Source organism: Pituophis catenifer, unplaced genomic scaffold, assembly GCF_029215685.1.
Source record: "Pituophis catenifer annectens isolate HBS135680 unplaced genomic scaffold, rPitCat1.0.hap2 SCAF_1, whole genome shotgun sequence".
Classification (NCBI taxonomy): domain Eukaryota; kingdom Metazoa; phylum Chordata; class Lepidosauria; order Squamata; family Colubridae; genus Pituophis; species Pituophis catenifer.
Genome location: NW_027256881.1, coordinates 253,816,306 through 253,888,394, shown reverse-complemented (window position 1 = coordinate 253,888,394; position 72,089 = coordinate 253,816,306). Strand labels below are relative to the sequence as shown.

The window sequence follows — 72,089 nt, the reverse complement described above, 5'->3', positions numbered from 1 at the left end:
AATATTTTCAAACTAGCTTTCTCTCTGAAATACCGATTATCCAAGGTTGTTATGTAATGTTTTAAAATATACAATCCTGTATAATCCAAAAAGCTGTCTTTGGCTTAGTGTAACTCTTACCGGTGTAGCTTTTTGTTTATGTAAACAAACACTAGTTAAGGAATAGAAAGTCTAGAATGTTATTCCTTGGAGTCTGAAAAATAATTGGTAATTTATATTTAGTACTTGGGCAAGAAAGAAAATCTAATAAGCTTTTCAAAACAATTCTATGTATCTGAAGTAAATGTTGCTTTGTTCACTGGAATGTGACCCCAAGTACATGAGCTTAGTCTTAAGTCACAGCAAATTCAGAGACTTTTCTTAGCATTTTAAAATCAAATTACATATACATAATTTCATAAACAGCTTTGTCAAGTTGAACTTTTATTCCCAAATCTGAATACACATGGAAATTTTCCAGAAGTCAGATATGAAACGAAAAAGCAGCAGCTTAGTCTGCAGATCATAAAGCACTTAAGGAATTTCCTCCAAAGCGTCATCTATTGGTCTTTTAATAATTATCTACATAACAACAAGATCTGGAGCATCTTCAAAATCAAAGAAATCAGAATGATTTCAGAGTATTAGACAATTTCCAGAACTGTTCCTTAAGAAGGCACAGAACATTCTTGCTGCAATATTGGATATTGTAAGAACTGTCTCTATTTCTAGACCAGACAACATGTGTGACTTTTATAGTCCTGTTAATCATGTGTCTGTAACTTAGATCTGACACTTTTCTCATTAATCAATTCCAGAGAGAGAGAGAAAACGGGTCCTACTCTAAAGAAGCGGAAGAGTCCATAGCTGCATAAATCTGATGCACAAATTGCTTAATGTTGAAATTCAACATTGCAGGAAAGAAATTGTAGTTTCATGTACAGGTAGTCCTCGACTTACAACAGTTCATTTAGTGACTGTTCAAAGTTACAACAGCACTGAAAAAAGTGAGTTATGAGTATTTTTCACACTTATGACCATTACAGCATCTCCATGTTCACATGCTTTATATTCAGATGCTTGACAACTGACTCATATTTATGACGGTTGCAGTGTCCTGGAGTCATGTGATCCCCGTCTGCCACCTTCTGACAAGCAAAGTCAATGGGGAAAGCCAGATTCACTTAACAACCGTGTTACTAATTTAAGAACTGCAGTGATTCACTTAACAATTGTGGCAAGGAAAGTCGTAAAATGAGCAAAACTCACCTAACAAATTTCTCACTTAACGATATAAATTTTGGGCTCAATTATAGTTGTAAGTTGAGGACTCTCTGTACTTTCTAAATGACTAGATGTGATCTTTTCCCTACTCACAAACAGCTAATCAATATGAAAGATCTAACAACAATCCAATAAAAAAGATTATTTTACTGGCTGCCCTTGATGTATTAGGTTAACTACCAAATAGACTGAAATTCTGAAATGGGCAGATAATAGTAGTACAGTTCATTCCCAATTAAATATTCATAGGGTTTCATTTTAGGTCAAAATATCAAGCATAAATGTGTGGAATTATAAGAAACGGAGAACTGAAACTCACTGCCGGAGATATTTTATAAACTAACAACAGTAGCACTTCAGAGTGATACCTAAGATTTTATTTATTCAGCAGACCATGAACAAGTCACAGTGTGCTAAGACTTCTCACAAAATACTTTTCACCTCCAAAGACGGGTGAACTTTTCTCAACTTTAAGCCTCACCACAGATGTTGATTTCCAAACTTCTCCTATTATGAAGAGTGTTTAAAGTTATTTCTTTTAAAAATAGAAATAACAGTTTGAAATGTCATTCTCTTGCATAATAAGAAAAGCAGGTAAAAAACAAGATGGCAAATCTGCTCGACAACAGAACTCACAATTTGCTCCAGCCACCAGCCCAAGACTTGAGAGCCTGGTTTCCAGGCTCTCCAGAATGCTATTAGGATGGGAGCCATCCAGATTACAAGGAGACCTTCATTCCAGAGAGCAGGCACTGTTTAAATGAAGAGGCCCAAAGCATGCCAACCCTGTCAGTTTGCATTACCCAGGCCAACAGCGGGAGAGATAGATGGGCCCACAAATAACTGGGCCCTGTGCCATGTAAGATTTTATAGATCATAATCTGCATTTTAAATCACACCTGGAAGTAGACCAGCAGCCAATGCATAGCAAAAGGTTCACATGGGCATACCAAGGCATACCTATCAATACCTTACCATTGCATTCTGGATAAGTTAGAGCTATCAAGTGGTCTTTAAGGGCAGCCCATATACAGTGTGTTCCAATAGTCAAGCTATGCGATGACTAGGGCAAGAATTGTCAGAAGGATCTCCTTATTCAGTACTGCGTACAACTGGCATATCAGATTAAGGTGTGCAAAACCCCTTTTGGCTATTAGAAACTAAACAAGAGTTGTGAGTCCCAGAAGACCCAAGATTACACACTACGCTTAAGTAAGTAAATGCAACCCCATTCCAGATTAAAGTTAGAATCTTCCCTTCTCTAGAAGACGCTAAATATCCATAACTCTTTAGTTTTGGTAGCCGTCTCCGTCCTCTGGGCACTGGAACAGGACTTCCACAGCCTCACTTGAATGCCGATGATGTCCAAAATATAACTGGGTGTCATCAGAATACTGGTAATATTGAACCCCAAACTGACCTCATTCAGTAGTTTCATGTAGATTCTGAAGCAAAGAAAGTGCCAAAACTCTGAGGCTCCACAAAGGAGGGGCCTAGCAAGTGACTTCTCCCCCTCAACCAACATTGGCTACCTTATTTATTTATTTAGCTTATGGCAGGGAAATCTATACATGATAGACACAATGCAGCCCTGACAGCCTAGCCCTAGGACTATCCTTGGTGCACCACAGGGGGAGAATTAGCATTACACCAATTACTATTTTCCCCAAAATAAGACATCCCCTGATAATAAACCCAAACAGGCTTATGAGTGCATGGCAATAAGGCCAAGCACTTATTTCACAGTTCAAAAAAATATAAGACAGGGTCTTATTTTTGGTGAAACATGGTAGCTAGCAGTGCTCAGGTTGCTGGCTCTTCTCGGCTTCCTCCGCCAGAGTCACCTCGCCTCGTGCATTGATACCTCATGTCTGGCCAGGTCCATCGCCAGCTTCTGCTTTACACACATGAACACAGCTAGGCTTTTCCCACAAAAGTGGTACCTATTTATGTAATTGCCATATTGCATGCTTTCAAACTGCTGGTGGGCAGGAGCTAGGGATCGAGTAACAGGAGCTCGTTCCATCTCACAGAGCTGGGCTCGAACCACCAGAGTGCAGAGCAGTTCTGGCCGGCAGTTCTAGCATCATTAAGCCACTGCATCCCTGACTGACTGCAACCAGCCAAGGAAGGAAGGAAGGAAGGAAGGAAGGAAGGAAGGAAGGAAGGAAGGAAGGAAGGAAGGAAGGAAGGAAGCCATGCTCCCAATTTCCAGCCCAATTTTCCTGGAGATATTCAAAAGGACACTCTAGTTAATGGTATCAAAAGCTACTGAGAGATCAAGAAGCACAAGAATAAATGCATCCCTTCCATCCCAGGTATGTTTCAGGGTCATCAACAAGCATGATTAAAGCTATCTTCATACCCAGTCTGAAACCTGACTGTAATGGGTCCTTCTAATCGGCCAAATCTATTTAATTATTTTAATTTTTAATTATTGTTGTGTCTTGTGTTTTTAAATTGGCTGTACACCGCCCTGAGTCCTTCGGGAGAAGGGCGGTATAGAAATAAAATTATTATTATTATTATTATTATTATTATTATTATTATTATTATTATTATTATTATTATTATTATTATTATTATTCTAATACCAAGAAGAAAACATCTTCCTAACAGGTTTCTTTATATTTAGAATAATAATATACATCATTATTATATAATAATATACATCTCTCTTATGTTCTCCCAAGTCTCTTATTTTTTAGTTAAAAAAAAAAAACCTCAGGACATCTCAACCTTCCCTCGTAGGAGAGTTGCCCAGCCTGTTCAGCATTTCTGTGGTCATCAGTAAATCATAGTAAAAGAATATGGGACCACATGAACCCCCTAGCAGAGGCTAGAGTCCATTGAAGAACAACATGAAAGTTCTTTGAGTGTCCATCAGTCAAGAGCATCATAACCAAAAAGGATTTACTTACTTATGAAATATGACTTGGGCTTAAGAGGGCAGTCGCTGAAGCTCCCTGTTTTCTTTTCCTTCTTTATATTGTGTATTAGGATAAGCCATTTTGCAATTTTGGGAGAATGGAATTTGTTCTTGGCTTCCTCGAATGTGAATTCTCAAGAGAGCAATTGTGGAGCATTCCCTTATGTCAGGCATAATGTATTCAATGTCCGGAGTGCTCTTGGGGTCAACCAAACTGCTCTCGGTGTAAAACAAAAAAACGCCTCTGCGTGGCAGCACTTGTATCAACACAAGGGCTCCTTGTCCATTTACACTGCCAGGTGATATCCACAGGATGCTGGGAGTTTCGATGGATTGTACCGTAGTTATCATAAATAATTCTGTGTCAAGCCACAACAGCTGTTTTACAAAGCCAAACTGCACACATCTATATATATTACAGCCCATTTAGGGCCTGTCAACATATCCAGTTTTGGAGAGGGATCTTGGCAGTTTAGTTGCAGGATTACAACTAATAGTTGACACTGTATTCCTATACCGGAATGATGCAGGAACTATGGGTTTTTTTAACCAGATATGATATGCATCAGTTGGCCATAGAGAGAAGGCTTTAATAAAAATTAAAGACTGGTTTAGAGCAACAAGAAAGTGGAGTTTTCAGGGATGCCAAAAAACAACCTTCTAGTTCTCCTAATCTAGTTAATCAATGCTTCTGGCATTGATTTACAATCTTAATGTTTATCCTAGTAAGATTACTCATGAGCACATCCAGTTCATTCTATATGTGTTTCTGATCTGTATCTGAATGTCTGAACCAACTTTAAACTGTCCAGTGTTAAGAATCTATATTATTGGACATCTGGAAAGGGTACTTCTAACATTCTGTATAACAGAATACCAGAGTTGGAAGGGACTTTGGCAGTTTTCTAGTCCAACTCCTGCTCAAGCCGGAGACCTTATACTGTTCCAAACAAATGGCTGTGCAATGTCTTCCTATAAACCTCCAGGGATCATGCACCCCCAACTATCTGAACCCATTCCACTGATTTATTATTCTCACTGTTAGGAAATTTCTTCTTAGTTTTAGGATGGATCTTTCCTTGATAAGTCTTGCCCTCAGGTGCTTTGGAGAATAGGTTGTCCCATTCCTGGAATGGAGGATTCAAGAGTTACCCCCGGAGAGACCTTAAAAGTCCTATAAGCCATAGGTCCCTTCCATTTTCTTTCTAAATCTATTGAAGATGTAATCTTTTCCTCAATGTCAGATTCAGAGTTACACTTCACCACTGTTTTTTCTGAGCCCCTATCCATGCAGGAAAATAAAGATCCAGAAATAGCTTAGGGCCCTTAACAACTAAAAATCAACAAGGAAGCAAAACAACTGCACTCAGCAATAACAACCAACATGAATTCACACCTGCAATAATAATTTGGAGATTTTTATCATTCCTGACACATTTCGAATGATTGGTTCTTTATCAGTTGAGACTGTATTACATAAAAAGCAAACAGAGACACTTTGTTTCATATCCTGAACTTTCAAAAAGCACTGGGAATAATAAAATGTAAATCATTACAGCATCTGTTATTTTCTATTTTTGATGACCTTTTAATAATTACAATAAGAACCTCACAGGGTTGGAACTACTGGAACACCAGGTCGTGGCAGCATTCCTTGGACTTCAGATCCTGCAGACTTTTGCTGGATTCTCTGCGAAGATTTTCTCTTCCGACAGAATCTGTCAGCGAGCATCCTCTACTCTAGATTGGCAATGCCTTGTCTTGTAAGTCTGTCACACTTCTGCTTTGTCTGAAATAATTTCTGATGTGAGTGTTCTTTGCTTCTGCTTAGGCCCATCCTCAAGGGAGCAACTGTGAATACCCATGCTGTAATCTGTCTCCACTAGACTTCCAGCCGAGCAAAAATTATAACCTACACAAAAATATCCTTTAAGTGTGACCTCATTTGGGACAAGAATTTCCTTTGCTAAGCAAGGCATTTATTAAGTGAGTCACGTTGATGTTATGGCCTTTTTTATCATGGTTATTAAGCCAATCACTGCAATTGTTAAGTGAATCACATAGTCATTAAGCAATTCTGGCTCCCCTCCGTTGACTTTGCTTGTAGGAAGCCGGCTGAGAAGGTCACAAATGGTGATCACATGACCCCAGGACACTGCAACTACCACAAAAGAGGCCTGCTGCCACAGTGGTGGGTTTCAAAATTTTTTACTACCGGTTCTGTGGCTGTGGCTTGGGGGGCGTGGCATGGCTTGGTGGGTGTGGTTTGGTGGGAGTGGCAGGGGAAGGATACTGTAAAATCTCCATTCCCACCCCAATCCAGGGGAAGGATACTGCAAAATCCCCATTTCCCCCTGATCAGCTGGGACTCGGGAGGCAGAGAATAGACGGGGGCGGGCCAGTCAGAATTTTTACTACCAGTTCTCCAAACTACTCAAAATTTCCGCTACTGGTTCTCCAGAACTGGTCAGAACCTGCTGAAACCCACCTCTGCACTGCCAAGCACCCAATTTTTCATCATGTGACCATGGGAATGCTGTATTACTGGTATTTATTAAGTGTGAGAACTTGTTTAAGTCACTTTTTAGTGCAGTTGTAATTTTTAAATGAGTGGTTATAAATCCAGGGCTACCTGTAATATATTTTCTACGGGAGTCTACTTTCTCCATAAATACACAAAAGCAGCATCTGTTATTCCTCCTCCTTCTCATGTCCTTCAGGTGTACTCAGCCTGCCTAACAAACCTTAAATGCAATGTAAAATTAGAAAGAGGAGAAACAGCCTGAACCCACTCTGGGTAGGTATGGAATAGGTTCAGAACGAAATACCAGGCAGTGACAGATGTAAATGCCTCTATTTCTGTTTATTGACTTTCTCCTTTAATGGAGTTCTGTCTCTTTGTATGAGACAGTATTTTACTGAGAATTGTCACAATCTCACATTTCAGGGCAAATACTGTCTGTCATATCTGATATATACTAAAATGAATTTTGATACCGGTAGTCCTTGACTTACAGCAGTTCATTTAGTGATCATTCAAAGTTACAATGGCATTGAAAAAAAATGACTTATAACCATTTTTCACACTGACGACCTTTGTAGCAACCGCATGATCATGTGATCAAAATTCAGATGCTTGGCAACTGGTTCATACTTATGACTTATGTCTGTTGCTGTGTCCCAAGGTCATGTGATCCCCTTTTGCAACACTTTAACAAGCAAAATCAATGGGGAAGCCAGGTTCACTTCCTAATTTATGTAATTTATGTTACTAATTTATGAACTGCAGTGATTCACTTAATAACTATGGCAAGAAAGGTCGTAAAATGGGGCAAAACTCCCTTAACAAATGTCTCACTTAACAACCGAAATTTTGGGCTCAATTGGTGTCGTAGGTCAAGGACTACCTATAGTATCAGCAGACTGTCCTTTCCAATCAGTAGACTTCTATTTGGCCCAGCAATTGTTCTTCCTTAGAAACGGACCACATAATTTTATCTCTATGAGCTCTTGCCCAGTTCTTAGTATTGCAAATACAGTTTGAAACATCAACAATTGGTGCTAAGTCCATGCACGCATTTGATCATCCCAGTTTTCAGTTAGTTTAGTTCAGTACCATTCTCAACTGAGATCAAATCATGGGTAAAGTTCAGGCACTTTGGGGCACGTTTTCTTTCCTGATCTGCTGGACATGCACAATCCCCAAAGTTGAATTTTAGTTGCTCTCTCAGGAAAAGTCTACAATACCTCAGCAGCCACAAGCACAGCGCCAAATGTTACTCTTCCCCCTTGTTTCAGTCCAGATGTTATAGGTTTGCCGATCCCAGAATTTGTAATTACCATAGCCTTTGGAAAAGACTACAGCATGGAATACTACAAGAAAAGGGGAAAATACAAAACATTTTATATTCTAGTCAATTTAGTCATTCTGAAAGAGAGGCCTCATTATAGAACATGGGTGGGGAACAAAGTTATTATTGTATTGTTGACTCTGTGTTTCCCTGGGAATAATATCCAAAAGCCACATGCCAGCAATGGGAAAGGTCAGAACTGGCAACTAAGCAGAATCAGAGAACAATTGCATGATTTCATAGTATTTGTCCTCTTTGCCACAACAGCCTATGTCCAAAGTCTGCAGGAAGAAGAAATAAAAGTAAAGACGGACATTCAGGACCCTGCAGTCATGATCTACAATACTTACGACATAGATGCTTTTGTGAAACTGTGTTCCTGAAATTTGTAGTAAAGGCAAGTTTATGGCAGTGCGTAAAAAAACATAAAGAGGATTAGAACAGCAAATGAACATGAGAAAGAGTACAGATGTATGAGATCAAAAAAGGCTGCGTTATGGCAGAAACTGGCCAAGAAAGCAACTCTTCAAAAGAAAGACAATAAGACAAAGGAGCAAAATCCAGAAAATGAAACTGACTGCCAGAAACAAAAGAGATGGAAAATATTCTGCATTGCTGGAATACAGAAACAACTCTGAATCCCGTGCAGAAGAAATAATTTCTGAGCTTTCAAGGGAAGAAAAGAAATCATTTGGAATGAGCAAGAGGACTGCAGAACGGGTTATCTTAATATTTTAAACTGTGTGATTTACTTGTGGGGCTGCTGTACATATTTGACAAAGTGTCTCCTGACATTCACTAGTTGGGTGTCATCTGGACAGCATGACCATAAAGTAGCTAGATTGCTGGTTCCAAAATGGTACTCAAAGAGAGTTCCTCACCAAACTAAAGAAAGAAAGGTATTCATAATTCAATGGAATGCAGCAAGGTTGACTTTTGAATCATATACTCATATGATTTTTTATTAATGGGTGAGGTGAAGAGATAAAGAAATGATTATCAGATCAGCAGTGATGCAAACTAGGCAGGATAGTTAATACTCTAGAAGACAAATCTAAAATTCAAAGTCATCTTAATAGATTAGTGCAATATTTATCAACCCTAACAACTTTAAGATTTATGGACTTCGACTTCCAGAGGTCCCCAGCCAGAAGCCATCACATCTTAAAGTTGCGTAGGTTGAGAAACACTGGATTAGAAAAAAGGCTGAACATAACACAATGACAATTACCAGTGACAAATGCAAAATTCTTAGGAAACAAAAATGAAATGCTTAAGTATAAAAAAGGGATATTTGGCTAGCAAATACCCAGAAGTAATAGTTCCACTCAACAGTATGTTGATCAGAAGTCATTACAAATAAAGTTCTGGGCACAATACTCATGGTATTCAGGTAAATTGGAACAGATTGGGCCACAAGGATGATCAGAGAACTAGGGGACAAAAGTCTTATGGAGGAAGATAAAAGTAAATGAGAGTGTTTAATCTGCAAAAGGGAAGTTTGCTGAAAGATATGACGGCAGTCCTCAAAAAGAATAATCACACAAAAGAAGGCCATCCCTGAGTTCAAGCAGGCCAGAATACATGGTACAAAATGATCCACCCAAGTTATGGGAAGTCAGGAATCATTTCTAATTATTACAAAGGCTTGTCCTATCTGCTCTCTGAAATGAGAATTCCACTCCAACCCCAGAAATCCAAGTGACTCCTACCCTGATAACCAATAGCAATAACAGTTAAAATTATATACACCTTCACAGTGCTTTACAGCCCTCTCTAAGCAGTTTACAGAGTCCACATATTGCCTCCAACAATCTGGGTCCTCATTTTACTGACCTTGGAAGGATGGAAGGCTGAGTCAACCTTGAGCCAGTGAGAATCAAACTCCTGGGGTGAGCAATGAATTAGCCTGCAGTACTGCACTCTAACCAATGCACCACCACAGCTCTTTTGATGATGTTCAGGAAGCTATTAAATCTATTAAAGACTTGACTATTCTCTATTCTCCCAAGCTTTGGGGCAAGGGGATAGGTGAACCCCTGCTGGATGGGAGATTGAGTGAGGTACATGTTTGTCTTCAGGACACTTATGATTTTCTTCTTTGTATTTGTATTCTTTTCTCATTTGTAATTGTAAACTGCCCAGGGTCTCTGGAAGTAGAGCAACCCATACATTTTTTTAAAAAACAAATAAATACCAATTGAGTTTTGTAGTGGTAGGATACATTCAAGAATCGAACCAGCTACCAGGGAAGTGGTGGATTTCCCTTTCATGGATATATTCACATGGAGTCTAGGCAGACCTCTCTCTGGGATACTTTAATCTGAATTCCTGCACTGAGCAATGGGCTAGACCTGGTACTTAAAAATTCCTAATCCCTTCATTCTATGAAATTAGGGCATCATAAAATATGAGATAAACCCATACAAGAATGTGTGAGAGAGGAAGCACATTCTTATTTGAAGAAGATTGCACTACTGATCAACGCATTTCTGTTTAGGAGCAACTATCTGATTCTTTTTCTCTGAAATCCCTAGTGGATATGGATATCAGATCAGAGCTATTTTACAGCCATATGCATTATCCCACTTAAAATAGTTTAGTAATCTCATTCATAGTCATAGAACAGAATGTCTCTGCTTCCAGCCTTTTGAACTCAGCATGGGCAGCCATTTCACCCCTTTAAGGCTTGGATAGATTAGATTTTATTGTAAAAATTGCTGGGAGATGCCTGGGAATGCAGGAAGGTATACTAAAAGCCACTAGACTCCTCTGCAATAATAGCATTTTTCAATATCTGGAAAATATGATGCTGTGAGGCTATTTCTTGATTGCCTTAAAGTTGACTGCTCCAGTCTTCTGTCTCAGACCCATACATTTCAAGAATACATGGCTGTCAACAACAGGGATTAGCATGTTGAAAGGAAATGTAGACGACGTCTCAAAAGCATTCAGCTTCTCAGCCAGAACGCCATTTTTCCTATTTTCTGCTTCTTCTTTGGAATCACCTCAAGCCACTTGCTTTGGATTATAAGGCAATGTAAACAAAGAACATGTTTGTGACTACCGCAACATTCCAGAAACCAGCCTTATCTCCCATTCCAGTCATGTATCCTTACATGACTTTTTAATCCCTTGAAACCAACATTCAGAAAGCATCATCTGCAAACATTTCCCAATTTCACATTTGAATGTTACCAATTCATTATAACAGAGTTTATAATGAATCCTTATGTGACTGAACCATTTTACTATTTTCTTGTAGTTGACCATTTTTGTTGGGAACATAGCTTCAAAATCCTTTACAATTATTTCAGAATCTTACTAACCATATTACTGCCAGAAGCATATTCAGCTGTAGAAATTGTGCACTGAAATTCTTACAGTCTTTCCATTGTGATTATGCAACTAACATAATGTCTTAAAAATTGTATTAAGATGTCTTCTTTTCTTTCCTAACCGTAAATGGATTATCTTCCCCTATGAAATTGAAATTGTGCAAAAAATATTTTTTCATAGGTTGGTAGAGAGTATTTGGTGTTTATAAAGCTTAAAATAAATAAAATTGTTTTGTACATACATAGCAACACTTGAAATATATATTAGGATGCCCTTCAGATGGTTTCTAAATGTTTGTTCTGCTCCAGCTACGGACCCCAAAGAACGCAGCACACAAAAAGTCCGTACAAACCTTAGTTTACTAATTAAGAACTACTTTTTTTTTTTTGCTTTAATTTATATGCCGCCCTTCTCTAGAGACTCAGGGTGGCTTACAATGCATTAAGCAATAGCCTTCATACTTTTGTATATTTATACAAAGTCAGCTTATTGCCCCCACAATCTGGGTCCTAATGAGTTTTTCTTAGTAGTTGTTCGAACACGTCCAGTTTAAATCAATCTTTTCTGAACAAGGGCTGTTAATTTAACTTCATTAACAGCTGCCAAGAATCCAAAGTATAATAATTCAATTCTGAAGCACAGTATTTCAGATAACCATAATCTTACTGTGGTTGGCAGATTCCCAGAAGCAATTTGCAGGAAAACTGACAAGAAAGGAGCAAGAGCCGATCAGACGTTTCTGGAATCAAGACACAAAGGAATATGAACGAAGTTGTTTCCTGCAAATTGCCTCAGTCATCGTCCTTCCTTAAATAGGCTAGGGGAGTGGCCAATTAGCCCCACGCCTTACTCTTGAGGAGACCTCCTCCTGAGGAGCCACTCCTGCCTTTTGGCAGCTCTGCGCGCTCGTGCATGAAGAAAAGGCTCCTCCTCTTCTTCCTCTTCACTTATGGGAGCTTCTGGAGGTCTGAAGGCCCTGGCTGAATCCCCGCCTCTGGCACCACATCTTTTCCAGCCTCCTTATTGTCTGACTCAAGTGCCAGCTGCACAGGCTGCTGGCGCATCACCACACCAGCCTCCTCGCTGTCTGAATCAGCTACTATCTGCCCAGGCCGCTGACAACCCACAGCAATGTTTCTATCAAATGAGGCATTTCTGGAGAAATGGCATCTACAGGTGCAACAGAATACACGGTCCAGAAAGGTTCAACTAGTACCTATTTTCTACTCTTTATAGTACCAGGATATTTTTTTCCAGCTATCTTAGTATTTCAATTTTTAATTTTAATGTTAATATTCATTCTATTCTATATTGCTGGTCAATGTGATTTTTCACTGCTGTTTCTTTGTTTTATATTGTACATTTGAGTTTAGGTCTTAAACTGCATTAAATTTCATGAAAAGTGTTCCAGAGAACTTTCTATTATAATAAGGTGTAAAACAATATGAATAGGAAGACAACAAAATGAAATATTGGGAATACTCTCAGCCTAGACTTCTGCTTGATTACAGATTTTTGGCATAATCTTGTAAAATTAATTTAGATTATTCCAGGCTCATCCTTTAGTAGGGATAGTAGTTGTGTCACTAAAGAACAACATTCTTTAATTACCACATCATAAATTAAAGAAAAAACATTTTGTCAATCCAAGCTGACGGCATTGTAGAGAACAATTTCAAGGTAAAATGTTTACAACCAATCATATTTCAACTGCCTAGTGATGAAATGTATGGAATGGAATTAAATGAATTAAAAATGAAATTGGATTCTGAACTTTATGTAAGGGTCGCTGTGGGATGAGTGCTAGACAGAAGAAAATATTTTGGCTTTCTGGCAATCCAACTGTAAGTGAGAGTGCGCTATTCATCAGTCTATAATTTGTCTAAGGAAGTATGTTCCAGATCCTAATCAATTGAGATGAAGTCTTACTGGACCACATTCAGGTCAACTTCTCATGAAAACTAAATCCACAAGTCTCAGGGGACACCAGGCACGATAAGCTTAGTTAACACTGGAATGTTAGCATTTATAAATGAAAGATCTCATGACACAGCATAGGATGTATAAAGCCATGAATGGAATGTCTCTACTGTACTGAAAGAATTTTTTGGAGCAAGTGCAAGCAGCCAATTTACTACCTGATGCCAATATTGGGCTTAGATCTCAGTGTATGTTAGTTTTCAAAAACCGTTTTTGATCTGTGTACTAAAAAAAGTATCTTACAATAGGTAAGATCTAGGCCTCTGGGATTGTACTCCATTACCGTAGGAGGGGAAAGATTTTCTGAACCAATATTGCAATAATTCCTTATTTTCTACATTGTATCCACTACCCAAATGGTCAGATAAAGCAAGCCAACTGACTAAGTGGTAGCAAGAAAAAATGCTGTTTCCAAGTAGGTTCGCTGGATGAAAAATAGCCAAGCACAGCATTCCTGGCTGCAGACCTGCTAGGCTCACACAAATAGACTTCCCTGAGGCTACCATTTTTATTTGCTGATAACACAGTGCAATTGGGCAGCAATCAAGATGGCAGAAAGCTGACTTTTTTTTCAGGTCTGACCATTCTACCAGCATTACAGAATAAAAGAGAAAACAACTGAGGGAAGAGGAGATAGTGGCAGCAATCTATCTTTCAGATACTGCTAAAGACTCTCTATTAGATTGACTGACTTTGCGCCGTGAAGTCAGTGTTTTAGCAACCACATAGATTGTTCAGAGGTTCCCAAAGTTAGAGGAAGAAGCAGAGGGCTTTTGTGAAAGGAAATGCTGCTATGTGGGATGTCCATTCAGAAAATAGCTTCCCCGATGGGCATGGTAAAATATAACTTACTAAAAACGTACTTGCAAACTGGCATGAGGTCAGGTTATTTGTCAGACTATCTCTCCCCTGTTGTTTCTACCTATCCCACTAGATCCATCAGAAAGGACACTCTCTGTTTCCTTCAATTAAAAAATGTCCTCTTATGGAGCTTCAGAAATATGCTTTTTCTGTTACAGCACCTGCCCTCTGGAGCGCCATATTCCTTGAGAATAAACTGACCTTGCTTTAACAGATTAACAGAGTTGGAAGGGACCTTAAAGGGCATCTAGTCCAACCCCCCCCTGCTCAAGAGGAGACCCTACACCATTTCTGACAAATGGAGTCCAATCTCTTCTTGAAAGTCTCAAGTGATGAAGCTCCCACAACTTCCAAAGGCAACTTCTGTTCCATTGGTTGATTGTTCTCACTGTCAGAAAGTTCCTCCTCATTTCTAGGTTGAATCTCTCCTTGGTCAGTTTCCATCCATTATTCCTTGTCTGGCCTTCAGGTGCTTTGGAAAACACCTGGTCAGCCTTTCACACAGCATTCACACAGCATTCAGATCCAGGATGTTCTCTGGAACTGAGGGATTGGAAGGTTAAGTGTCCCACTCAGAGAACACTTTGTTAATTGTTTTGCCTAGATTTATCCTTGATAACTATGGTAGTTTTCATTCTTTGCTAATGTTGTTATTAGCATTTTTACATGTTGTTAGCTACTCAGAATTGCATTCATAAGAGTGGCCATATAAATCAATTATATGACCAAATGAACAAATTGCTAATGTCTTGATAGCATTTTTTTTCATTCTGGACAAGTGGACTTGGACTGTTGTGCCTATTTTTTTTTTAATTTCCTAAGATCTCCTCTGGGCCTCGTGTCAAATCCAAAGACATTCCTGGAAATAAAGAGAAACCTGAGGCTGGTGTATTTCTCCCACCTCACCCCAATTCAGCATGCCTGCTTTCTTTTAAATATTATTTAATACTTCAAAGTGTTTTTTAAGTGTCTCTCAAATTAAGCGCATCTTCTGGTGGCTATGGGCTATGGACAATATGGACAGTGAAAAGTTTCTACATAGTGCCTTTATTTACTTTTACTTCAAAACAAATAAATAAAACAATGGAGTGTGCTAGAAAACAAAGAAACCCTGGTGCTCAGAGACTTCATACTTGGAAAATCATTGTTAGTCCCTATTAATGTTGTCAAAACCATTTGTAGTCAGAAAAGGCACTGTCGCTCCTAAACTGTAACTGTTGTTTGGCTGGTACAATGCAAAGCCTGATTTGCACATGTGAGAGATTGCTCATAACCACTCATATTACAGTGGCTTTGCTGAATCCTTTCTCTGACATAGCAAATAAGCATTCTGATGATAATTGTGATTCTTACACTAGAGGTACGAGGGGAATCTAAGCCAAATATAGAAAGTTAAGAATCCTGGATTCATCCTGACATTAAGCAGCAAAGTCTTTTTTCTTTTTTTGTAAATTACTACAAAATCCTCAAAGAGAGAAGGAAGTTTGGAATAAGATAGGAAAGGGATGCTAACTGGCAATTGAATGATAAGCTTCTCTACTTGCCGGCTAGTTAGCACATGAATAGTTAAAGATCATTGTGAAAATATCAGTGGTGAAGATAGTCAAGGGGTACCATGAATCATTTTTTAAAAGTGGGGAGGGGGGGTGCGGTGAAATTGTTGGCTGTGTGGACATGCCCTGTATAGAAGAATTGTATCAATTCTAAGAACAGTCCTGAAAATAATTATAAAATATGACTTCTTTAACTTTTTGTACAGGGTAGAGGGAAGAGCTTGTAGAACAGTGGACTAAGCACTGTTATTAACATCAGCTGCTTGCAATTACTGCAAGTTCAAATCTCACCAGACTCAAGGTTGACTCAGCCTTCCATCCTTTCAAAGGTAGGTGAAATGAGGACCCAGATAGTGGGGGCAATAAGCTGACTTTGTATAAATATACAAAAACTATGAAGGCTATTGCTTAACGCATTGTAAGCCACCCTGAGTCTCCGGAGAAGGGCGGCATATAAATTAAAGCAAAAAAAAAAAAAAGATCACAAGATCATTCCAACTGCAGCATATGTATTGTCTTTTTAAAAGAACATGCATATTTAGGTAGAACTCATATTCTGTGGGGAGTCTGTTCAGTGGAAAACTTAGAAAAGATATAGATTGTGCTGATATATTTATATTTTATTTACTTGACCTTTCATATCCTAATTTTTTAAGCAGTACATATGAAGATAGGATGCTTATTCTATAGCTAATATTTGTTCCCAGCTTAGGGGTTTCTTGCTCACAACCTTAAAAAATTCCAGCTACAACAGTTTTGAATGCCTTAAGTTTTGCTCTTCAGAAAATAATGTGTTATGTGTTATAAGAATCAAATAAATTGACTTATATCAATTCAAACCGACGGTCCCCCAAGTGCAGTTTTCCAGATGCTAACAGGGCAAAGGGTCTCCAAGTTTTTAACTAGAAGATTTCTCCAACCTTACTTGGAGATACTATGAATTGGAGCTTATGGAGGTAAACATGTGCTGTACTATTGTGTTATAGTCTTTTGCTTCCAAATGCAACCAGAGAGCATCAAGTAATTTATGAGGATGTTTGCCCTAAAACTGCTTTAACAGTATGTCCACAAATAGGGCACATTTCATGAAGTTAAAGTATCAGATTTTTTGGTGACAAGCCATTTAAGACAAGCTCAATCTGTATAACAAACCGCAGTTTAAGAGGCGCAATGTTCAAGCAAGACAGCAGGAGTCCTATGGACATATGACTCATGCTTCTCCATCGTACATTCCGTTCATTCTGTCACAATAAACACTATTTGTTTACTGGATTCATCAGAATTAAATAGTGGACATGACAAGAAAAAATTCATATTATTTAAACTTTAATAATACCAAACATTTCCAATTATTTTATTTCTTTTTTTTTCCAAATTCAATTATCAACTTCAAAGTTTCAAACCCTAATATTTTCCAGCCCTTCAAAATTCTGCAGCATAAAAACAACAAGAAGTGAATCAGGCTCATAATTTTAGCATTTGTGATATTTAATGTTGGAATAGTTGAGCCAAGCTCTGCTCCTCATAACTTCATTTCGCCTTGTGTTTTTGTTATAATGAAACTTTCTGGAGTTAATTTTTATAAGACCAGTGACGGTTGTAAGAAACAAAATGTAATTTATATGGAAAAATCCATAAATATGAACAATATTTATTCTATAAACACTATACTTTATTTATGGCCTGGAAGAGTAATTTTAAATTTAAAAAAACATTCCAGTCCATTGTATCTTGTAAGATGTAACAATTTCAAATTCAGTCATATTGAAAAATATACTGTATATTTCTCACAGTATTCATTTGTATTCTTAGCATAGTTATTAGATAATACGATCGTACATTGCGATCCAGTCTCAACAAACAAGGGACTAAATCTATAAGAAATTATCTAAAACTATGTCAGCAGGAATGTGCATTGGAGATACTGGAATGTTATGGGCCAGAGAATCTAAGAGAATGTTGATATGTCATTAACTTTATAAAATCAGCATTATACAATAATGGAGAATAGAGAATGAATAGAGGCAACTCAGAGCTATTTTTTATTCCAGATACCTACTGTCTGAATAAAGATTTCAACATATATACTATATTATCTTTATTAACATAATTAATATTAACATTGTGCACATATCTTTAAAAGGTAAAGGTTCCCCTCGCACATATGTGCTAGGGGGCGGTGCCCATCTCCATTTCAAAGCCAAAGAGCCAGCGCTGTCCGAAGACGTCTCTGTCGTCATGTGGCCGGCATGACTAAACGCCAAAGGCGCATGGAATGCTGTTACCTTCCCACCAAAGGTGGTCCCTATTTTTCTACTTGCATTTTTAATGTGCTTTCGAACTGCTAGGGTGGCAGAAGCTGGGACAAGAAACGGGAGGTCACCCCGTTACACAGCACTAGGGATTTGAACCGCTGAACTGCCGACCTTTCAATCGACAAGTTCACATCTTAGCCACTGAGCCACCACGTCCTTGTTGCACATATCTTTGCTAAGAAACAATTAATGCAGTATATAAAATATAGCAAGAAACAATAACAGCTAACATGCCAGGTATCTCAAAATAAGTAAATCAAGAACACAGTGAAAGTAATTCAAAAAAACAAGATCAAAAGATGTGTCTTAATATTTTTCCATGCAAGCAAGGATTTGGATTCCACTACCTTTGCTATAAATGCCTTGTTTTAAAAGACCTTTGTTTTCTAGAAACAAAAGGACATAGAATAACCAGTGACATAGATATGAAGTCTGATATTATTCAGGTACCACATGTCTTTTTATATGTAGTACTTATTCAAGCCCTGAATGGCCAGTTTATTGTCATTTATTTCTCTTTTAATTCCAGCCAGCAGTGCTGGCTGTCAAATCTGCAGTATTTCCCCAGTGCATTATATCACTTAAATCATATTCTGCATGTGCTCTCCCCAAAGCCCACTGTCAATTAAGCATAATCATTTCCAGGTTCAGATCATTTACTTCTTCTGACATTTTCATCCAATGGCAAGAAACAGGGCCTAATCTTTTTTAATAACCAAAGCTGACAATTGTTTTAGTTCATGTTTTTGATAGTTAACCAAGGGGTAATGGGATCCACTTTGTTACTCTTACTTGGAAATTATCATTATCATTATCATTGTTTGTTTGTTTTTTTAATGAAGAAAAAGATGGAATTTATCAGTATTTCAAGAATATGGGAAATGGAATTAATATTCCCACATCACATTCTTTTCAAAGAATGGCATTATACATAGCTCTTCTATATAATACTAATTATGTACTAATTTTACCTGCCAAGGAATCTTATAAACCAAAACTTGTCAATAAAGTCAAATAGATTTCTTTCGTGAAATTTTAACTCCTAGTGTTGGCATGTTTCAATTTTAAAATTGAACCTGCCTTCCTACCAACCTGCCTTCCATTGAGGACCTGTATACTGCACGAGTCAAAAAGAGGGCTGTGAAAATATTTACAGACCCCTCAAATCCTGGACATAAACTGTTTCAACTCCTACCCTCAAAACGACGCTATAGAGCACTGCACACCAGAACAACTAGATACAAGAACAGTTTTTTCCTGAACACCATCACTCTGCTAAACAAATAATTCCCTCAACACTGTCAAACTATTTACTAAGTCTGCATTACTATTCATCGTCTCATCATTCCAATCACCAATCTCCTCCCACTTATGACTGTATGATTGTAACCTTGTTGCTTGTATCCTTACGATTTATATTGACTGTTTCCTAATATGATTTGATTGCTTATTTGTACCCTATGACTATCATTAAGTGTTGTACCTTATGATTCTTGACGAATGTATCTTTTCTTTCATGTACTCCAAGAGTGTGTGCACCAAGACAAATTCCTTGTGTGTCCAATCACACTTGGCCATAAAGAATTCTATTCTATTCTATTCTATTCTATTCTATTCTATTCTATTCTATTCTATTCTATTCTATTCTATTCTATTCTATTCTACTCTATTCTATTCTAAGTGAGACTCTCCTTTAAAGCAAGACTGGGGGTATCTTTAGCTTAGTACTCTAGTATTTATTACAAATGTGCTTTCAAACACATGGTTCGCAGATCAGACCTATCTGTCTGAAGCATCTGGCTAGTCATTATTCCTAACAGAATACCAGACTAATCTGATCTTTCATCAGCAGAGGCAAACTTATCACTGTAGAGCAATTTGTCATCTAATACCAAGGAGACTGTTGATAGCTTTCAGAGTTGCCTAAATGCAAAGATGGACTGAAGAACCTGAAATTAAATATTGACAACACAGTGATACGTTCAGCCAGTAGAAAGTCTGACTGAAAGATTGGGATGTAACCTGTTCTGAGAGCAATGTTCTTCTTGATTCTTATCCATCCTTGGATATTAGGGGATGCATATTTGTGCAACTCTATGTAAGATACCCGTTGTGACTTATACTGAGTTTGTCTGATTTGGCATCTATTATCACTAGTTTGCTTACATCACCTTTAAACAATCACAATGTATTTTACATGGAGGTGTTCTTGAAGACTGTCTAGAAACTCCAGTTAGTACAAAATTTAGTGATTGGGCTGCTAAATAGTTGAAGTATATGTTGAAAGTTCTGTACTAGTTCTACAAATAATTATTTTTGACCAGTTAAACATTAATTGGAATATCAAAAAGAGGTCTTAATTGTGATGAAAAATGCCCCAGAAATAGACCCTGTCCACAAGGGGAAAAAATCTATTTAACAGGATTATGCTATAGTAAAGTGATTTTATAGTAGGAATGAATTCAAATGTCTGTTCAAGCATAATGCTCAGTGAGTGACCACCAGATTACAAATGGAAAAGGAATGAATAAATTTAATCACTTAATTTGTTAATAATCAGTTAAGATCTTACTAACACAATAAAGAGTCAACTGAGCTGGACCATCTGTCTAAGAGAACCCAGGTTTCTGTAGCGAGACAGACAGCTATGATTTGTTTTCTAGACAGGCATTAGCCAAAACAAACTCAAGTTCCATTAACATTTTGGCTTGAAGCAGTATTTATTTTTATTTTCTTTATTTTACAAGGCATATAAGCCATTCCACCAGAACTCAATCATGCATTTGAGATACCGAAGACTATTGGAAAGCACAAATGCACAAAAGAACCAGAAACAAGTGTTGTTAACTGTATAACCAGAGAAGGGAACTTACTCGTGTACAACTATGGAAATAGGTGTCTGGAATGGATTACTTTAGTTTAGAATGTCTAAAGATGCCCCTTGGGCAAAAGCCTCAGCTTTAAATCCTGTCCATACAACATATGAATAGAATAGAATAGAATAGAATAGAATAGAATAGAATAGAATAGAATAGAATAGAATAGAATAGAATAGAATAGAATAGAATAGAATTCTTTATTGGCCAAGTGTAATTGGACACACAAGGAATTTGTCTTTGGTGCATATGCTCTCAATGTGCATAAGGAGAATAAAATACATTCATCAAGAATAAAAAGATACAACACTTAGTGATAGTCAAGATTACTATTAAGCTATCAAGTAAAACAATATAAATTGAAAGACAAATCATACTTTGGTAATATTCTACACGGACCAAGTGAAGAACAGTGGTGCCATTTTCTTGACAGGATCTGCTATTTACAAATGGAAACATTTGGGCTGGGTATATTAGTTTTTCAGGATCAACAGCTTAACTTGAACAGTCTAAATGGTTTACTAAAGCTTTGCTGAGTTTTTCCTCTCTGCAAAGGTTTATTTGTGGTGGGAGGGGGATATATTTCATTTGCATTGTAAGATGATCCTGTTGTTAACCAAACCACTTTTATTATTAATTACTTCATGTTCGTTACTGAAACATAGGCAGCTGCTCTTCATTAATTGTCTTGGAATCCACAGCGCTGATTCCTGTGATGTAATGGCATAAACAGTTGGCTCTTCTCTAACCTTCCACCCACAAGGTCTAAATATGGAGCATGGCAAATCTCTACAGATTGCAAAGACAGGCTAGGCTCAAAATGGGCTCCAGTTTCAAGTCTTGCTTGATTGCACCAAACAACAAAAATGTGCTCTTGTGCTTTTTTTTTTTTACTCTTTTATAACAAGGATAATAAATATGACTCAGATGCACATGCTGGCTATGGAAGCGCTTCGTGTTGGCTATCACTTCATGGCCCTAGGAAGAAGCCAAGGCAAATAAAAATTGTTTTGAGTACATACTACATTTCTAGTGCAGGAAAAAGTTTTACTCTTAGAGCCAGTGAAAATGATAATCGAAGCAGGCAAGTATCGCTGAATCTTTCCTCTGTCTTGTATTGTTGCAGATAATTTGCAGCCAAAGCTCTTTCTTTGAACTGATAGTCTGAGGTTTGCTATCAGACTTCATCTTGAGCAAGTCTCAGTAGAGTCAGGGGAGTAGTGAAATTAAAAAAGCCCTTATAATTCAGGTAGTCTCTGCTTTTTCTTTCCCTGTGTGGAAGTACAAGTTTCATTGCAGAAAAATAACCAAGCTTTGTTGTAGCCCTGGCACAAAATCGATAGGGAGTGTTCCAGATGTATGCATTTGCACATATACCTGCCCAACTATTATAACACTGTGTAATAAATTGCATAAAGAACTTACTATGAATAGCCTAATGCAGCCATATCCACCTACTAGCTTCTATGCTTGGCTAACTTCCATAAGAGCTGTGGTGGCGCAGTAGTTAGAATTCAGTATTGGAGGCTAATTCTGCTGTTTGCCAGCAGTTCAGTTCTGACCAGCTCAAGGTTGACTTAGCCTTCCATCCTTCCAGGGATAGTAAAATGAGGACTCAAATTGTTGAGGGCAATATACTGACTCTGTAAACTGCTTAGAGAAGGCTAAAGTCCTCTGAAGTGGTATATAAGTCTAAGTGCTGTTGGTATAGTCCGGTGATGGTGAACCTATGGCACGCGTGCCAGAGAAGACACGCCGAGCCCTCTCTGTGGGCACTCAGGCCGTCGCTCCAGCTCAGCCAGCTGGTCATTGGCTTTGTGACACATGCATGCATGCCAGCCAATTGGCCATCAGGTTTCTGAGGCACGTATGCACACCGTCCAGCTGGTCGTTGGGTTTTCAGCACTCTGGCACACACTTTCCAGTTTGGGTACTCTGTGCCAAAAAGGTTCGCCATCACTGGTATACTCTTCAGTAGCATGGACAATGGATGTTGGATTTCAACTCTTGTAGAAAGTATCATGTAGAGAAGGCTGATCTTGTAACTAATCCCAGTAAATTCTCATATTTCTGTCCATTGATCCAATGTGTATTAGAGGCCCTTATTTGATGAACTAGGATCTCTACTCTCACAAAACACACACACACACACACACACACACACACGACCTGGGAAGATACTTCTTTCTTTCTTTCCCTTGTTCCAATTTCTCTTGCATCTCATTCAGTGATGGAATTTTACGGGCAGCCAGACATCCAGAGTGCAATGAAGTCACGTTCTATTTAAAGAAGACAAGTCATGGATTTACTAGGACATTGGGAATAAGAGACCAGTGTATTAATAACTTTGGAATAAAAAGTTTTTTTCAATACCTTCTTCTTAAATGACATTTAATTCTTTTTTGCATATATGTATTGAACAGAAGTACAATATAAACCACACCATATGTACATGAAAACTTAAGTTGATATGATGTGACTTCAGCTATTAAACCCTATGAGCTGTCAATGGGTGTTTTGCCATCTTCAGTCTACAATTACCAATCAAAATTTCTGTTCCTTCCTCCTTCCCTTCCCTTCCCTTCCCTTCCCTTTCCTAGAATGTACTTACAATTTTTCCTTGCACTTCTTGCTCTAATAAGGAATTCCTATTCAACACAGCACAGAAGTATTACAAAGCACTTATTGCTCTTTAATTGACTCTATAATTAAAGCACAAAGAACTGACTGCTTAAGAGCAAATTAAAATGACATTCATTAGTTGATGTTGCCACCAGTGTGAACAAGGAAAAAGATAACTAATACTTAGTAGCACAGTAGCCTTACTGAATAGGAATTATTTCCTAAGTCATTAGGAGGAAATGAGCATTGGTGGGAAAATATTATTATATTAAGTCCAATTGGGAACCATCATTTTAAGTCTACTTGTAGCTAATTTTGGAAAATTATTATGGAGTTCTGTAGCTCCCTCAGAGACACCGTTGCCATTCCAGTACTGAAAAAATGCTCAGTCTAGGTTTCTACTTTTATTAATATAAATGGAGCATAAAATATTTATTAGGTGGAAAAAAAGGTGGAAAAAAGCCAAAGAACTATCAGTGTGAAAACTTAGAAAAATACTCAGCCAGCATTACCAAATAAATTCAGCCATTATTTCAGGAAGACTATTTGACTGCAAAGGACCCTGAGAATAATAAAATTTCATTTTGCATGTTGTTATGGACAAGTACTTTGTGTGAGGGAGGGAAGGGAAGACACTAAATATGCACTAAGTACTCTGAAAATCAAATGAAACCCATTTAATTTAGGTACAGTTTTTTTCCCCTGACATGAGCTGCTTGTCCTTTTTTGCAATGTAACAGAAAAATATGCTGATATTTAGAAAAAACTGGACTGTATTCTGGGAATTTTGGTTTACAGTAACCAAGTATTCTAAAAATGTCATTGATAAAACTAGAACATACTGGCAGAGAGAAATATTAACTTAATGTGCTAATGATGCAAAGGGTTCACAGGAAAACTATTACAAATAGTTCTCAACTTACAACAGTTCATTTAGTGGCTCTTCAAAGTTACAACGGCACTGAAAAAAGTAACTTTTAACTTATAACATTTACGGATATTTCAGCATCCCCATGGTCACGTAATCAAAATTCAGATACTTGGCAACCGGCTCACATTTATAACAGTTGCAGTGTCCCTGGGATATGCGATTGCCTTTTGTGACGTACTGACAAGCAAAGTCAACGGGGAAACCAGATTCACTGAACAACCGTGTTACCAACTTAATGTTTCACTTAACCACTGTGGCAAGAAAAGTCATAACATGGAACAAAACTCATTTAACAAATGTCTCACCTAGCAACAGAAATGTTGGGCTCAATTGTATCATAAATTGAGGACTACCTGTTTAGAAGTTCACGGCAGAGATGGGTTTCAGCAGGTTTTGATCAGAACCGGTAGTGGAAATTTTGAGTAGTTCGGAGAACCGGTAGTAAAAATTATGACTGGCCCCACCCCCATCTATTCTCTGCCTCCCAAGTCCCAGCTGATAGGGAGGAAATGGGGATTTTGCAGTAACCTTCCCCTGGATTGGGGTGGGAATGGGGATTTTGCAGTATCCTTGCCCTGCCACACCCACCAAGCCATGCCATGCCCACCAAGCCACGCCCACAGAACTGGTAGTAAAAAAATTTGAAACCCACCACTGGTTCACGGTAGTAAAAAAAAATGGGATTTAATTTGCAAATACTACTCAACTCTGGGAATAGTTTAACCAATGTAAACTCCCAAGCCAGCTAACAGTCCAAAAAGAAACAATAAGAAATGGAGTCCTGTATCAAATCCATGTTTTGGTTCAATCTGTGGAATCTGAACAATAATACTTCTATTTTGCAGGGTGCCAGAAGCCATTGCTGCCAGCAAAAGAGCTCAAAAAAGTAATAAGTGAAAATTATCCTTTCCTTCTGCATTATGCTTTACAAGTGTAATACGAGGAAGTATCTTTAAATAGTAGAGCTTGTAAAGAATTCAACTACTTGGCTAAACTTACAATGGACATTTAGTAACAGGAAGGTTGGTAAAATGTGGCAATGCTAGCACTGAATGAAGTAAAATTTACTATGCTTGGAAACTGAAATTCATTCATAGATAACCAAAGTTTTATTTTAATCTTCAATGCAATTAAAGATGCCTATAGAACTCGCTGTGCATTTTTAATCAGTTCACTTTTTGAAGAAAATCAGTGGATCCAGTTTATTGAAAATCCCACTTGTTTACTTTCTTCAATTTGAAAAAAAAAAATGGGTATCTTCTTTCAGGAAATGTGCTTAAATCTTTCATCTAATTCTCACAGAAAACGTTATTCTGTTGTTGATGTTGTTGAAAGAAAGAATATGCATACGAGCCTTTGATTAATTATGATGAATATTATAATTATTTTATGGTATTTTAGGTTACTCACTGGTTAAAGAATTGTTTTTGTCTTGGTTTCGTGATTTCTGCCACGAATGTCAGAAAAAATATATATCAGAGTTCAACAGAGAAAGCCACATGTAAAATGGTGCCAACAGAATAGCCTGGAAATCCAGGTAGCAGGTAACATTCAGGCCCTCCTTTTCCTATCTTTCATTCTTTCTGAATAAACCCAGTTTTCTTATTTCAAGAACATAGTACGAGTTCAATCAACAATACAACTTTTTCAGCACTCTTCTTTCCAGTACTAAATTTATATTTTAAATTTAGTTTTGACCTTCTTTAGATTGTTTATTTTGCTGTTTATTCTGAAATTCGTCAGCTAAAGAAAATTTAGCAGTCAAAAATAAAATATGGGGTGCAGGAAAATAAATATTGGTTTCATTCCGCAATGAGAAAATCAACTCTTTAGCCCATTTTTTATCCACTGGGAACTTTTTCAAATCAAATTTGCTACTCTTGTTCTGTAGGCTGTGGGTGCCATCTAGTGCCCAAAAACTACACTAGATTCTTCAGTCTGTGACCTAAGGTGGGGCAAAGAGAAAAGCAATTCTTGCTGAACTCAACCTTATTTCCAAAAAAGCTTAAGTGGGGCACAAGATTTGTACTAGTATCAGTACCCATTACCATCCTTTCAATGACAAGTGGTATTAAAGTCTTAGGGTTCACAGCCCAGGATTTGTTATTTGCCTTGGTTTTATGACTGGTCTCCTGAAGGAAAAGCAGGATAGAGGAAACGTAGAATCATTCCATTTAATTCGGAATGGAGCTGGAAGGGACCTTGGAGGTCTTCTAGTCCAACCCCCTGCTTAAGCAGGAGACCCTATACCATTTCAGACAAGTGGCTGTCCAATCTCTACTTAAAAACCTCCAATGATGAAGCACCCACAAGTTCTGAACTCATTAATTGTTCTCACTGTTAGGAAGTTTCTGCTTAATTCCAGGTTGCTTCCCTCGATTAGTTTCCATCCATTATTTCTTGTTCTGCCCTCTGGTGCTTTAGAAAATAAGTTGCTTCCCTCTTCTTTGTGGCAGCTCCTTAAATATTGGAATATTGCTATCACGTATAGCAGTCCTAGCCCTTCTTTTCTCTAGACTAGCCATGCCCAAATCCTGGAACCGTTCTTCATATGTTTTAGTCTCCAGGCCTTTAATCGTTTTAGTTGCTCTTCTCTGCACTTTTTCCAAAGTCTCAACATCTTTTTTTGGAATGTGGTGACCAAAACTGAATGCAGTATGTCAGGTGTGGCATACTAAGGTTTTTACTAAGGTTTTATAAGTCACTTGTTGCCATTTTATTGTAGTAACACTCCTTACAAAACAGCAACACCTTATGACTGATTTAATTTCCAAACAGTCTTGTGTGGCCCTTTAGTTTTTATAGATAAATATAAATAAATTCACTACCACTGTTGCTGTCACTCCAAAAACTGTGCTGCTGTAGGCTTCAGCAATCAGTGTGGTCCTTTCCACTCTACAAATTGTGCGGGCTTAATCCTAATCTATAGCCAATTTAAGATAAAAACAGAAGATTTGGCATCTAGCATCCCAATTGCAATCTTCTCTGAGCTGATAAATTTTGGCAATAGTTATCTGTGGTTTAGCTACATCCTTTCTTCTAGCAACACATTTGTCATCAGTGCAAATTTTATTATTTATTTGTTCCACTTCTAAGCCATCCAACTCCAAAAATGACTTTGGGTGGTTTCACAAAATTAAAATTTTAAATTTTAAAAAAGCACAATTGGCTCAAGGGTATTATAAAAAAAAAAAAAAAACCCTTCACCTCACCTCCAACCTGGAGGATCTACCAGACATTCTAGCCCAAGGTTTAGAGTTCCCTGGATAGAAGCAAAAGTATAAATGTAATAAATAATAAACCAGCTATGGATTTATGTTGGTTTAATTCCAAATTTGTACCTGGACATTCTCTGCAAAATAAGATAGAAAGATAGGCACATATTAAACTATTTGCACCTGGTTGCCAGTGGTTTACTGAGCTAAATTTAAGATTGCTGATATTAATCATTAAAGCCTTTGTAGCGTTTAAAATTTTTGGATCTGGCTCTGTAAAGGACTACAGGTAGTCCTCATTTAATGACTGCAATTCAGACTGACAGCTGGGCAGTTAGTAATTGAAAATCACGTGACTGCAACTGTGCTTATGATTTTAACTTCATCTTACCCGTCCTGTTCAGCATCAGAAGCAGTGGTGGGTTGCACATGCGCAGAAGCGCCTCGCGCGCCCATGAGTGAGCCAGTAGACGGGTTTTGAAACCCGCCCCTAATCAGAAGGATAAGAACCCAAACAGTTGGGTGAGCCCAAATGGCAGGGAAGGCTTGCAGAACTTGATTCACAAAGTAGGTGAATGAAAAGACAAATTTTATAAGCCTTTTTCCCCACACTTGTGGTCTTGGGAATGCTCACCCTGCAGTGCTGGGATAATTAGCAAAAAGAGCTGTTTGTATTGGAGTCAACAATTTAATATACATCCTGTTTTCAGCAGTTCCTGAAAGCATTGTGCAGCTTCAACCGTTCATCATCTCAAGGAAGGAGAAAATCCACCATTTTTAGTAGCAGGCACCCTGTTCATATCTAGGGTCAAATTTCAGTTGGACGTTCTTAACCCTGGGGACCGCCTGGAGCTTCAAGGGAAGCTCTCTTAAACGCTCATTTCATCATTCTGGCTTTTTGGCTTTTATTTATTTATTATGATGAGTATCTCAACTGACTCTTGCCAGCATGGACAAAAGGATGAAAGATTCAGGAAAGGGTCGATGGTAGGTGTGATGCCTAAGCAAAAAGCAAGTAAGCTGAATGAAAAATATTTCTTCCTCCATCCCAGTTTAGCCCATGTGCTACAATTGTGGGGTACACTTTTTTCCCCCCAGGCCTGAAGATTGTATACAGCCTTTGCAGGGGAGGGAATGCAGTAAAGAATTAATAAAACAAAAACCAAAGCTAAATTTACTTTTTATTTCATTTAAAGTTAAATGCTACGGATAAGATTACGTACTGAATTGGTTGCCCTTTTTTCCCTCACACCAAAAATTACAATGTAGTGCTAACTCTGGAATGGTTTCAGGGGCTACACTCAAGCTTTAGGGAGACCCAAGTTCTCCACTCCTTTTTTAGATTCAAATTCAAAACCAGAAATGTGCTTCAAAGGTTTCTTTGAAAGAAAAAACACAACTTAAACTCAAATCCTCACCTTTGCCCTAATAACATTCTAGACCCTGCAGCCAGGCAAATGGAACTAGTACAGGCAGCTGGTAGGTGTTTTCTGCAACTAATGGTTTTGCCATAGCAAAAATTGGCAAGCAGCCCTCATGTAATGTAAGTAAAGAATATAGAAGATGCCCTACAAAGTTCTTGGCTGAAGTCCTATTTCCTTGAAACAGATGGCTAAGATGCTTTGAATAGGAGTTCTATCCAAGCAAGGTATGTCAGTTTTAAATGAAAGAAACTTCATGTTTGATCTCTGTAATGAATATACAGGTCCTCACAGGATTTAGGCTAATAAAAGAGGGTTGTTTAAACAGGTTTCTCTTACCCTGGGACTCCTCCATATAACAATACGGGGAGGACATATATTAAAAAGCCAAAAATCTTAGTGTGTTCTTAGCGACTCCATAATTTTTTCAATGTCAGCAGGAGCTGCTGCTGCCTGCTCTAAGACTGTGTTTGCATAGCATATTACAATGATTATTTTCATTATGGTTTACTCCACTTAATTTTCACAAGACACACTGAAACACAAACCACCACAGACAACACATTTAAAATTCGGTAAATGGTTTTTCCAAGATGCTTTCGAAAAAAAAGTTTCAAATGCTTTCGGTTTCCAAGAATGTATGACAGACACACACTCTGCCAGAGAGACATTCCCCGAGGATGGGCTCCAGCACAAGTCTGAAAGCTTGGAAGACTAAACCTCTGGTCCTGGTGACCGACCCAGGTTGAATCCTACATATGACAGTTGCCTTAGACCTAGCTACTAATCTATTATGTACCTTTCACACCAGTCTTGGGCAACATTTGTAGCTGGGAAGAGGCCCTTAAATATGTGTGAGTGCGTATGTGTATACAGCATGTATGTACAAATATATACAAACCAGGGGTGGGTTCTACTTACCTTTACTACCGGTTCACAATGGGACCATGCGCACAGAAACTTCCTTATGACGTCCGGGTTGATGGGCGGAGCCTTCCACCGGTTTTATTATCGGTTCTTGTGAACCGGTCCGAACCGGGGGCAACCCACCACTGATACAAACCCAAGAGCCTCTGGATTTGTGGTAATGATGTGGCAACATCAATAAAATAGGCAGAGGTGAAATTTCCAAATAATTTCTCTCCCCCCCTCAAATCCTGAGGATTGGGTCTCACACATACACAGGTACAATCAATATATGATGCCACCTACACAAAAGAGCAATTTTAGCAATTCTGACCCTTCATTCTTGGCAAGAGGCTTGCCTGATATTTCCAGGTCTTATTTAAACTAAAGATGATTCACTCTTTTGTCTGGATGAGGCCAAAGTTGCAGTCATGCATGCTACCTTTAATCTTTTTTTTCCCCCATTAGTCAATCTTGATTTTTAGTAGCTGCTTGGACAAAAAGTCCCTGCCGTTTACTTGGCAACATTTTCAGAAGCATTTTTTTCCCATTGTCGCCTCCTAGGATTGAAGAGTGACTGCCCAAAGTAATTCAGCTGGCCTCATAGCTAATTCCAGCCTAGGAATCTCTCATTATTTTAACCTAGTGCCTTTAACTGCTACACCAAACTGGTTCTTTCTCCTAAATGCTTTAGCTTATTATCCTCAAGTACACAACAGGATGATATTCAGGTATGACTACTTCTATTATTATTTCCCAGAATTAAACCACTGAAAAACAATTCCTGTGATTTACCACATAAATTTGTAATCTTCTTAAAGCAAGATTATCTGAAGAATTATGTCAGAACTAGTCTGAAACAGAATTTCACCCAGTCCTATGCCAAATTATCATTTGATTGTATAGATTTATTGATGTTGTTGTTTAAGTAGACATTCATATAGAATTGCATTTTTAGTTTTTCCATTTAGAGTTTAACATAAACCTTTAAAATATTTTAGTAAAACTGCCTTACATAGATATCCAAGTCCTGCTACGGTGCCTCATTGTGGAGCAGAGGGTGTTCCTAAGAGGGGTGATGAAAGATGGTGGGACGGTATGTCAAAAGTATATACTGGTAGTCCTCAACTTACAACGAAAATTTATGTTGCTGAGAAATTTGTTAAGTGAGCTTTGCCCCACTTTACAATTTTTCTTACCACATTTGTTAAGTGAATCGCTGCAGTTGTTAAATTAGTATCCCGTGTCAGCGTTCCAGAAAAACCCCAACTCCAAGTAAAGACGCGGAACAAACATTTTTCCAAAGTTCTTTTTACTAGAATAGGCAAACTGGCACGTCTGGGAAAACCTGAATTTGAAAAGCCCGGGTTTTCCTTCAGTAAGTCAAAGCTCCCAAAACCATCCCCTTCCCCCCCAGTCAATCACATGCTCCAATCAACGTCCGTTCCATCTCAATCGAGCCCCTGACCACTCCTTCTCCAGATGCTGGATCGCCCTGACCTTGGCCGGCAGGAAGAATGCTATTATGTCTACTAACCCCCTCTCCTAAATCCTCCCTCCTACTTTCCCACACACGAGGAGGTGGCAGCATTGAAGCTTCCGACCTAATATGGCTTCCGGTTGTTAAGTGAATCTGGTTTCCCCATTGACTTCGCGTGTCAAGAAGGTTGTAAAAGGTGATCACGTGACCCAAGGACACTGCAACCGTCATAAATGTGAGTCAGTTGTCAAGCATCCGAATGTAAATCACGTGACTGTGGGGATGCTGCAACAATCATAAGTCTGAAAAATGGTCATGTCACTTTTTTTCAGTGCCATTGTAACTTCAAGAGGTCACTAAGTAAATTGTTGTAAATCAAGGACTACCTGTAATCTCTGCAGGGTCAACCAAGGTATGAAGGTCATCCTAGCTGCCCAAATAAATCAACTACGCACCTAAATTAGTCAACAGCAATATAGGAAGATGCTGGAGGCAGTTCATTGTTTTACTGACAATGGCAAAGGCATCATTTCATGTATGCAGAAGACAAGGATAAACCACTCTTGTATTTTATCAAGAAAACAACGTAGATAATATAAAGTAATTAACAATATAGTCCCAGATGATGGATCTCTCTGGTCAAAGGGCACTCAATATGCTACTGTGGAAGAGCTGAGGAGCTTTTGGATTACTAATGGTATTTATGAAATTGGTAAATTCAAGGAAGGCATAATGCTATTTTCACACTCACAATTCCAATTCATCCTGAATAAGCTTCACTAAATCATACATTTTTTTTTTCAAAGTGTGCTGAACTGGTATATATGTTAACAACTGCAAAGGTTATATGTTTTTTATTGGAAAAGATCTTTGATCCTCTCTATGGAAGAATGGTTAACCAAATTGTGGGAAGATGCTTCAATGTCTAGAATAACTTCATATTTCAAAAGTAAGTTTGATATATAATACAATATTATTTGGAATTAAACTTTTAATTCCAATTGTAGTTACAACTGCAATTCTGTACATGGAATTGTGCTAAAATTTGAATTTGAGAGTTTATATTTTGAAAAATAATCTACACACACATTATCTGCAGTACTTTGTTCATTTATCCATATTATCCATACAGGTAGTCCTCAACTTACAACTATTTACAGTATTTAGTAAGCGCTCAAAGTTACAACAGCACTGAAAAAATGTGATTTATGACCATTTTTCAGACTTGTGACTATTGCACGATCCCCGTGGTCATGTGATTAAAATTCAGATATTTGGCAAGTGATTAATACCTGACAGTTGCAACCTTCTGACAAGCAAAGTCAGTGGGGAAGCCAGATTCAATTAACAACCATTAATAACCTAATAATTTCAGAGATTCACTTAACAATTGTGGCAGGAAAGGTCGAAAAATGCATCAAAATTCAGTTAACAATTGTCTCACTTAGCAACAGATATTTTGGGCTCAATTGTAGTCATAACTCGAGGACTACCTATAGTTTTTTCCTCTTATTGATTTTAATTATTTTAACCAAATATTTTTAAAGTTCAACAGATACATGATTTATTTAGAAACTAGTTATGTCTTACAGTACTTCAAGCTTCTAATTGTATATTAGAATATATTGGCAGCATATTTTAGATTTGTGGCTTATCTCAGATATTTTGACAATTCATTAAATCTTTATAGTATCTAAAATTTAAAAGACTAACAAATGGTATAGTATATATATCATTTGTTATTCTTTTAAAGTTTTCTTCTTGTGGTATTCTTATTCCATTTCTTTTGAAAATTATAATACCGGCACTTAGATTGTAAAAGCAAATCAATAAAATAATCATATGCATAAGGAGGTCTAATAAAGAATCTCTTGTTTTTCAACCCCATCTTTTTCATGCTTAGAAAACCGATTCTATGTCAAAGAGTTGTTTCAAGTGATTCCCTCATGTATTAATTCTACTAGATAGCATTCCACTGACGTGTTTCAATTGTAAATTTTGGTCTGTGCGGTCCACTTTAGAAAACACCACTAGGGGGCAGTAAAGTCATATATATATATATATATTCTACAAATATATAAAATAGACTCAAATTTGTGGTAGAATGAACTAATACACACAATACCTAGCAAAGCATGAGGTCATTTGATGTGATTTTTGTAGAACTGACACGCCGAAAGGGCTCACTAAAGAGCCACATCCCCTTTCTGAGTAAGACATAATCAAGATGACTCACATTGAGCTCAGCAAATCTTATTTGATTAAAAGTAGGACAAATGGAACAATAAAATCAAATGGAGCTAAAGGCCCTGCGAATTTGAAGGGTGAGAGTGTTGAGCCCTATCATAAAATTGGCCTAAAATTGAGTGAGAATGGTACTCTAGCTCAGGCTTATCTTCAACACATGGCAGTTTTAACTACAGATCCATTTCCTGAAATCATTTCGCTATGTTCCAACTACAAAGAATATGCTCTGTTAATGAGCATTTCGCTGCTCAGAAGAATTAAGACATTTGACCAAAGTCTAGGTCAGGGGTCTGCAATCTTAAACACTCAAAAGAGCCATTTGGACCTGTTTCCCACAGAAAAGAAAACTCCGGGAGCCACAAAACCCTTCCCATGCCTGACTATTTCTTGAGCGGCCACAAAGCTAGCATATGTCGTTGAATTAAATGTTGTTTTCTTCTTAAACTTTTCTTGGATTTATCCATGGTTGGCCTATTGGGGTTGAAAAACTCAATAAATCGCATGCCGGCAGGTGTCACACATTGGTGGTTGTCCTGCATATTTTGAGTGACAGGGAGCCACAGCAGAGGGGTGAAAGAGCCACATTTGGCTCCAGAGCTACAGGTTGCTGACTTCGGTCTAGGTGGTTGTGGGGAAGGAAGAATCTCTGTAAATCACAACCATAATAATGACAAAAAAACCCGTCTCCTCGCATAGTTTTCATACGTTTTCCATCTACCTGATATCATTCTCCACAAAACGCCTCTGTGAATTAAGGACTGAGATCATGGGAATCCATAGTATACAGGGCTGAGTTATTCACAGTAGAGAAGTTACTCCAAAAGGCATACTTTTTAAAGCTGATTTCCCCCCCTTTGTTTTTTTTTGGGGGGGGGTTATCGTTAGGAGGATATTTGGTAGGGGTTTAAGCAAGAAAGGGGAAGTGTTAAACTCTATAATGGCTTCGTAAGTCATACAACTTACTTTTACCAAAAGCTGTAGAAAAAGGCATCATCAAAAATAAATATTTTCCTGCCGAGTACCGTGTTTCCCCAAAAATAAGACCCTGTCTTATATTTTTTTGAATCCTGAAATAAGAGCTTATTGCCATGTGTTCAAAAGTCTGATTGGGCTTATTATCAGGGGATGTCTTATTTTGGGGGAAACAGCATATTAGCCTATGCTGTCAGGCATCCCTTTCCTGCAAGAATATTAAGTATCATAAAGAAAGAGAAAGCGTGGCTGTAACAGGAAAAAAAATATTTAAATTTGCATTTAATAACCCATTCTGTCCAAAGCCAACATAAGATGGAATAAATGTTCAAATACTAAAGTTTTCTTATTTATTTTAACAAATACTAAAGCAAAAACAAAATGGAACACATGAAAAACTGGCAGTTTCTTAATTTGGTCCAACAGTAATTAGCACAACAAATAGCTTAACTAATGTAAATTAACAGTAATAATTTGGTAGTTTTGATATTATAAATATATCTCAACTGGTTTCTCAGGATGTACCAGAATACAACACTCCTAGTACAGCATTGTTGGTTCTTATCCAACTACAATGTTTATATATCAACAGCATAAAAAGTCATGATTACTGTACAGTAACTACACATTTAAGAAAACTTAGTATTAAACTACAATACTCATTAAACAGGTTGAAGTTATTTTATAAACACTTTTCAGTTACAAAAACACAACAAAATAAAAATGAAGATTTGTACAAAGCCTCAATTTGATGCTTCACTTTGATGACCTTCAATGATGCCTCCCTTTGATGTAGCTCCATAAAAAAGTCCAACTTCCAGATGTCAATTCTGACAGGCTAATTTTGCATATACAGAAATTATTTCCATCAATGTGAAGTGGCCTATTTCCATTCTTTGTGGAGACTCCAAAGCTAAGCCAATAGTTTTTCCATTGATATAAAGTGGTATCATTGCTTCAAGTGACCAGAATCAAGGCAGTTCCGTGAACTGATGCAATATCACTCCTAAAAAAAGAAACTACACAAAGAAGCTAATACTATTGTAATTCATCTATAGTTGCTCATTTCTTATTTTGAAAGTTATTTCACTGTTTCGTATCTTACCTTCCTACACAATTTTTACCAAAAAAAAACCCCCACCAAATCTCACTAATAAAACCACAACACAGTTTAAAAACAAAAACAAATAATCCAAGATTTCTTCCTCCTGGGAAGTTTGGGATGTTTGAGATGAGTTTTGCCTACCTATCTTTTACCAAATAGCTTTTTCTCTTAAAAAGGCCCAAATTTTGAAATTTCCAACTCAGTCAATATTATTCATGCTGCACATTTTCCTAATTTCAACTCAACTTATATGAGAGTTCCATAATTTTTAATTAAATGAATGGGCACTTATTTGACAGCATTTGCATTATTCTCCTAATGACTTCCACAATTGATTAGCTTATCTTTTTCCAAGTAATATTTTATTTCGGAAATAATTGAGCTACAGAGAATCAACTGATAATACACTTCATTACTTTTAAGTCTAATATATTAATGCTACATTTACCTGCAAAATAATTTAGCAATTATTAGTTGTATTTGGACTATATACGAAATCAAGGAAATTTAGTGAGCAAGGATAGACTTAATTTGAATCGGTTGTAATCAATTGGTTGACACTATGGATAACCCTATGCATATTTTCACAAAAGAAATATGTTCATATGGCCAAGATTAGACTATAAATTTCTGGATCAGGATGCTAACCATCTCTCAACAAAATCAAAAATGATATTCAGCTATCTGTTGTCTTCAGGCTATTAGTGTATAATGATAAAAAAATCAAAAGGAGGCTGTGAGGTGTTCAATTTTTCTTTCTTTTTCTCCCTTTCAAACTACAGGATTATTTACTTGAGAATATATTCTGTATTTATATGGGGAAAGTATTTCACTCACACACTAATACACTGTGCCACTAATACACTGACAAATTGGTCCAAATTGCTGTTTCTCCATGTATCTTTGGCCTGGATTTACCAAGGATAACAATCTTCCTACTGTTCACATAAGCTTTTATTGCCCCAGTTATAAAAGTAAGTAGGTAAATTCATCGTTTTCTAATCAACTTAGGTTAACAATATGTGTAAAAAAAGCTCACTATATTCCCAATGTGTTCTAGTTCATTCAACTTGTCCAATTCCAAATTTCAAAAGAACACACTTCAAATTACAACATTCACATTTTCATAAACCGCACAAATTATTCAGACAGTTTATGTAAACTTTTATTTAGCTCTCTCAGAAATTCTGTTATAATTCATGTCGTGCGGTAGAACTTGTATTTTGTATTCAAATTTTTTTAAGTATCTTGAGCTAGTGTGAAGTATAAGCAATAAATTGGTATAACAATATTTTATTTAATTATCAAATTTCTGCTCTATGCGGCCACCAATTGTATTTCAGCCACGTTTGCTAATCAGAAGTGCCCCTTTTCCCTTTCCAACTCTTCTCTCTTTGCTCAAGTTCAGCTTCAGTGAAGGCCGCCGGTCCCCAATTAGTAATCAAATAGGAATTTTTGGAACCTATAAGACATAATATTTTAGATTTAGTAATTTAAACCTAATTTATTACTTGCGTCAAAATCTAGTTCTAACTTTGCCTTATGATTGGTCATGTGAGAATATAGCTGAGGAAAATATATTAAAAATGCGCCCAATCAAAAGCATTTAAATAAAAATATTTTTATTTAAATATACATCCTTATGTATAACAAAATGGTTTGAAATAAACCAATAAAATGAATATATTATAAATAAACCAAATAATATTAATGAAATGGTTCAGGGACACCTGAATTTTCAAATTAATACATTTTGACTTGGTACCAAAAATATCATACTGCTGCTACCAATTTTATTACTATGGAAGTTTGAGAATTAAAATCAAAAGCACCACCAAAAGAAGTATGTCTAGCTTGACTCCTCTCTCTCCTTTACTATATAATGCACTTTCCTTAATAAAGTTTAACTGAGATGACTTCCTTCTAAAGTTCCTGTGACACAAGTAGGGACAGAGAAGCCTTCATATTTGGAATTCCATGTCATTTAAGGCTCTGCAAGCAAAACTAACAGCTTCAATTAGACATTAAATATACCTCATTCAAAGTCTGCCTATGCAGGTTAAACCTTTGATGGTGTTATCTGCATCAAGTGAGGGTTCCAAGAAACCTTCAGAGACACTCATATATAAATCATTACAATAGTATAATCAAATAGTTTTAAAAATGTAGCTAGACTATCTTGCTCAGGAAGAATGGTTGTTGAGCCATTGGTAAAGTTAGCTAGCTGGTACCACTGAGGCCACTTGGGAACCCATGAATCATGTTGAATGCAAAAATACATATCAGTGACATATCTAAATTGATTGCTCAGCTATCTTCTGGATATAAAAATATCTTTTGATTGATCAGCTTTCTATGTTATGATAAGTCACTGTCAATACAATGTTTTCATGCTGTCCATTTTCAATTTCACATTGTGATCTACCCTATGGAAAGTATTTATTCTCAGCACCTTAATTTAAATTTAAAACAACTACTAAAACATTTAGTAGTGGTGACATATCAAAGCTGCTCTGAAGAGCATTTCATTATCTTTTCTGATAAATTATAATTACAGACAATAATGTTCACATTGCAATTCAATGCCATCTACAATAACATAATTCCCTTGACTGAAAATTTCCTGTTAAACCAGAAGCTTATATTCTTTATACAGTAGATTAACTCAGTGGTTGATTAACACATATTTGCTTGGTTGAATTCCATTAAAAACCTGAAACTGAACTTCATTGTTATTTCAAGATAAACCATAAGAAATATCCTTCAGAAGTTCAGCTTCCATAAAGGGGAAAGGAGATAGACCTATATACATTATTCTATCCTGTATACAACATAAATGCATCTCTTATAGAGCACTTATAATTGGACAATAATAAATAAAGGCAGAATAATCAATATAACGTAAATGTTGTAAATAAACCTCAAGAGCAAAGGCCAACAGAGCTTTATGTCATGATGAGGCTAATGAGAAATTTGACTTGAAGGCACCTAAAAACCTCAGCTGGCAGTGTTTGCATTGACTTCCTTTCTTCTACTCGGAATTTGGTTCAGCTATGTTTCTCCAGACAATAGGACACACTAAACGGGAAGTGCAGCCTAGGCTGACTCATTAATATTCAGACTTCTTGGAAATCATAATGGGTTATTTAAGATAAAAATAACAGCATGAATACTGATTCACAAAATAAAGGGTTGTTTCCTACCTGGTTCAATCAATCGAATTAATCCCTCATGATGAGCTACTCTATCTTTCCAACTTTTAGTTTTGCTTGCTGCTACTTCCAATTTCTTCTTTACCTCCTGAAACAGAATTAACACCAACATTATACAGAAACATTTTTTTTCAACAGAGATTCTCAAAACAGCACAAAAAGAACACCTTTGTAATCCATAAGATTACAAAAGGCTGGACTTTAACTGGATGTGGGCAGGGATCAAGCCAAGGTCAGCACATGAAGGACTATACAGTTGCAAACATTTGTAAAGCATGTATTCACAGTGTCCAAAGCCAATCTTAGCTGCCGCTAAGTTACCCATAAGTTACCAGGACATAACTATGCTGTGTATCCCTATAGGCATGGTTTCTTAGCAAAGATAACTTTTCCAAGTTTTATCAACTTCCTAAATCTATCCCTGATATGGCTTTGAGTTACAATTATCTTTGATCCATCACTGCTCATTTTATTATTGTACCAAACTGGTACAATATTTTATCCTGGTAATTCTTCATAGATAATTTTCAGTTGAAGTCTATTATTATGTCTGTGTATACTGTACAAACATAAATGCCCAATAAGAAATGATTCAACTCTGTGAAGTGGTCAAAGACTCTGCAGTCTTGTGTCTTAAAGACGGTATAAATCAAATGACTTAGATAGCCCTGTTACCAACACTTGAACACATTTAGGTGACTGACGACAAGCTGTTGTGCACACATGCTTATGGAGATGAGTTGGGAAAGTTTTACAGCATCCACACTGAGCCTTCTGAGGAATACAATTGCCTTCACCCTTCGAGGAAGAATGCTTCAGGCATATTAATATATTTTGCAAAGTGTCCCTGCGTATACTTTGTATAATCCTAGGAAGGTTACACTAGCTCACCTCATATTGTTCAAAGGCTTGCTTCCTCTCTAATTCCAATTCTTCCAACTGCTGCATGGCGACCTGTAGAGCATGTTCCTTCATTTTCCTCTGGTTTTCCAACTCTTGCTTTTCTGCCTCAGTCACCTGAATGGCCTGTTGCTGCTCTAAGTGCCACTTTTCCAAATCTGCTCTTTTCGTTGTCTCTTCTTCTAGCAGTCTAAAAAAAAATTAAGTAACTATTAATTCAGGACTGACACAACATGTATGCCTTTCTCACATGAATTGAATAGTTAAGAAAACATAACCTAAAACAGTTCCATGGAAATTGCTCGTTTTCGTGCTTCAAGTCCATCAAGATACCACATTCAGAAATGAAAGCATCCCACATATATGGTATGGTTTTTCCTTTTTCATTACCCCATTTAGCATTTGCATCAGTGGTGAATTCCTCCGAGATTTGCCACCAGTTCCCTGAGCGCGCATATGCAGTGCGCACCAAACACAAACTGTGTGCGTATGAGTAGTGCGTGCTTTGCATGGAAAAAGGAGGCTTAAGAAGGTAAGTAAAACAGCGAGGGGGGGAATAGCTATGCCGCGCGATTTAGATTCGCTAGAAAGCAGGATTTCCTGCTTTCTAGTGAATGTAAATCGCGCGGCACAGCTGATCGTTGGAAATACCGGTTCATTTAAACTGGTAGCGTTTTTTTACTACCGGTTCACCTGAACCGGTGCGAACCGGTAGCATTTCACCCCTGATCTGCATATAGTTCTTATGACCACAGATGGGACCAGAAGTTTGGTTGCTAAACAATGTGGTCATAAACCAAGTCATTATGCAACTGGACCCAACTTTATGAGGTTTGCCGTGGTCATTAAGCAAATCATGCGGTTAAATGAATTCAGCTTCCCCAATTGACTTTGCTTGTCAGAGGTCATCTGGGAAGTTCATAAATCACAATTGTGACCATATCAATGGTGGGTTGCTCCCAGTTCGCACCAGTTCGCAAGAACTGGTAGTAAAAATTTGTAGTAGTTCGGAGAACTGGTAATAACTTTGCTGGCCACGCCCCAGAACCGGTCCCCGGCCCGGTCGCCGGTCGCTTACCCCACCCACCTCATCAGAGGCCTTTTTTTTTTTTACTTTTAAAAGCATTTTTTCTACAACCTCTTCGGTGGAAAAAATGCTTTTAAAAGTTAAAAAAAAAGCCTCTGATGATCATGCAGCTCAGCTGGGATCGTCAGAGACTTCTGAAAGCATTTTTTTCTGCAACCTCTTCGGCCAAAGAGGTTGTAGGGGGGAAAAATGCCTTTAAAAGCCTCTGGCGATCCCAGCTGAGTTGCCTGATGGTCAGAGGCTCCTAAAAGCATTTTTTTTTCGCAACCTCTTAAGGTTGTAGAAAAAATGCTTTTAAAAGTAAAATAAAAAAAAATTGGCCACACCCACCCAATCACATTACCCCCCCACCAAGCCATGCCCACAAAATAAGCCACGCCCACCGAACTGGTAGTAAAAATTTTTAGAACCCACCCCTGGACCATATGATTCTGCGACTGTCATAAATGCAAGTTAGATGCCAAGCATCTGAATTATGATCATGTGAACATGGAGGAGATAAGATATTCATAACTTCGAGGATGGGTGGTAAGCCCTTTTCCAAGGCTGTTGTAACTTTGAACCATGGTTAAATGAAGAGTCATAAATCAAGGACTACCAATACTTCAGTTAAATGTGCTTCATACATTTGCTTCAACTTACTTTTCAGTCTACAAACAACTCCACATGACATATTTTGTTTACATCTCTGTGGTACTGTAATATTCTGAGAAGCAGAAAGAGGGAAACAATCCTTCAGAATGATTCAAGGACAGAGAATTCTTTTTAAATGTAAGAATGATATTCAGGGGTGAAGGTTCGTTCTCCCAGTTTGTGGGTTGGTTTCTGAACATTTCCGAACAAAATGTTCGGAAACCAACCCACAAGTTCGGAAAACGAAACTTCACTCTCATCCTACACCCAAGCTACAGATATCCGCCACTATTGCAATGATAGTTAGGTTATTTAGGGAGTCTACAGTTTCTATAGTCTCTGCCATCCTTCCTTCTGGAACATAAATGACTGCCAGCTTTAGCATCCAATTCTATCAAATTATACTCTGACCTGGCTTGAAGTCTCCTGACAGTTTCCTCATCTTGACGGGCTTGTTTCTCATCCTCCAAAGCTTCCTGTAGCTGATTATACATTTCCTCAAGTTCTTTGACTCTCAGTAAGTACTGCTCAAGCTCAGATGATTTCTGAGCAACCTGTTCTTCCATTTGCTGTCTTACCTAGAAAACAAGAAATGAATGAATGCTTCGGGAAAAGCAGTGCTGCCTATTTCCATAAGAGAGAAGAAGAAAGTTTGCAGCTTTTCCTTTTTGTCCAAACATGTACATGCTGTAAATATATCATTAAAGAAACCACGTCAGAGTTAGCCCATTCTTTTGCTGACGTACCATTTTTTCTCTCTCCAGTTCAAGACTGAATCGATCTTGTAATTCTACTTGAGTCTGCAGACGTTTTGTCTCTTCTTCTGACGCTCGAGCGGCTGCCTCTTCTAGTTGCTGGGCCAAAGAAAGAAAAACAATTAGCATCTGTTTCCAGTTAATGTACACATGAAAGTACAGATCAACTATTCAGTATGCACCTATAAACATACTTCTTACATTTTTTCATAAAAGCAAAAATTTATATATATATATATATATATATATTTGTTTTCTCAGGTTTTCGCGGGTGTTTGTATGTAGGTCTTTGGTTATTCGGGTCTTCTCCCACGTAAAATTGAAGGTTTCTTGGCGACGTTTCAACGAAGTCTCATTCGTCATCTTCAGGCTGGTGTTCTCGGCTTCGTGCTTCCAGCAACCATTGCTCCTGGAAGCACGAAGCCGAGAACACCAGCCTGAAGATGACGAATGAGACTTCGTCGAAACGTCGCCAAGAAACCTTCAATTTTACGTGGGAGAAGACCCGAATAACCAAAGACCTATATATATATATATATATATATATATATATATATATATATATATATACACGTGTACACACACACACACACACACACACACACACACACAATTAAAAAGAAAGGAATTATGTGCATCAAGAAAGAGTTAAGGAAGGAAGGACCTCCAAGTCTCCCCTGAGGTTTTGTGTAAAACATTCTGAAAAGATCAATCACTATCAGCTCTCAAATGGTGCATAAACAATAAAAAGTTGGTGAAAGATTAAACTCTACATATGTTTCTGTAGAGCTGGAGATAAGATAAGCATTTCCAAAAATAGCACAGTCAATGTTCAAAACTCATGCAAAACCTGTTTCTTCTAGCACAAATTTACTCTGTCAAAGTAAGTAAACTACAGTATTTTGTTCCACAAGAAGTATGAGAAATTTGGGAACTGAATTTCTCTAGTAAAGTAATCCCCATGTATTTTGAGGCACGCCTAATTAGAAGTTTCTGAATGGTTTAGTTAAACGAAAACAAGGAAATAGTATAAAGGAGCACTTGTGCAACATTTAATGCTTACAGTAGCACCACTATAGGTTCCTAATTCTCTCAATCTGCTATTAGGAAGGAACATTTCAATGACTCAGGTAATTTGGCTTGGCTGAACTGGCATTTCTTTCTATCAACAATTAAACTTTAGGTTTGAATTAAAACACTGATTCAACAAATGTGAATTCATTCTTGTTTTTGTTAGGTTGCTATGCTGCTTAAAAAATATAGCAAGCCACCATCAATGTCAAATACCCAAATTCTGCATCTATGACAGAATGTTTTGCTAGAACTTCAGAATGATACAATACTCCTGCCTCATTTCATAAGTACTCTCAGTTTTCTTGGATTCATTACTTGACTAATACTAGAACTTTTCCTTGAGAGTCTGGCTGAAATATATAAAGAATAGTTTTTACGTGCTATTCTGCTCCTGTGTATTTATTCTTTGCTTGAATGCTCATTTCATTTTACATTGAAAGTGCTCAGATGTAAAAATATATCTCATTCTACAATCACCATTAAAGATATTTTAGATGTGCATATGTCAAATTTTAGCTGTGAAATATCCTAACAATTCTGCAATGATCAAAGCTGCCAATGAAGATCCAGCATCTTAGTTATTATTTAAAGAAGTTATGCTTTCATAGGCATAAAATATTCATGCGTATGAAAGCATTAGGAGAAAAAAAAGCAGACACTCTTATCATTTCCTTAGTCTGCAAAATTATTTCAAGCTGAACTGAGTGCCTGGTGTCACCCAAGAAACCTCTCCTTGACTGTAAAACAACTAAGATAACCAATGCGCAAATTACTGGGAAAAACACCTCTGTGTTATCATTCCAAATGAGAACTTTTGTGGTTTCAATACATAGCATTTTTCTTCCAACAACTCTTTCTTTAAATCCAGTAAAACATCTATATTCACCCCCAGTCTTTGTGGGGACAAACAATTTCTCCTGCCCTCTCAGTTTTCCATAACATAACATTTCCAAGAACATTTAAGAAGAATGATGCAAGATTACCAATTCTCTGTGGCAATGCTGAAACAGAAATCTTAAGAAGGAACTTCACCAACCTGTCCTCCTTTCTGGATGCCCTGAAGACTTGATTTTAGATAATTATGTTCAGGGCACTTTCCTAGGACAGTATACTATATTATTTCAATATGTTAATGCATACATTGCTATAGTCATGAACCATAGTGTAGTGGTTAAGCTACTGGACAAGGAATGGGTAGACTGGTTCTAGTTTTCCCTTAGCTATAGAAGCCAGCTATGAGGCCTTGGGCCAGTCAATCCCTCTCAGTCCTAATCAATGTCAGATTCTGCAGTGAGCAGTCTGAAGCACAACCTCCTCAGGGCATCATATATTGACAATTCTGTTGCGTGAATTTAAATGAGCCTGAAACAAACTTACCCTACTATCTAGCAGGGTAAATTTTAAGAACATCATCAACCAAGAATAAGAAGAACTAAGAAGAACCATGACTTCTACAGTCCCCTCAAATCCATGGCTTCAAAAATACAGTTTACAACTAAAGTATTAATCCTACATTCTAGAATGTTACAAAATCTCAGATTTACCTTTCGGACAGTTTCCAGTTCCTTCTGCTTATTTTCATTTGCTATTTGGAGCTCTTTCATTTGTCTCTCCAATTCTGCTTGTTCCGCCTGCAGTTTTTGGCGTAATTCTTTCCGTTTCTGGCGTGCCTCTTTATGAGGTGAAGGGCTTTTTAATTTCAGCAGATTTACCATTGTCTGAATGGCTAAATAATGAGAATAGCCACAATAATATTTCTAATTTAAGTCCATAAATACCCTTATTACTTTTTCAGTCTTATAATGCTGTTCTGTTTCTAACATTAGGCCTTCATCAATAATTTTAAAAATAAAACCACATTTGTTTGTCAAAAAAAAAACCTGTAGTGTATCAATATCAATAATGTAATAGTGATATATAATTATAGTATGTGAAATATCAGAATGAAAATAGTTAATATCAAATACAATTTGTACTTTGTGATAATGCTAGTTCTCCATACAATGAAATACATTTTTCACCATAATTACTGCATGGGGGTTAGTGATAAAACCAGTCAGATGTACAATCAGACATATAATACAGAACCAAAACATTTGGCCAGAAGAGAGAAATAGTAGTTAGATAATTATTTAACTCAGAATAACAGAGTTGGAAGGGACCTTGGCGGTCTCTTACTCCAGGCAGGAGAGCCTATGCCCGTGATGGCGAACCTATGGCACGTGTGCCGTAGGTGGCATGGAAGGCCCTCTCTGTGGGCACTTGAGCCGTCGCCCCAGCTCGGCTCTGCTGCTTATGCGCATGCACCTCCTGCCAGCCAGCTGGTTTTCAGATCTCTGCCGCGCATGTGCGGGGGCCCCCACGTACATGAGATGCGCATGCATGCACAGAGGCGGGGTGAACGTGGAGGTTTACACCTGCATGTGCGGGGTTGCGTGCGCATGTGTGGAGTGGGGCGCATGTGGGGGTCACGCATGCATGCATGGGGTGTGTGGGGTGGGGTGTGCACACATTGCATTATGGGTGTGCGTGCACGCTTTTGGCACTCGATGCCAAAAAGGTTAGCCATCACTGGCCTATGCCATATCAGACAAATGGTTGTCCAATGTCTTCATTGGCCTGAAGCTGAGTAGGACATCTATTGTCTTATTAGTAGTCAGATTTACAAGTGACTTCACAATAGGCTCATGAACAGGAGGGTCCATTAAGCAGTGAATAGAAAAACAGAATTTAGAAGCTTCTGAACTGGTTTCTATCAAGCAAAACAGTAAAAGTTTACCGTGAATCCATTCCTGTTTTTTCTTCTTATCAGAAGCACTAATCTCAAAACATTTCTCTAAATTATTTATAAGAAAGAGACATTTTTTGCCATCTTTGTCGGGCAAGGCCTAATAAGAGAAAATAAGATTGTTTTCTATGAAGCATAACAAATATGACATTGAACTGACATTCACAATATTGTTTGTTAGCTCAGAGCCTCTGAACATATGAAATATCCCAAAAATAATATCCCCATGCACAAAAGTTAAACATGAATAAATGTCATATCACTTTTTTTTTCTAAAGCAAGCTATCAAGGTATGTTCTCCCAGTTTCATGAAAAATATTTGAGTGATATGCATTTTTAGAACACCCACACTATAAAGATGAAAATGGTGTTCACAAGGAAAGTACTTTATTCTGAATCATATTTGCAAGACATGTCCCACTTCTAATGTAGCCTTTGCAGGAACAGGCATAAATTAAAGAGAAAAAAACCCCCAGCTGTATAGTCTATATGGAATACTACTCTTTTTCACTGGATAACAAAAATTTCATAAATTAAGAAAGAATCCCGAATGGACATTTCACAAAATAAAGATTCTTCCCTCTTTTCGTGAATACTGTTGTTAGCACTCTGTTGTATTCTCCATGAAAATAAAAATTCCAGAATTTATCTAACAGGTTGAATCAAATATATGTAAGTTATGTTATTTTCATATCCATCATCTAGAAAAGTATTATTTTTCAAACGTTCGTTTATTTTTACCTCTACAGTACAGTTGCCATCCAGTGCAATGTCTCCTCTTTTGTCTTTTAAATCTTCACTAACATAGTACGATATAACATTTGGTTTTAAAACAAACCAACGTTCTGTCCAGTTTTTCCTTTTGTGACCCTTCTTCCACATATAACCCTATAAAAACAATGAAGTAATTACATTATTTTAACTTTGAATGTTTAAATTCTTCAAGAGATATTACTCAGACTTTTCAATCAATCACTGTAGGCGTTTAAACATAATTTTTAATAAGCACAGTTTATGAAAAACCATCAGAGTAACTCAGCTTTTAATCTTCAGTGAGAAAAAAAATGTAAATCCTTAGAGGAAAAGAATCACCCTCCCTGATACTTATTGGATGGAGAGGAAGTCCTCTCTGCCAGTAAGCACAGCTGACCCTCAGCCTCTACTCCCCAACACCCCCCCCCCCGGTCCATGGTCTGCAGCATGCCAGAAACCAGGCTGTGGAAACAAGCAAAGCCTCATCCACGGGAGGCAGGCAGCTTGAGAAACCATGCCCCCTCCCTTCCACGGAAAAACCTCTCTCCATGGAACCAGTCCCTGGTGCGCAAAAGGTTAGGAGCCGCTGGATTACATGATGTAAACAAAATTGGTCTTTGAAAGGCACAAATTATCATATCTTCTATCATTCAATATCAAATAATTGTTGAAAATTTTAAAAGATAGGAGTACATACCTGTTAGAAATTATCCACTTTGTAAACTATTTAAATGGTGTGAGACAGAAAGAAATTCACATTTAAAGACAGATCATTCTATTATTTAACATGAAATAATTTACTAGACACTAAAGACTCTGAATATGTTATGAATCATCCCTTGAATCTTTGGTTGCCTACCAATTTTATTAGCATAAATACCCACCAGGTTATTTTGCTTTCTTAAAAAGTTGCAATATGAAAGAGAACTCACATTAGAATCACAGATTTGGAAAAGGCTACTTAAGCATCAAAACAAATAGCCTAATTATAAAGGAATCCAAATTCAGGCATCCCAGAAAAATGGCCATGCATTCTCCACCTGAACTGATTCGATAAAAGGGAGCCCACCATCTTCCTGGATAATCAGTTCCATTGTCAAACACTTCTTATTGTTAAGAGACTTTTTCCTTCCCTAACATTCAGGCAGAATTGTCTTCCAGTAACTTAAATTCCTTTTTTCATATCTTGTATTCTGGAACAGATGTCTTCTATTTGACATTCTTTCACATATCCAAAGAAAGACAGCTAAACTATCCCAGAACTTTCAATCACTATTTATAGGTTACAGTTTTTAGTCCCCTGATCATCTTCATTGCCCTTCTCTAAATATGTGCCAGGTTTTTTTTTCAAATCCTCCCTAAAGTGTGGTGATCAGAATTGGACATTGTACTCAAGATGAATATAAATAGAACAGGGTGAAAAGATTACTTCCTGAGTTTTGAAATTATGCTCCTATTCATGCAGCCTGAAACTGTATTTTCTTGTTTTCAGCCACCTTACACTGTTGATTCATACTCAGTTTGCAATCCATTATAGGTAGTCCAATTGGGACCAGCAAATTCATCACTAAATGCCATTGTTCACTTACTGAAAAACCACGTGACCGTGACAGACTTATGTCACTTTCCATGTGCTTGTTATGTGTGTCATTGCAGTTGTTAAGCAAGACATCACACAATTGCAACTTGAAATTTTACTGCCTCATTCTCCATTAATTCTGCTTATCAGAATTTCTTTTGAGAAGCACCAAAAATGGTGATCGCTTGACCACAAGGTGCTATGACACTCATAGATGTGAGGAGAGGTGGCAAAGCTGTTGTTTTTACACCACTATTACTTTGAACAGTCATTAAACAAGACATTTGGTAATGAGGACTCCAAAATACTACTCCAAGATATTTTTCACATATCTCATGTTCTACGGTACATGCATGCATACGATTTTTGTATCCTAATAGAGGATGTTAAATCAATAAAATAACCACAATATTGGTTAAATATAAAGAAAAATAAAGGAACATTGTATACATACAGCAAAACTAAATAAACAGACAACCACCACACTAAATAAGCTCTACAATGGGGGCCTAATGTCTGGATGGGAAACCAGATACCACCAGCTAACTCTTCCTTTTTCTCCTTTCTGAAGTTGGGAACACTGCTTACTATCTTCCAAGCCCCAGGCAATTCACGAATCCCTTAGGATGCCTCAATGATACCACATAAGAGCTTGGTTAGATTAATTCCTTTAATATCATAGGATGTCATTTATCTGTTCCTGGATATTTACATTCATTTCAAACATATAAATATCATCATCCATTGTGCTATCAGTCTCAAGATCCTTCAGTTATGATCTTCACAATGTCCAGACACATCACAAAGAATTTTGTTGAAGAAGACCCAATTAAAGCAAGAGTTGAGAGGCTCTACCTTTTCATTATTATGGTTCATCACAGTCAGTCAGATATTCTATCCTATTCAGGATATTCTATCCTACTTGCCCTTCAGAAAGTTATTCATTTTGGGCAATCCACAAGTTTCAGTTAAACATTTATGAACCTTAACTAAATCAGTTTCCTCACTAATCCTTGTCCCTTTCTCTTTTACCTGTTTTTAGAAATTTCTAAAAACAGGTAAAAGAGAAAGGAACAAGAACTGTAGTGTCAATTCACCAACCGAAACACAACAAATACACAATTTCATATTTTTAAAGATTAAAAACTCTCCAATGCTTTACTGTAAGAAGGATATACTATCCTTAAAATAAAGCACAATCCGAATGTTGCTGAATCTCTGTAGAGCACTGAGTTAAGTTTAAAGAAAACTAGATTTAAGCTAAAGGTCTTAGATCAATTGGAACAGTGTGACAACTTTTCTAAAAACTTTCTTGAAAGGCAAATGAGGCATTTTTTAAAAAATCCCTTTAGCATAAAATATCAGAGTTTCAGGCAGCAATGTAATTTGGTTGCATGCAGCGCTGTGATCAGTGATCAGAAGCTTGTACTGTGCTCAAAATCACAATGCCTTACAAAGAAAATGAAACTTTGGGGAATATTAGTGAATCACCTAACAGAACTGGGTCAGATGTGCAAGTGATCCTTAGGGGCCATGGTTGCATTGAAACTAAACCACAACTGACATGTGATTTAAGCAAACCTTTCCCATCCTGCCCCCTTCTTAGCCATGCACCTGGACTTCTGAGATTTACGCTTCCTCTTTATGCCCTCATATGCTCCATGTTTCATGTCATATTCAAATTTGAGACACCGCAGGCAACTGCAAAATAAATGTATGCATTTTGTAGAATTTAAGTCCTACAAAACTTTGTTCTCTTTGCTTTTAAGGTGCTTATCACCACGTTACTATTTAGATTGTGGCAAACAGGATATTGATAACCACCAATTTGCCCATAAGGCCACACTTTAACCAAGGTGACGGTGGATGGCCGAGCCCAGGTTCCCTCACATGACGACTACCACCTCCTCAGGCTGCTTCAGGCAAGGGGCAAGCACTACACAGGAACAGAAAACTGCTTTGTTTCCTTGCCCTCCTGTGACCATTACCCAACTGAAGGAGCACACAGCAACTGCTTATTTAGATTTGATTTCTAATTTCCAATTGACTTCACATGGGCTGGACGGGGACAGCCAAAGGACCAGATGTGGCCCAGGGGCCATAAAATGCCCAGATCTGATCTAGGATATCATTTCAGTCTTGGGAGTAAGGCTGGTCAAATCTTCAGTAAGCGGTTTGAATGACATTATAGGATTTAGTTGCCTGGGGTAAGTTAGCTTAGCTCTAAATAAGTCTGAGGGTGCTTGGAGGTCAAACCTGTTTTTATTAGTTATTATCTAATATAATCAATCATAATTTCTACCATTATAGAAAATTATAATCTGTGGGTTAAAAAATTCACATGGCATGTTTATCTCCCATGAGCCATATTTGGTAGTAGGCCAAAAATCCCATGTTAAACTGTTAATGTTTTAGTCAGAAATTGTGCCATTGAATTACTGGTATATGCGTCCTATGATGCATTTTGTACCCCGAGATTAAATACAAACTGATGTAGAATTTTTAGAATTTTAACTTTCATTTCAAAAACTCTTCTAGCAGTGAATAACTATCCAATAGGGATGCTGACTTTATATTTCATAAAGAACACAGCAATTTTTTTTCAGTTCAGAGTTCTTAGCTTCTTATGAATTGCAGAAGCCGATTAAAATATTGAGATTTATTTGTTCATCTAATTTATATAGCTGCCCATCTCACAAGGAAGTGGCTTCTTGTGACACAATTTTTTTTTTCAAACTACATTAATTTCAATTATTTTTATACTGAGAATTCATATAAACCATACTCATCAAACAGCTTTTCTAAATGAAAAATTTGTTGTTTCCATATAATTTTATGAGGCATTAATAATATTGCATAATTAATTCAAGTTCATCTGTGTGTAGGCTGAGCTTACCTGTTTTAATACATCCAATATAAGTTCACTGAAGACTTCATTAATGCCCATTGACACTGTTGGTCCATCCATCCCTTTGCTAAACCGACCACTTCCAATGAGCTCAATCAGTTCCCAAGCAGAAAGACCTTCCCAATTGGCATCCAAACTGATCTTGTAATGTTCAAACTGTTCTTGATGCCAACCTAATCCCATTGCTTCTGTCAGCTTCTTAAGCAAATATTCAATCTGTACAGAAAGAGATACACAACAGCTGAGTGAATGTAACAAATGTGTAAGAAAAACTATTGCTCTAGAACAGGGGTAAAATGCACTTACCTTTCCTACCGGCTCACTAACGTGCACGCGTCATCATCAGCACATGTGCTAGCTTCACGCACGCACGTGCCATCATCTGTGGATGCGCAGAGGGTCAAAATCGGGACGTGATGATGTCCCAGTTCAGGGGGCGGAGCCTCCCACTGCTGACGCTACTGGCTTGCCGAACCACCCGCCACTGGCACTACCAGCTTGCGCAAGCCGGATAGAGCCAGCTGCATTTCACCCCTGCCCTAGAATCTCTTACACTGCACAACTGCACTTTTTTTGTGTGTTCCTTCAAGCCAGGCAATTGCCTGAACATGCCTCTGCATTTTTCTTGGCAACGTTTTTGAAAGTGGTTTGCCATTGCCTCTTTCTGAGGGCTGAGAGAGACTGACTGTCCCAAAGTCACCCATCTGGTGAGATGTCTCAGGACTAGAACTCACACTCCTAGTTTCCAGTCTAGTGCCTTAAACACTAAATGCAACTAACTCTCTTGTACCACCCATATGAGCAAAATATTGGCCAGAATAAGAAAAAGTGAAAACAACGTGAGAACTATATGCTGAACTAAATGCTGAGCTAACTTTGGAAGTTACTGGTACATTAAAAAAATATGTTTTTAAGGCAGTTTTCAAGCTAATAAATTATTGCATTCCTGAACAGATTAGTGTGTTCAGAAACTAAGTCTATCTGCTTTCAGCTATATTTCCCCAATGGCCATCCAGTGCTTATAAGAGATCCATTAGTGGGATGTGAAAGGTCTGATTCTTTGTTCTCCTTTTAAAACTCATCTGAGGTACTGCTGTCATCAGCCTGATTTTTAAGAGAAAAATAACCCTGTTTCAGTGATGTGTATAGTTGCATAGACCAACATACACAGAATTGTTGGATCTTTTTTTTTTCTGTTAAAAACTAGTAGAGAGAAATTATTCTTTTATGTAAAAAAATACTGTAAAAAGCCATCAGTTTTACTTAGCTCAAAGAAAAAAAAATAGGATGCTTGAAATAACTCTTTCATACCTCTTCTGGCACAATGATTAATGGATATTTGTCTTCAGATAGAAAATTGAAGATGACCCACACTTTAAAAGCATCATCATCAGTAAGGAGTAAGGTACTTTTTGTGAGATTTTTTCTGGCACACAGAGTCCAGCACATTTTATAGAATTCAACTTTGTCAAAGTTGTCTTGAACCTAAATAAAAATAAAAAATATATAAAAATATGGTACAAGACTCAACAATAAACTCAGGATGACAACAGCAACAGTGGGAAGATGTTGTGAATTCCACTCCTAAACCAACAGCAAAGGAGCATTTTCTCAGACAACTGAAGCTAAACATAATACCTATTGTGTAGACTTTCTCAAAAACCACCTCTCCAGCTATTAAACATTGCACTTCATCTGTTTTCTTGATTACACTGAAAAAAAAATTTTTTTTTTCTTTTACAACCCTGTAATCCCTTAATTTGAGATAGAGTTGGGGTGACTGAATGAAGCTGAGCATTTACTGGCCGGATGCCCTTCCTGATGTCTATGTGGAGTTTGCAACAGGTATTTTCTTTTTGCACCCTGAGAGAGAAACATCTACTAACCTAAGGATTAATCATCCAAGTAGAAGGCGAGCATCTCCACCACTAGGCCACCACACCACTCTTGATTACACTGAAAATATTAGCAAAAAAACCAAAATCCTTTGTTCAGTCTTTATATGCTACTGATTTTTACAGCAATCACTGGTTTTGCTTCCTTTTTACCCTCAAGGCCACATTATATTCAAGTATAAATATTCTTTAAGAAGCAATTGTTTAAAAACCATGAACTTTTTTGATACTTGTTGCTATAACATAACGTGTTCTTAATTAGAAATTTCAGATTCAAAATCTAGACTGTAATTTTAAAAAAAAGAACTTTTTTGCTTCTTTTTGCTAAACTGCCAGCCTGGGCATTTCTCCACTTCACTCTCAGTTCAACAGTACACACTTTGTTGAAAGCTAAGACTTGCCCACTGAGCTAGATAATTAATTCATTTGCCATCAAGAGCACAAGAGAAAGTATTTTGTAAATCTAATTGATATGGCCAAGGTGTTTTGCAAGAGAAATGTGAAACAGGAAAATGAATTTCATGTTAAACCAAGAGTTTATTGTTTTTTTTGTAAAGATTGTTACAGGAAAATTATAATAATGATTGGTAAAATTGGTAAAATATATTCTTTCCATAAAATATCATTGCCTAAGAAACTGTATTTATATTAACAGAATACAGTGATACTTGGAATGTATGCCCAGAAAACTCTGTATTCTTAAAACACTGATATGCAAGCAATCACTTTAACTAAAATGTTTTTCAGTCAGTAGCCAATACATCCAGGTTGATCCATATCTAGTAAGAAGCTACGTAGCACATACTAAAGAGCATGGTAAAAAGCCAACCATATTCTACTATATCACATTAATATGGAAGGAAATGGGGCTGTCACTTCCCTCCCCTGGGTTCCCAAACTGGCTCAGACCAACAGGCATGATGTTTGCACTGAAAAACAGCTTTACAATGAAAACCTTTTCCCTTACGCAAAGTGTGTGGAATCCCTTGTTTGGGACCAAAGTTAATTTTTGTTCCGTGCTAAATCTCCAATAATCTACTACTATATTTGATTAAGAAACAGGAGCTTGCGCATTTGCCTATTACATTTGATCAGTAACAGAGCTGGAAGGGGCCTTGGAGGTTATCTAGTCCAACCCCCTGCTCACAGAGATCTGTACTAGGGATTCGAACTGCCAAACTGCCGACCTTTCTGATTGACAAGCTCAGTGTCTTAGCCACTGAGCCACCTAGTCAGGCTAAATGGTATGTTGTTAAAGATGGTGTGTTGCTTAATATTATGTGCAGAACACATATGCCTATCATGTTGGTAATTCAAAATTGCTTCTTTGAATCTCTGATTGAAAATTATCTTCTACTAGAGAAAATAGCCTATATTTAGGAAAGAAAGGATCCTGCAGAGGGGCTGCAATAGTGACACACAGAAAGTCTTACCTGTTCACTTTGTGTATGTCTGTGCCTTCAAGTCATTGCTGATTGCTGGCAACTGCTTGGACAGAACCATGCAATGTTTTTGGCACTGCTTTTCCTAGGGCAGTGCCAAACAAAGACAAAGTGACTGGCCCTGAGCCATCCAGCTGACTTTGACTTAAACAGGGCTAGAACTCACAATCCCCCCCCCCCCCCCGATGTCTAGCCTGGTGATTTATTCCACTACATCAAACTGCTTCTCAACTGGCTTCCCAGAAATCATTAATTTAAAGCTTTCAGAGTTTTGAGAAGCAACAATTCCTTAGGACTTTGCATATTTCTCACCTCCTCCAATGTCAAAGAAGCAGTTAGAGCTTCTCTGACATTCAGGAAGCCTTCTTTCAAGCGCTACCAAATACTATGATAATTCCTCTCCAGAAACTAACTGCTTTCCATTGTGTGTAACTCAGGGGCAGGTTTCAAAACTCATTGCTACTGGTTCGCTCGTGGGTGCGTACACGCTCACTTGCTCTCGTGCAACCCTTCTGCGCATGCGCAGAAGCGTCTGGGTGGGTGGGCGGAGCCTCCCGCCACCACCGGTTCGCCTGATCCAGAGCGAACCAGTAGCAACCCACTGGTGTAACTTTAAAGGAGAAATCAGTCCTATACAGAGACATCATCTGGCCTTTTGGAAAGAAGTAACCCAGTCCTCAGTCTAATTCTTATGTTACCCATCTCCACTTTGGATCAATCTCTCAACTTAATAGGAAGGCAGATTCTTAAAACCAACCACTTTTGTGCATAAGAAAAAACCCACTCACTTTGCACAATCAGATATTCAGAGAAGTGTGAAATGATTCTACAGCTTCCTCATACCTGAAATCAGATTCCTGTGGTATTTATTACCGGCTTCCAAGTTGGTTGTGTTCACCCAATCACTGAGTTTCAGTAAAATGATGAAATAACATTGAAAAAAATAAAGCTCAGGGGATTTTATTTGTAATCAGAAGTACAGAACAAGGAAGTTCACCTTTTGGAGTTTCCACACTTTAAACACATTGCCTTCACTCAGAAAAAATGTTTGGCTTTATTAAATATTAAGTGATTCAATTTAATAAATTAAATATTTCCATCTTATTTTATTTCCAGATTTTGCTACATTTTTAAAGGGGCAAAAGCAGGTTCTTCAAAGTGTTGTATATCCTCTAATTTTAAAAATTATTACATTAATGATGATGGCAAACTATAGTACCATAGCAGTCAAGATGGTTCTAACATTTGCACCACTGTTGTCACCAAATTTAGTGACTGCACACAACTTTGTTGCTTTACATATGACAGAATAAGTATGTGCCCACAGGCTGCTTTAAATATATGACTAAAGCAGCACAGAAGTATTCTTGATTTAGACCAGTCACTTAGCAGCTGAAGTAACAACAGTCCTCCCCAGGGAAACTTATGATCCGGTTCCAACGGCCACCCCAACCCGCAATCCCATTACTTCATTTTAGGTATTAAGCAACCAGACCATATTTGCCGCATCTTGTGAATACTGTGTTTTATGTTTTGCTGAAAACTAACACATATTTCCAGTTTTTGACAAAACCAGACCATAGCAGACAACTGGTTCGGTTAACAACAACCGCAAGAAAGATAAAACCAGGTCAGTCATATGAGTGACTCGTTTTACAATAGTCATGACTTACAACTGTAATGGACAGGCTCCATTACGGCCATAATTTGAGGGACTACCTCTATAAATTTTGCAAAGACACACACACACACAAATCACATCTACCAAGCAGTCCTTATACAACAGCATGAGATCCAAGGAAAGTCATGCTTTCCATGAATTCAGCCAAAACAATGTTTTACTGGTCTAGACAAAAAAATGTTAAGGTATTCTTTTTTCGATTCTTTTTCCTTTAGAACACTACTACTTATTTGAGGTTACTGGAACCAGTTAGATAATTCTGATAATTTTCAGACAGAGAAACTCATAGAATTTTGTCTTATTGACAATTATATCTTTGCAGCGGGGCTATGCGCGCGGGTGAGCAAAGCAAGCGCGCATGTGCGCTCTTCTGCGCATGCGCAGAAGCGTTTTGATGACATCGGGGGTTGGTGGGCAGAGCCTCCCGCCAGTTTTACTACCGGTTCTATAGAACCGGTGCGAACCGGGGGCAACCCACCACTGACGTGATCAATAACAAAGCAATAGGTGATAAATCTGAGCTAATTTTTTCTATGTCTATTCCACACTTTTAACTTACTGCTTATTGAATTATTATTGATTGTTATATGCTGTATCAAGTTAAAAGTGATTATATAAACCACTTGGAAATCCTGCTCTCTCAACTAGTCTCCTGGCTAATTTAGATAGTTGGCTTGATAATACAGTTTGAAATTTGGCATTGTCAATCTATCCTTTTTTTTTTAATCTTGTAAGATCTTAAATTTAATTTCCTTCTTTTGTCAAACCACATAAAGGTAGTTATTTGTTTTTTCTACTCATTAATATCCCATTTTTAATAATTATTGAAATAATTTGAAACAGCAAGTTACGCCTTGGCAGAATGTGATTATATCTCATTGAAGCAAATCTAGGCTGATCAGGAAATAATAACTCAGTTGGGGTTTATTCTCTCTGCAACTATTGCTGTAAAAAATACTCTACATTCAGTAAAGAATCTCTTTAGACTGCAAAGACCCTATTCTCAGTCAAATGATCAGAGGGAAAAGGGAGGCAGTTGGTGGATTCTAAGTCAACTTTTTTCCCTATAGGGAAGCAATGGGGGATTTTTTTTTATTCATTTGGAACTTTTTCTCTACAGCTGCTGGTTTGATCCTTCTCATTTCCAAATGTGATCTTCCTTCCTTCCTTCCTTCCTTCCTTCCTTCCTTCCTTCCTTCCTTCCTTCCTTCCTTCCTTCCTTCCTTTCTGTATCTCTGTCATGTCCTGTTCATTCTTTGGAGACTTATCCTTGTGACTAACAAGAGTTCCAAGGCAAAGACCTTTACATATTTCCAGTATTTTGTTGGGTTGGAAAGAACAAAAGCTTAAATGAAAACTAACCACGCATGTTAGGAATAGAGGCACACATACCTTTTCCAAGATGAATCTATTTAAATAAGGCATATATCCCTGATTAGAAACAGGTCCTTCATCATCATCCCTAAAATGCTCCTCTAAGGCCACTGGATCATGAGGAACATTCAACAATGTGCAGAGGTTGTGAGAAAGGACCTAAAAATAGAGAAAAACAAATCAATTAAGATGATTTCCATACCTGTTTGTATAGATTTCTGGACAACAATACAGATATAGTTTGCTATTATTTTTTTCTGGGATGCTATATAATTCCTGATGCTATTAAATACTGAAGGAGAGGGGAAAACACCTGCACTATTACTTTTGAGAAAATACAGACTCCATTGGAATTAAAGAGATAAATGAATGACAAAAGGGAAGACCATTTGACTATACCCGCACTATAAAATTTAGGAGTTCATACAGAATACTTACTACACCAAAAAATGATACTGGCTTGAGAATGAGCATGTAAACCTATTTCAACTCTAAGCTTGAAATATAAATGAAGAAAAATGCTGTTCCACAAGTGAATGGTCATAATTTTTATTCCTTTATTCCAGAATTAGTAATTGATGCTCGCTTTTTTTCCTTGCCAATGCTTAACAGAGACACACACAAAAGTACCTAATCTCTTTGTCAACGAAGGAAGAAATTTATAGAGGACAGTTCTTTTAGAAGCCAGTAATTTGCATATTTACAGCCAACACATTCAGCAAATGTATTAAAAGCAACCAAGAGCAGAAGGGGCACCTTTAGTACTGAAAGCTTGGAAACCGTTCCAGAGCATCATTCCCACAGCTGATTATTTTTAATTTTTTAGAACCAAAAGTAAGGAAAGCATGACTTCTAAAATTCTTTCTAAACTCTTTATTCTACAGCATCCATCTCTATTTCCTTTTATGTAACAAACATTTTGTATGTGTAATTATGTACTTTCTCTATATAAACTATTTGGAGGGTCTTCACTTATGCATTTTCCCCCTCATGTTGTGCATGTGAATGCTTGTGCATGCCCTGTGGAAATCACAGGGGAGGCTGCATAATCTCCACTGTAGGTCACATGACCAGAAGGATGGTGAGAAGAAGAAAAGGTCTTTGAATGGAGCATAGTGCAGCATTCTGAACATCTGTGTGTGTTTCTCTCATACCATTAGTAGAAAGAATATGCAGGGAATTTTTTCTGGCCCATTTTCAGACTCAATCCATGTCCATCAATTGAGGGAGGGACAACTTGGAGAGGAGCAAATAACAGCATGTGCACAATGATGTAATCCCCAAATGCCATGACATACATACTTGCATCATTACCTCCTAGTACATCATATTATTAGTAAGATTAATGTAATTGAGGACCCAGTTGTGGGGGCAATAAGCTGACTTTGTATAAATATACAAAAGGATGAAGGCTATTGCTTAGCGCATTGTAAGCCGCCCTGAGTCTCCGGAGAAGGGCGACATATAAATCAAATTTAAAAAATAAAATAAAAATTGAGCACTTGTCATTTTGCTATTATCAAAGATTTCAACTAAAAAGATCACGGTGCTTTCATTTCAGCTTGTTTTGCATACAAGAAGGAGTATGTCTTGCATATCAGGAGGAGCATTCATGTCCCTTCTTGCATATCAGAAGGGATATGATTTACATAATGGGAGTATTTGCAAGGTAAAATCGTCAACAAACCGCTTCAGTGCATTAACCACTGAAAACAGGCTGTACAGTATATTAAAAATGCACACACTACTTTGTGACACTCATGGAGGCATTGTGCAACTTTGGCGGATCATCAACTCAGGAGGAAGAGTACCATCTGCCATTTTGAGTCAGCAGCCTGCTCGTAACTACGAGTTGGTGGTAAGCCAGATGTTCTTAACTTGGCGACTACCTGTATCATGGCATTCATTATTGAAGATCTTAACTAAACACAACCGCCAATAGTTAAAACTGGTTTGAATAATGACCTCCTGAAGACTCCTGTGCTTTTCTGAGACATAAGAATAATGTGTTAGGTCCAGAGCAGCCCAAACAATGTTTTGGACCAAGTTCAAAGGACAAAGGAAGGAATTGGAAACATCAACCAGGCAACTTTTACAATAACCTTGGCATGACATCAAAGCACAAACCAATAATGCTACATTTTCCTCTGTCAGAAACCCTTAGAACCTACAAATATTCTAATACTCACCTAACCCTGATAAACTGAACTGACTTCCTTCTATGCCTGTTACCTTTAAGTTCCAAAGTATCCTACAATATCATTCATGAATGTGCTGTGTTCTTTATAGTTTGATAGAACAATGTTAATAATGCAAAATACCAGTATTCTATATGCTTGTCCAATTCTAAGGATAGTACCTTTTATGAGACAAAACAAATACAAAAGTCATCAAGACTCCCTCTGAAGATGGTCAAGGAGCTTCAGTTAATTTGAAATTCAAATATCTGGTTATTATCAAAGCATATAATGTCACTTCTGTAATAGGTTCCCAGCTAATTCTGTGTTTATCAGCTTAAAATAGGTTTGGTTCACATAACTTGAAACATTGCCTTTACCTTTATAAATCTTCCCTAGGTCCTAAGAAACTTACTGTTGAGTAAAATTGTAACACTGACTAGCAAGAGATATGACATTTTCTATGGTAGTCTTTCTGTCATGAAGGCTTACCTGTTTCAAGTTAAGAATCATGCAAGCCAACCTATTTTTATGACACTCTTAAAGAATGGAAAGACTTTGAAGAAGAAGGACAGGAAGGCTTTAAATCATGGGTGTCCAACCTTTTAGTTTGCCTGGGCCATATTAAGTGAAGATGAATTGTCTTCGGCTGCATATAAAATACATAAGACAGTTACTAAATATAAATAACAAACTTCTTGTTAAAAGTTTACAATGTTGTGGGGTCACATTACTAGCTGTCCAAGACTGCATGTGGCCCGCAGGCCATGGATTGGACAAGCCTGCTTAAAGAGTATGACTATTTATTTTTACATGAATCAATGAACATTTTTATTTTAAAAATTGATCTTTTACAAATAATCTTAAAAGTTACTCAAGAGCAGGTGACTAGAGTAACCACAAAACATTCTGGGAATGCAAGCAGCAGAAACCATAAGTAATAATACTACAAAGGAAAAGGGTAACAGGAAAATAGTTAGAAGTTATGGGTGCTCCAACACAGGAGGTTTTAAGAAAAGACTGGACAACCATTTGTCTGAAATGGTGGCGAACCTTTTACTCACCGAGTGCCAAACAGGTACGCACTTCATTTATGTGTGGCTCCTCCCCTGAGCGCTGCACGTGCAACCACACTATCTGCACATGCACACGCCTTTCGCATGCCCCCTGTGTGCTGCACGTGCAGTTGCACTATCTGTGCATGTGTGTGGCTTTTGCCCGGCTCCCCCATGCGCTGCATGCGCAATAGCACCACCTGTGCATGCACATGTTTTTTGCAAGTGCAATGCATGCACACGAATGCCATTTGCGCATGCACATGCTGTGCGCAGTACGCACATGCACAACGCGCACACATCACAGGAGAGCTCCAAAGACTAGCTGGGTCTCCAGAATTGCACACATGCACACCAGAAACCCAAACACCAGCTGGGGCGCGCGTGCATGCAAAGCTGCAGATGAGTTGGGTAACTCAGTTGGAAAGATGGCTCTGTGTGCCACCTCAGGCAAGCATGCCATAGGTTCACCATCATGGGTATAGAGTTTCCTATTTGAGCAGGGGGTTGGACTAGAAAATCTCCATGGTCCCTTTCAATTCTATTATTCATCCCTTCAATCATTTGTGTAAGATGCAGTAAAGTACTATTAAAAGAAAAAAAAAACTTGTAAATTAAAAACATGAAGGATGATAACTCTGATGTCCTGTCTAAACCAGTGTTCCCCAACCTTTTCAGCTCTGCGGAATGGCAGAGGTGGGGAAAGGAATGGTTCTGCACGAGCAGCAGGCGTGTGTGCAGCTCCATTTGCGTAAGCGGCAGGCACAAGCACCCGCCACTCACACAAATGGAGCTGTGCGCATGCACACACTCACCCATTGTTCACAGAAGTGGAGCCATGCATGCACGCGCTCGCCTGCCACTTACATGGCCTGGTTCTGTATAGGTTGGGGACCCCTGGTCTAAACCATGCTCTATTACCAACGATTGGAGCAAAGATATTCTATCTCTGTAGATTTGCATTTAATGTATCAGCATTGATCATCAAAAAATGATATTAAAAAAACAATATAATGGGATTATATGAAGTTTCACCCTCTCTCAAACTGGAATATTTTCAATAGTAACCATCCTTTTTCAATTTGTTATTAAGGGGGAAATCCTTTGTTTTATCATAAAAAGGCAAATTTCACAATCCACCTTCATGACAGAACTACTATTAAATCTACATGATTTAAACGTTAATGCTTGGAGCTAAGATGTTGTTGGCTGCAAATTGCAGGCTATTTTTAAAAGCAGAAGTTGTGAAGGGCACTGCAGTGAATTATCAAATAAACCAAAGCACCTTCTCTACCCCCACATGCTCCCAAATGCTGAGGGAGTGTATCTGTTAAGAGTAGCCAGATAAAAATTCCATTAAATAATCTGAAGGACAAAGCACCCTTCCCAAACATGGAAAATTACAGATACAGTGGCCTTGAACTGCCAGCATTATTGCCACCACACCGGAGTTGTTCTCACCAAACAAAGCACCCTCACAGAATTCATACTTGTACATAATTTGAGAGAATCTATTTGCAAAAGTTAATTAATTAAAAAAACATGATTCCAGTACTGGGAAAAAATTTTCTAAGCAGATTTTACTTAGCTATCCCTCCTTGGGAAAATTCAATTTTCAGTAAAAAAAATAATGGTAATTTATGATTTATAGGTGCATCATTCATTCCAAGTAATTAAGAATATCTTGAACAATATTATCTTAACAGAGATTAATACAGCTCTGTTCCAAATATTACTTTCCCCTAGCTTTTCATTGTAGCACTTCCTCCTCTATGCTACAATGCCTTGCTTCACTGGCTCTAATACTTACACCATTTCCTCTTTGAATAAAATAGAAATGTTAACCTTAAGAACTGCCTTAAAACAGTTGAGGCTGCCTACCTTGTTGCAGCCTTTTTTGCAGTGTTAAAATATCTATGGTTATAGACTAAAAGACAGGAAGGTCCTTAGCAAAGTCTTGCTAATAAATTCAGCAATAAACTGAATTACAATGGTACAGTTTCTTATTTAAAAAAAAATACAGCCAAATTCTTTATAGTACTGATTTGGTGGAGTGCTCTAATGCAGGGGTCTCCAAGCTTGGCAACTTTAAGACTTGTGGACTTCAACTCCCAAAGTTCTTCAGCCAGCTTTGCTGGGAGTTGAAGTCCACAAGCCTTAAAGTTGCCAAGCTTGGAGACCCCTGCTCTAGTGCAAGAGATAGAAGAAATACAATTTTTGAAGAATCCATCTCTTAACACAAAGATAATTTAGGCTCTGCTGAATTGGCAATGAACGCTGCAGAATGGGTAAGCTAGTTTACAACAGGGGGCAAAAGTCAATACTCCCTCCCTCACAAAAGTTTGGTCACTAATAGGAATACAGTAATGCAATGTTTGTGGGTTTTAAAAATGGAAGACGTAACAGTTTGTAACGTGTCAACATGTCTACATCTTTTCTAATATTATCTCCACTTCCCTCATGCCAGAAAGCAGTCCATCAGGTTTTGAACCTGCCACTTGCATAAGAAAACATTTACAACCTTTTAAATGAAAAAAAAACCTGTATATATTTAGATTCAAGATATACATACTATAATACATAAGATTTTTTTTTTAATATTGAGGTGTAACATTTTTAAAAAGTAGAGGAGCAACACTTTAAATAATCTAAAGTTTCAAAAATTAATTACATTTCATGATGCAACTATTTTAGAGTACAGTGCTGTATAAGCAAATATGCTAAATCTTAAAATACTCATAACTGTTTGACTACTCAAACTACAGAAGCTTCAATAACTGCTTGCTGCACCTCTGCCCTGGGAACTGTCAATGTAGTTAATAAACTTTCACTGCAGCTTCACACAGAAAACTGACACAGCACCTACTCTGCTAGCGTTATTCAATGTAATGCAGAAAACAAATGCTAACTTCTTCCTGTTCCTTATTCTTCTCTACAATGTCCAAACTAAAGCAATTTTTTCCCCTTGTAGTAAGCAGTGTGTTTATATGAGGATATGATAGCTTCCACAGCATCACTGTGGTGTGGAAGCACAAGATCTTTCCATTAATCTTGGCCATCGACTCCATGACATCAAATCTACTCTCAAGTTTCAAGACAACAATTTCATACTTAATCTAGCTTTTCATTTAGAGTTACCACCCATAATCTCAATTTAAGTAAAAAAAAAGAAGAAAACGTTTGAAGAACCGTGTAAGACTCCCAGCAATGTTTATAAAAATTCCACAGACAACTTTCAGAACACTTACAAATACAGAAAAGTATTCTGGGATTTCATTCAGTCCTGCCTAATTCTCTTAAATCTGCCATGAATTATTAACAGAATTCACAGTTGCCAGCACAGACTCCAGCCAAACTAGTGATGTTACAATGATCTACTATCCTAGGCATTCCACAGGTGTAGAAGCCTTTTCATAACATTCTTAGTGTTGGCTTACTCAGAGGAAATGAGGGCCAAGGGAGCCTGCTGGAATATGCCCAGATTTACAGATCAAAGATCTACAAACTGTGCAAGAGTGCTGTGGTGAATGCTCCAAAGAGTGTGTAGCAAGAATGGAGCTCTTGACTACTTGTCCTACTTCGTCTCCAGTACAGAATATTTCCCTTTGGCAAGCTCCACACGGAGCTGAAACAAAAGCCAGTTCTTTCATTCGGGTGTCTGAATGTTGTAGCCCAATGGAGTAGAAAGAGCAAAGACCAACTGAATGGAAGGGGGTGGGACATGCTACATTTTTATGCTTTGCAGCATTAAATGTGAAATACAACGAAAGAACAATTCTTATAATAAGAATGGCTTTATTCCAACTGTGCCTGGCAGTCCAACCGTGGCCTAAAATAGCTAAGATTATATGCTCTTCATTTTCACAGCACGAAAGATCTGCAGTAATGAGCAATTTCAATTTGTCAGTACCTACAGCAAAAAATGACAGTCTTCTAAGCCAAATTTAATTTTTAGCTCTATAGTTGTGTGTGCCAGATATCACTGTCCTTAAATCACTTAATTTTTTTTAAGCAAGGGAGGTCCACATCCCTAATTAAGGCCAGAATTATGTCTTTGTTTCAGCATGTCAAGCAATTTTTTTGTGTTCTATTATTTGAAATACTGAAAAAGGGACCATGCTAGAACTTTGTAGCAGATCTGGGTTCCATCCCTCACAATTAATACGCATCTAATAACAAGTGTTAGGAAAGCCTTACCTAAAACCCTTTTAATATAAAGTGGGTTTTATAGGGGTTGTTTTTTTTGGGGGGGGTTGTGTAATCAGAGCAAGGACAAAACTAGCTATCGTAAAACAGAAAGTGGGTGCCTCAAGAATACAGCACATTTTTAAAAGCCATATACAGGTAATCCTTGACTTACAACCAGTCACCTAGTGATTGTTTAAGTCCTTAGTTCCAATGGCTCTTCACACTCACACATGGTCCCATGACTGCATTTCAGGAGCTTGACAATCAGCTCTCTTTTATGTCCGGGTATAGCATTCCGTGGTCACAATGTCCACAATTTAGAACACTGTTTGGTTTCCAGCAAATAACGCCCATAGGAATACTTTGGTTCACTTACTGACTACCACAAAACAAAAAATAAAATTGGGTCCGGCCACATGGTTACCTCAACTTGTAACTGTCTTGATTTATGACAAAAATTCTGGGCTCCATTATCGTTGTAAATTGAGGATTACCTATATGGGTTTCCTCCACCATTCATTTTCTTAAAACCACTAAGCTTAATTTACTTTACTATAAACCAGTGATAACTAAGAAAGGGATCAGAGTGCAGAAAAAACAGGAGAAGCTCATTGTCTCTCTAGATTCTTTACTTTTTACCCAAGAACTAGAAAATATTTTTATATAAGGCACCTTTATATCTTATTAAACTGTTCCCAAAATTCAAGGTACATTTTATTAATTAGAATACATCAATTAGAGAGAACTCTAGAACGAGAACAATTATTCACTTTAATTAATCTAAACAGATCTTTGAAGCTAAACTAGTTTGGTTAATACTTGGATTGCGACAATCAGAGAGAGCCAGCTTGGTCTAATGGTTAAGGCATTTTATGCTAGAAATCAGGAAATTGTGAGTTCTAGTCTCACCAGCTGGTTGACTTTGGACCAGTTACTCTCTCTCAGCCTAACTCAGCTCCCAGGGCGGTTATTGTGGGGAAAATAGAAGAAGGTAGAAATGTTAAGTATGTTTGCTGCCTAGAGTTACTGATAAAAATAATAAAAGTGGGATAAAAATAAAAAATAAATACATACCAAACCTATAACTGGGAAATTGAAAAATATCCCAGAAGAAAGTGGCAATAGCAAATCATTTCAGTACTTTTGCCAAGAAAACTGCACATTATTTTCCATGCCATTGTGGTTGTGTCACCAAGAAGCCGAACTCAACTCAAGACCACCTTTATCTTATTTGATTCAGTTTCACGTATCTACACCCACGACAAGGAATATTAGGGAATATTCTTAGAAACAGCCAAAATATTTTCATAGGGTTGAGGTAGGCAAATAACATATCACAAAGCTGCAAAAATTTAGAAAACAACAGAAATTACTTTACTCCACATCAAGGCATTAATCTAGCTAAACCAGTCTTATCTAGCTGACTGACTCTTCAAGAGAGGGGAATTTCCAAGTTTTATGTGGAACTATGAAAGACTGAACCTTATTTTTGCCATGTAAATTAGGCACTCTAGCCCAGATTCTTCTCTTACACAAATGCAATGAGATCAATCATTAACAGTTTGTTATCCTTTTACAAGTATGTCTCATTTGACCATTTAAGATAAATCACTGCCTAATAGTATAACATCGTCTTTGAATAATCTATCCACAAGACCAAACATGTTGAGAATATGAGTACATGGATGTAATTTCTAATCTGCACTAAGCAACTGCATAATGCATACATTTTGATATGTAAGCTGTTTTAAGATTTAAATCCCACCCCGCATGCACATTTAGCTATTTCAGCATTTATAGAACTCTAGCATGCCTATAATTAAATGGACAACGAACTCATCCCAAATTACAAAATGAGCACATAGCAACATTAGTTAGCCAACATCATCACATTTACATGAAGTGCAGCATAGCTGATAGCCAAGTGGCCCTAAGAATCATGCTACATTGTAAATATACATAAATGCCACACTAATTTCTTGTATTATTTTATAATTGTTTTAAATTAGTTAAAACAAAAGAACACATGAGTTACTATGTAATATCCTTATTCAGATATTGGGGGGGGGGTTTCTCTTTTTATATTTCCTCTAGAGTTCTTGATAAAGATGGGCTAATAATTTGAAATCTGCTTGCCTCATCCTGTGCCAGTGAATTCTATCACTTAGACCCAGAAAAAAATAAATTTGTCATCTGAAGAAAAAAGCATTTTCAGCCTCCCACTTGCAGAAACAAAAAAGTGGGCTTGCTGGAGGGGGAGGGAAGTATTACTAAAAGTCTCTCAGAAGCCCATCTTGAAATAACATACTTTTGATTTCTGGATTCTGCCAAACGGAACCCAAGATTACTCTGATCAGGAGTTATCAACTCCAGATCCTACCTGGGTTCAGATATCCTACTCAGTAATTACACTGTTTATTTGGTTTTGGCTTCAAGTATTGTCTGACCCCCGTCTCTGGGATTCCAAAATATGCTTTATGGCCAGCATGTTGTGTGGATCCACACAATTGTCTTCCACATTGGCTCAAGGTTGACTCAGCCTTCCATCCTTCCGAAGTTGGTAAAATGAGGACGCAGACTGTCGGGGGCAATGTGCTGACTTTGTAAACCGCTTAGAATGGGCTGTAAAGCACTGTGAAGCGGTATATAAGTTTAAGTGCTATTGCTACTTAATAAAGTCTGATAAAGCGACCAATGGCTTAATGTGAACAAAGTTCTTAAGTAAGGTCCTCTATGAAGTATACAACAAATGAAACCTCTCTGGAAATGAGGACCCAGTTGTGGGGGCAATAAGCTGACTTTGTATAAATATACAAAAGGATGAAAGCTATTGCTGAGCACATTATAAGCCGCCCTGAGTCTCCGGAGAAGGGCAGCATATAAATCAAATTAAAAAAAAAAAAAATACAGGTGGTCCTTTGCTTACAACAGTTCATTTAATGACCATTCAAATTTACAATGATACTGAAAAAAGGTACCTATGACTATTTTTCACACTTATGACCATTACAGCATCCCTATGGTCACATGATCAAAATTCAGATGCTTGGCAAGTGGTTCATATTTATGACAATGTCCTGGGGTCATGTGATCAGGTTTTTGTGACCTGACAAGCAAAGTTGATGGGGAAGCCAGATTCACTTAACTTAGGTAGCAACCTAAGGTGTTGCTACCTTAACAAATGCAACTATTCACTTAACAACTGTGGCAAGAAAAATCATAAAATGGGGCAAACTCACTTAACAAATGTTTCACTTAGCAACATTTGTGGTTGTAGCTCAAGGACTACCTATACAGCCATCCTACTTGGAAGGCATCCAAGCTGCCTGTACCACCTCCATCTCCCATCCTAAAGGACACGCTCTCTGTTTTTAGCTCTGAGCCCAAAAGACAAAATTGTTCAGTGAACTTTTTTCCGATGCCACTGACTGTGAAAAAGTAAAGGAAAAGCTGTCTAGGTGGAGAAGAGTTTAGGTAGGACAACTGGGCTTAGCAATGGAACCGGTACTATCCCAGCTAGTACCCAAGGGGGTACTACCCCTTGACTCTAGGTCGCCCCTCCCTGCCGCTCTGACCCGTGTCTGGACGGCTCCTCGCGGCCGCTAAAAAAGGGGAAGTGCCTAGGGAAGGCGCCGCCGGGGGGCAGCAAAAGGGCTTCCCCCTCGAGGGCTCCCCAGAAACTGCCTCCCCCCAATCCCCTCGCCTGCTGGAGGGCTCGAGGCGCTCTCCCATCTCTCCTGGACTTGCCTTAAGTTGCGACTTGGAGACTTTACCGCTTCTGTCCAAGTCGAGGGCGGTGAAAGCGTGCCAGATGGGCTTCAGGAGCTCTTCCTTCAGGCTCCCCATGGCTCCCCTTCTCTGCCTCCCGGCGCCTGGTTCAAAGCGCGCTTCCCCCTCCGAGGGAGCTGCTCCGCCGCTCGAGCCGCGCGACCTTCGCACCCCACGGCTGCCTCCAGCAGCCTCCGGCAGGCGGCCCCGCTAGGGAGAGAGCGGCCTACGCACCGCGAGGTTTACAAAAACGTTGTGCGCCTGTGCTTCCGTCTCAGCCCGGACCCCGGCCTGGAGCCGTGTGTTTTGCAGAGAGAGGACTTAACTGGAGGGGACAGGCGTCTTCCTCCCAGACCAGGCTCTGACTTCATCTGTGACGATGGGCGGGACTAAATTGCAAAGCCTTTTCCCAACAAAAATGCAAAGAAATTCAGGCAGATCTTCCTCAAGTCCGGGTGAACTCTTGATTGTTTTATATATATAGCATTACCCTTCGCCGCAGCCTCGTGTTTACTTCCTTTGGGGTATATAATTGCAGCCTTCGTGGGACGCTGATCTCAAAAAAGCTTTCCTTCGCCTTCCTTTTGCTTTACAGGGAAACAAAAAGAACAAGAGTTAGGGGGGAGGGGGATGGAAAAGATTTGAAATTGGAAGAGAAAAAAATACCACATGTTGTTCTTTACCTGGTGTAACTTGGAAGGAACATAATACAGGACTTCATTTGCTAGGTGTATACCACTATTTCTTCCTGGAGAACATCTGTCTACTATGATGATACAGCTTTGCTATGCAAGAACCTACAGATTTTTTTTTCTCCAAGCTATCCGTTAAAAAGTTTCTAATAGGACTTAAAAGTCCTTTAACTGCTTTGATTTAAACGTAGAGCATTGAGTAAATGGTATTTATTATGGTATTATGTATTTGGTAATTCATAAGTTTTTCAGTTGGTTCTGAAATCTGTTACAAAATGTGCACATCTAGCGTGTAAAGTAGAAAACAAATTTTGTTTTGAATCTGGAATAAGCCATTGCATTCCAGAAGTTCTGCCAAACTGTTTACGATACAACAATTTTGTTCTATAGGTGATCCCAAGCTTCCAAAATGGTTATGTGTTGATTCAACCAAAACCAACTGTTCTGTGCACAAAAATATTACATATTACATATGTTTTGTGCATTCTTAGTCATAAGCTAATTATATTGATGCCAAAACTGCACATTGCCCAGGTGCCAATGTACCATGACTCAAACCATGATATATGAAAATTAAAAACAAAACAACTTTATTTTATTTCTCCAAAACAAGGAAACCACATCTCTAGGTAGCCTAATCAGTGTTCCTTAAAATACGTTCCTAGGATTCTGGACCCCAAGATATCCTCTTCTCATTGGACTTGATTTGTAATAATAGATCATTGTTTTTTTGTTTTCAATCTTTGTGTAATTGCAATAGGTAAACACTTTTTCTTCCTCTAATCCTGCAGTTGGTTGCTCAGCCAACTGCCCTCAGTCCTGAAGCCCATTTATCATGAGATGTCCAGGAACTCCAGCATCTAGTGTGGTCCTTGTTGGCCCAGGCAATGACTAATTCAGTATGAATTCTGTAAAATACTTGTCACCATATTGTTTATGGGAAACACCTTTTGTGTGGCTCCTCTGATGAGACCTCCCCAGAATGATTGAACCTCTGGCATAGCTGTCTTCTTTCTCAGAGAACAGAAGCCTCACAACCATATCAGCCCCAAACAACACTAGAGGATTATTATTTATTTATTTATTTTATTTATTTTATTTTATTTTATTTTATTTCTATACCGCCCTTCTTCTGCGGGACTCAGGGCGGTGTACAGCCGAAATAAAACATTGCATATAAAATTTTAAAACAGTTTAAAAAACAATTAAATAATTTCGGCCCAAGATTTAAAACAACCCAATTAAAACCGAATTCAATTAAAACTGAGAGGATGGGATCAAGCCAGCCCGGCTAGATGGAATAGGTGTGTTTTCAGGGCCCGACGAAAAGTCCAGAGGTCTGATATCATGCGTATCTCAGGGGGTAGGTCATTCCAGAGGGCAAGTGCATTGTATCAACATATGGCAAAACACATTAAGAGATGGTTCTTTACATATATTTGAATCAGAGAAACCTGGCAGAATAGTTTTTGGACCATTACAGAAGAAAAAAGATATTGAGAATCAGAGAAAATTAATTATTGGTATTTTCACCTGTCTTTACAACAGAAGGTGGAGCTATGACCTGTACTTTTCAGACAGGGAGTTGAGGCAGTTAAAGCAAATTGAGATACCCAGGTGGATATTCTGGGTCATTTTGAGAGACTTAACAATAACAGATCAATTCTGGTTCTGAAAGCATCTACTCTTCTACACTTCAATAAACAGAATGTAAAATTGCTCAATATCTACCAAAAATATTATTTTCTTTAATTTTTGTTCTGTTCCTGAGGCTGTAATATATTTTTAAAGGACCCAGGAGAAAAAGATTTGGAAAAACTTGAAAAAGTTCAACATCTATTCCAGACAAATAGATATAAATGGTAAACTAAGCAATAGGATGAAGTCTAGCTGAAGGGATTAGCATAGATCCTCAAAATTTAAATCTTCCCTCATTAAACTACTATAGTTTTTAAGAGGTCAGCAGATCCAGCCATACAGATGACCTCTTGTCATTGTATACTTGGATTTTCCAAAAGCCTTTGGAAAAAAAAAACAGTCAATAGCTCTTGAGTAAATTAAGCAGTCCTAGGACCAACCATTGTATGGACTGCAAACTCAACAAAGACCAGAAAGTCAATAACAGGAATATATGGACAATTTTCTCACAGAAGTCTCTCAAGAATCAATGCTGCAATCAGAGGTTTATAATTTGAAAAATGATCTTGACTTGAGAGTAAATCGGGGACTGGACTATTCAGGGTGATAAAGTGATCTGAAGAG

At 37.8% G+C, this 72,089-nt stretch overlaps 1 protein-coding gene across 1 annotated transcript; it reads right to left on the bottom strand.

Moving 5' to 3' along the window:
• Positions 1–36,998: 36,998 nt before the first annotated feature.
• SWAP70 (switching B cell complex subunit SWAP70) lies at positions 36,999–69,435 on the bottom strand. Its single transcript, XM_070957478.1, has 12 exons — positions 69,115–69,435; positions 57,966–58,106; positions 52,867–53,040; positions 51,544–51,771; positions 47,057–47,203; positions 46,307–46,415; positions 45,072–45,253; positions 42,445–42,552; positions 42,110–42,276; positions 39,970–40,168; positions 39,070–39,166; positions 36,999–37,328 (listed from the first exon to the last, which is right to left on the bottom strand). Exons 1-12 carry the CDS (start codon positions 69,211–69,213, stop codon positions 37,219–37,221), a joined length of 1,761 nt encoding a protein of 586 aa, XP_070813579.1. The 5' UTR covers positions 69,214–69,435; the 3' UTR covers positions 36,999–37,218.
• Between the last annotated feature and the right edge of the window lie 2,654 nt (positions 69,436–72,089).

Bases quoted from the DNA above. Each gene is read 5' to 3' on its own strand.
- SWAP70 (XM_070957478.1), bottom strand. From the start codon at position 69,213: ATGGGGAGCCTGAAGGAAGAGCTCCTGAAGCCCATCTGGCACGCTTTC. The intron at 58,107-69,114 runs GCAAGTCCAGGA...CTCTATTTTTAG, and splicing joins TCTCCAAGTCGCAACTTAAG to GTCCTTTCTCACAACCTCTG. The intron at 40,169-42,109 runs GTCAGAGTATAA...ATTTTTTTTTAG, and splicing joins GTCAGGAGACTTCAAGCCAG to ACTGCTAGAAGAAGAGACAA.